The sequence below is a fragment of the Poromitra crassiceps genome (genome assembly GCF_964638095.1).
Source record: "Poromitra crassiceps genome assembly, contig: HAP1_SCAFFOLD_323, whole genome shotgun sequence".
NCBI lineage: Eukaryota > Metazoa > Chordata > Actinopteri > Beryciformes > Melamphaidae > Poromitra > Poromitra crassiceps.
Window position 1 is genome coordinate 134,090 of NW_028152079.1, and position 72,089 is coordinate 206,178.

The 72,089-nt window shown below is 43.4% G+C and overlaps 2 protein-coding genes across 2 annotated transcripts in view; one reads left to right on the forward strand and one right to left on the reverse strand.

Annotated features, from left to right (window-relative positions):
* Positions 1 to 15,893: 15,893 nt before the first annotated feature.
* On the reverse strand, positions 15,894 to 30,398 carry LOC310771056 (stereocilin-like; the record flags this gene model as incomplete). The annotated part of the gene is made up of 12 exons (XM_083663736.1): positions 15,894 to 15,970; positions 21,349 to 21,499; positions 21,680 to 21,777; positions 21,927 to 22,075; positions 24,471 to 24,613; positions 24,816 to 24,971; positions 25,429 to 25,569; positions 26,819 to 26,948; positions 27,138 to 27,253; positions 28,758 to 28,944; positions 29,622 to 29,711; positions 30,316 to 30,398. The coding sequence occupies 12 exons, from the start codon at positions 30,396 to 30,398 to the stop codon at positions 15,894 to 15,896; spliced, it is 1,521 nt and encodes a 506-aa protein (XP_083519862.1).
* A 40,741-nt stretch (positions 30,399 to 71,139) lies between these two features.
* LOC310771057 (uncharacterized protein) overlaps positions 71,140 to 72,089 on the forward strand; it is a gene marked incomplete at its 3' end in the record, with an annotated part of 6,578 nt that continues 5,628 nt past the window's right edge. The window contains exon 1 of the mRNA XM_083663737.1: positions 71,140 to 71,252. Within this exon, the coding sequence (XP_083519863.1) occupies positions 71,156 to 71,252 (97 nt within the window). The 5' untranslated portion in view covers positions 71,140 to 71,155. The remainder of the gene's footprint in view (positions 71,253 to 72,089) is intronic.

A 72,089-nucleotide genomic window follows, 5' to 3' on the forward strand; every position in this document is an offset into this window, starting at 1 on the left:
AAAATGCATGGCTGACGTTATGTCATTACTAATAAACAACAGTCTCTCTCATAAATTGCTTCTAAATTGTTCCTGTTTTAGACCTGGCTGTCAGTGGTTTTTAATCCGTGCTGTGTGTGTAGGCTGATTTGCGCTTCCAGCATGCAGCTCCTGAATGCCGCTGCTGCTGCCTGCACTGGGCTGTGTCAAGTCTAGTCTCGCTTGCGGCTTGCCTCCGCTCCGCAAACAAAAACAGTTCCACCAGGATTGCGCGAGTGTAGTTCCCAAGCAAGCAAGCAGAAACGGTAATATTTCCAACCACTGAGAGGCAGGCAGGCAGCGATGTGCCGCAAGGCATGGGTTTACTTTGTGGCAATTGTGTAGTAGCTGTAGTGTAGTAATTGAGTAGCTAACAGCAGCTAGCAGGAGGAGGCGCAGTGAAGTGATGGAGTGATACACACACAGTGAACTGAGTGAAGTGCCAGCGCTGTTGTGTTAACATGAAATGTACGGCGGTAGGCAACTCTTGTCCAATCAAATTACTCGGCCGGAACTAACTGTTGTATAAAGGTGCGTTTGATTTATTGTTCCCGGACATTTTGCGACCAAATGCACCTACTTTATTAATGCAATTTGCACAGGGCAGCGGGCAAGGATGGATAATAAACGAGCCCAACATGTTTCGCCATTGTTTTCAGAACAAAGGAGCAGAAATGCAACGAACACTAACTCAAATGTTTAAGAGGAAGGAGAGAGAGACAGAAGCAGATAAAGTGGCGAAAGTTAGAAGAAAAGAGCAAATTGAGGGCCAGAGGGAAGAGAGCCTCTGCAAAATGAAAACCCACCCTCAGATGCAAATACAGGTGATGATGCTAATTTAGACCAGAGAATGGACATGAAGTTAGCTTACTAGCAAACTATAGACAATGGCTTACTCAGAACACAGTCTGTGTGCATACAGTACAACATTTTGTATGTATCCTACACATTGTAGGATACATTTTGAGATATTTTATTTTACTAATAATCTGTTCATTAATTTATCTGCCCACTGTTCTGACAATTCAAAGACAGACTGTTTGACTGTTGATGAATTTAGTTGTAAATGTTAATCTAATTTAATTCAAACAGTTGAGGGCCAGAGAGAGGAAGAGGAGACTCAACAAGAAGCAGCAGGTCCCTCCTCAGAAGAAAGAACAGGCGATGCTGCTAGCCCTCCTACTGCTTACCCTAATGTATGGAAAGAAGAACAGTATAAACAGTTCAAGGAGAAAAATGAATGGCTGCATGCTGAAAATGGAAGGCTAGGCTGTAGCCCATGCCATGATGTAAAAGATCTGGGTGTCATTTCGTATGTCAGACCAGGTAATTTCGACACTATACAGGCATTAAAAATTGGATGTGTGTGTTCAGGGATGCATGGGGGTGGGAGGAGAACAATATGAAACGATGAAGGTTGGGGTAGTAGCCTATAGTTCCTGCAAGAAATTCAAACCACTTTCACCCCTGCTAAATTGAATGGTGGTGGATTAGTCATATCAGCTGAAATCTATTCTGTTACTGATATTTCGTCACACACACACACACACACACACACACACACACACACACACACACACACACACACACACACACACACGTACCTAAACAGATAGGATGGGGGATTCAAAAGGATTTGGATTTGATGAGAAGATTCTGAAGGAATAAAATGCTTTGCTTGTTTGACTGGGTGTTCTTTTCCAGAGCCTTGATCTATTCAGTGAAACTAAACATCTTGTGTGTTCTTCACAACAGCTGGAGCAGCGCCTGTTGAAAACAGCCAAAGAGAAGATGGAGCAGCTCAGCCGGGCCCTGAGTGGACGTGAGTGCATAGTCCACCATCAGAAGCTCTGTTTGTTCCCTCGTTCCCTATTAGGGATGTTCATTTTGAACAATTTCCATAATCGAAATTCGGGAAAATTAACGATCAATTATCGATTATCGATAGCGTAATTATAATTATATATAATTATATATATATATATATATATATATATATATATTTTAAGTCTGGTCTGGTAATAATGTTGCGCGTACTCAGCCAGCTATAATGCAGATGCCGCTGTGTAGTAAGAATATCAGACACTAGCGCTGTGGCCAGGTAAACAAACATGTCAGGTGTGAATTCCCCATGTTTAAAACAGTTTTGTTAGCACAAAGGCCCGTGCCCAGCCAGAAAACTAGAGACTATATGAAGCTCCACCTCACGTTAGTCGGCTGTGCAATGGAGTGGGGCGAGGAGGAACGAATTCCACCCAAACCTAGTCCGCAAAAAAATAATAATAATAATTAAATAATAACAATAATCGATAAAAATTCCACATGATCGATTCCATTCCTTAACTCATTGAGTGCCAATGACGACTATAGTCGTCAATTCGAATAGTAACGTAGAGTGCCAAAGACGACTAAAGTCGTCAATTGCGTTTTTTGACGGTGGGACGTGGATCAAAGCCTCGTGCATCTCCTGTAAAAATATTGTAGCTATTGAAGGTGTATAACCTATTTTACGGACCCATTAGGTGGCGACACAGTGCTCTCCAGATTAGCGAAAGTTGAGGAAAAACAGCAGAAAAAGCCCTGTGATGAAAGAGAAACCGATGCACGAGCCAGAGCGGCACAGATTGCTCTGGCTGCCTGGAGCCAACGTTAGCTGCGAACAGCAGTCAATCCGCTCCCACAAATGAGCCCCTCTGTCTCTGCTGCATAGTTTCTCCACACGATTAGCTTATGCAGGTTCACAGTCCTACTTACTGAGACCAAGAGACATGTTCACAGCTGTCGGTCACATGTGGACCATTAGAGATGTGCAACTAAAGAGTGTCCCCCACCTCATGATGTCCCCATACTGACCCAGTTATACCTGCAAATATGTTGGCTTTGATTGAAATATTTAGCGGTATGTAATAGGGGTGGGAATCACCAGATGCCCACGATACGATACTAAAACGATACTTGAGTCATGATACGATAGTATTGCGATATCGCCGATATTGCGATATATTGAATATTGCGATATTGCGATCTATTGTCTAACTACTTTTCCTACCTTTTCCTTGACCTCACCGGAAGTAAAACATGCAGTGTTTTTTTGTTTTGTTTTGTTTTTGCCCCACATGTAGGCTACATTATTAACACATTGAATGCCAGCCATGTTTTCATTCCTGTAGGTAAGTTGTGCCAGGGGTGTTTTTGACGATTCTGGCTCATTTTAGAAACAGACGAGGATTCTTTTCTGTTAAGAATTCATGAACACCAATCATCTAAAAATAACTAATAGAATGTGTGCTTTCTCTGTCTAAAAGAGTTAGTTTGCAGAGTTAGTAGTTATGTAGATATTAGCCGTTGAGTACAGCATGGTTTCAGCGTCTGGAAATTTATTCAGAGATAAATGGCTTTTTGTGAAACAGTCACTTTAACCATTCATTTTTGGCATCAGTAAGACCGTCAGACATTCTAAACAATAGTTTTGAACAGTAATTTCCTCCATAACAACAGGAAACACCCCTCTCATTCAAACTCCTCCCTCCGTGTGTCTTGTGTCCTCCTGGCTGTACAGCGGGCGTGTCAGAAGCGCTTTTGCTGCTGCCTGCCTGTGTGCCTGCCTGCCTGCTTGCCTGCGTGCAGACGCTCCTTGTGCGAGTCAAGATGGGCCGGGGAATGCGTGGGCGATGGGCAGATGTTGATTCTGGCCTTTCTGAGGTGTTTCAAAGTGTGTTTCACCTATGATCTATTTTGCAAATCGCTCTCCGCTCTCTGTGTGCTGCTGCCGGTGCGCGGCCGCTCTCAGGCAAGACAAGTCTTGAATGGATTACTGTGAAATCGCCACGGCATTTCCTTGAACGGCTTGGTCCCGCGGCAGTTTTTTCTTTGATTTCGGTCGTCTGGGGGAGCACTGTCAACACTTAGTGGGTCGGTAAAATAGATTATACACATTATCTTGCTCCAATAGTGATCTCGAAGATGTAAAAGTTGTTGATTGATGTACCACCGTCAAAAAAAAAAAAATGTTTATGTAAGACGAGTTAGCTCGTCCTTGGCACTTAAGCGCTGGATTATGTAAGACGAGTTAGGTCGTCTCTGGCACTTAATGTGTTAAGCTTCTCTGGACTCAATACGCCCACTGCAGGCGCATACTGCAACATCGGGCGTTTCGGGCAGATGCCCGGTGGCCTGCCATGGCATGGCCTGCATTTTTTTTTTTTTTTTTTTATATATCGATACTTGGCATCCAAATATCGATACAATATCATCAGGCAAAATATCGCGATACTATGGTGTATCGATTTCCCCCCCCACCCCTAGTATGTAAATATGCCAGACACGGTGTGCACTCTACTGCTGACGTATGTCTCGACTGGTGCTGCTGATGTGATGTATAGTTATAGGGCCATGTATAAAATTGGCATGGCTCCCACAGGCTTTGAAAACACTTCAAAGTTGGTGAATTTGAGAATGTTTTTGAAAACGGGTGTACGGCCGGATTGAAAATGGTTGAATTTACAGCAGAGTGTGTCCATATAGCACCCTTTCCTCATTAAAAGCAACGGGAAGCGGCCGCAAGATGAACTTTTTCCAGTCAACCAATTGCAATGACAGAGACGCTGGCCATTTCCCATATCGTCCATAGCAACAACAATAATGGAGAAAGTCAAAGTGCTGGTGGTGGAGAAATATGACATTCTAATCATTGAATTTACGTTACTGTAACAGCGATCTTAAAGGCAGTATGGTACCGGACATGTATTGTAAATGTCTGGTAAGCCTTTGCTTGGTTCCATAACAGTGTATTGTCTGCTAGAAGAGCTAACCAGGGTAGCTAACTACTGGGTAGTAAGCTAGCAGCGGGGGAAGTTATCCACTTTTATTTCTCCTCACACAAAGCGCTCCAGGCAGCACACAAAAATGCTGACAAACACCATGTGGACACTCGCCCTAAGGAAAGTCAATTAAATGTCCTTGAACTTGCCATTGGTGTAAATGTTGGGATTATTCTCAGGAATGAATAACATATTTTTATCCATTTAAAAACCACTCCTTCACTTCACGGGTTTATCAATAAGTCTGTCGGCCAGCCAACCGATCAGTGCCCTCTGCCCTCAGACGGACCTGGAGATGGTGACGGAGGACCTGGCACAGAAAGTCAACCGGCCGTACCTGCGGACCCCGCGCCATAAGATCATCCGCGCGGCGTGCCTGGTGCAGCAGAAGAGACAGGAGTTCCTGGCCTCGGTAGCCCGGGGAGTGGCCCCCAACGACTCCCCCGATGCCCCCAGGCGCAGGTAACAAAACACTCAGTTCACTGAATGCCTAAAGCAGGGGTGCCCAACCTTTTTTGACCCAAGATCTACTTTTCAAGTAGCCAGCCTCCCGAGATCTACCAGTCCAGTTTCAACATTGCCGCAAACGCACACACATCGTTTCCAGCCTGCAGTAACTAACCTCACAACACTTTCTCGTTGTCCCACAACCACTTGACGCTAGGGCTGTGAATCTTCACTGGCCTCACGATTCAATTCCATTACGATTCAATTCGATTACGATTATCGATGCATCTTAAATCGATGCATCACTTTTTTTCCCCAATACATGATTTATTTTTTCTCACTTTCTTTTTTCTCACTGTGTGGCTACTTTTAAAATAAAAGTGCATTTGGAATTGCATTGTATTATGATCCATAATTAAAATAAACAACTGCATGTACTTCCATTATATTTTATTTGATTATAAAAAATATATTTATTTTTTATTTATTTTTATAATCGATTTTTGACGCGATCGACCTGGGGTCAGTCCGCGGTCGACCAGTAGACCGCGATTGACTGGTCCGGCACCACTGGCCTAAAGTGTAAAACACATCAGCGGTGGCAGGCATTATGACGCGCATCATGTGACGCCCCTAGCACACATAGGAAGCATTGCGCTGCAGCTCGTACGAGCGACCACACAGCGCGGGACAACGAGATGACGCGAGGCAGCCACATTTGAAATGGCACAGTGGCGTGATGTAGAGCAGAGATGTGAGACGAGAGGCTCGCCCGCCTGGAGCTGGCTCTCAACTTCCACACTGCCGCTCAGAGGGTGAGACAGGCAGGGGGACGGAGGGACAGAGGGTGAGACAGGCAGGGGGACGGAGGGACAGACAGATTTGCAGACAGACAGTTATTATAGTTTTGTATTTTACATTATCTTTATTTTTTATTTTGTTTTTATTTATTTATTTTTCAATTCAGTGTCTGTTAGTTTCCAGAGTGATTGTACTTGTCCAATACCTCCTCATGCTTGCTGTGTTTACACATTTAACCAAACTGACAAAGACTGCTGGTAAAGATATTTTCTATTTTATTTTATTTTATTTTACTTAGTTTTATAATTACACAATATCGTTTGAGTTAGTTTTAATGTGTTTTAGTTACAGTACCTATAATAACTTAGATTTGGATGATGAAGTGATGTGCGGAGGTGCTGATCTGTAGCTGACAGCCTCCTGTAGTGCATAACTAACCCTAATCCTATCTCAGTCCCTCCAGGAAATTGTGATGTTGCGATTGCAGTAGGGCTGGCACGGATCAGAGAACCCACGGATCGGATCGCGTGACGGATTTTGAGTCACGGATCACGGATTTTTCGGATCAGCAAAAAAAAAATATATATCAGATTTTCTCTCTCAAAATTAGATTTTCGATTAGATTTTTTTAATACTATTATAATTCTCTAACCATTTGTTGCCCTGCACAGCTCAAAAAATATTTTTTTCTCATAAGTGACACAATGTATGCTTTTACTCTGAAGGCAGAACGACCCAACTTCCTGTTTTAGGTGGCACTGCTATGCCTAACTTCGTGGCTGTTGCTTGCACCAGTCACATGACACGGGTACAGACCTACAGACCAGACCGCAGGTCAGTCTGGAAATATAACGTTGATGCTACGTTAAGCTACTCAGTGGCCCCACGTGTTGTTTTGTTGTTATGTGTCCTAAGGCAACATTTCACCGTCCGGTGATAATGTGTTTGTGAAACGTGTGCGCGTGTGTGTGTGTGTGTGTGTGTGTGTGTGTGTGTGTTGTGGCTCTCGTTATCTTGTGCAGCGCGCAACACGCTGATCGCATTCCTGTGCTTTTTCAGAGGTGTTGAAATAAGTTTGTGTGACGCTGTCTTTAGTAGCCACTAGCCACAGCCTTCAGAGAGACTTTACAGCGGGGAGAAGGGTTGAGGAAGCTCACTTGTGATTGATTGATGATTATGCCTGGCTGTGTCTGGCTGCGCTGGGCGTTCTCATACACTAACGTTAAACGTTAAATGAAACGAAAGGGGGGGGGGGGGGGGGGGTCCGCGGACCATTGACGTTCCGAACCGCGTTCCGAACCGTGGGGGCTGATCCGTACGGGTCACGGATTATCCGTGATCCGTGCCAGCCCTAGATTGCAGTAATTACAGCAGATTCAACCAATCTCCAGATATTTGCGAGGGCTTGCAATTTTCAGAGACAACTTCATAAATTACATTACAATTTTTTTGAAAAGTTGCCATTACGTAGTAGTTACTGTTTTTAATGGGGGGGGGTTATATACGGAGGAACCCCCTGGGGGAGCACGGGGAGAACATGCAAACTCCACACAGAGAGAAAGGCCCTTACGACGAGATAACCCACCTGGGCAGTGGGCACTGAAGATATGGGGGGGAACACAACCACAGTGCCCACAGTGTCCCAGGCGAGAATCAAACTCAGGACCTTCTGACTGTGAGGCGACAGCTCTACCACTGAGCCACCGTGCCCCGGCTCAATCACATTGATCTGGTCTTGATAAGGTTCCAGACGGGTGATCTTTTCTGCATGCCGGATGAGGCGCCTTCCTCGTTAACCAGGCTCGGATCTACGCTGTTCAAGTGGTGAATCATTGGCGTCTAGCCGTGTTGTACTTATAAACGCCATCACAGTTCTTGCAATGAACAATGTCGTCTTTTAACTCGAAATGGTCCCAAACAAAACTTTGCTTCGCTCGTCTGGCTGAGAGCTTACAATGTGCTGGTGATGTTCTCACCAGCAAGCCCAGTGAGACCATGCCCATAGCCCCACCCAGAGGTGCTCTGTTAAGTTGTCTCATAGTCCCATTGCGCCCTCACCTGGTTGCGACCACGTAGTGAAATCTTATACTGTCGTTTGAGCACATTTAGGCCTATTTGATTTGATTAAAAAAAACATTTAAAATCGATAAAAATTCCACATGATCGAATCAATTCCTTAACGATCAATTATCGATTTTCGATTATTGATGAACATCCCTACTTGTCAGGTTCACTCAGGAGTTCACTTGACATGACGTCCGCTAATGTAACTGGATGTAACACACGACACGCCCCTCTTTCAGAGTTCCCCTGACAGCCGGCAGTAGGCGGATAGGGGGAGGCATTTGGTTGAAAGGCAGATATCACCAATGGATGAGGGTTCTGGTTCCGACAGCGTCTCTGACAGCACCATGCCATTTGTGTGCTCACTGTTCGCCTCATCTTCATATGTAGTCTGGTGACAGACCGGTGGAGGAAGCAAAACGCGTCTCTGGGTCTTTTTGGGTGTCTGTCTCATCCTATCTCATCTGTCTGCCTGCCTGTCTGTGTGTGTGTCTGTCCACCTATTTATTTTATTTTATTTGAGGTTTATTTCGAAAGGACAGATCCAGAATACATAGACTGATGAGCAAATAACAGCGAACAAATGTCCAAAGGCAAAAGAACAGTTATCCGATGCTTGTATAATGCTTATAGAGACAGTCCGCATGTCTGGGAACGCCCATACAGGCTGTAGGAACGCCCACAATAGACGCTGGGTTAGCCTGGGGGCGGGGTCAGGGTGGGGTAAATTCCCCCGTTCTATCCATTCAGCAAAGTTAGAATTTAGCTGATAGCCCAGCCCAGGCAGACACAATCAGGGATTTAACCACCGCAGTAAACGCACATCTGAGCAGACGTCTTGTGTTCTGCTCTAGAACCCCCAAATCTGTAGTTTAGAGCCGCAGCACCGTCTTTTGGTGAGTCAGCCCATGAGATATATGGGCGGTTTTACCCCACTCGTGCGCCAGCCGTTTAACATTTTGTGGGCGTTCCCAGACATGCGGACTGTCTCTTATAGCAGCTGCTAGTTTGCAGCACCTGTCCCCTCGGTCATCTAGCGTGAAAATAAAATGTGAAAACGGCAAGGTACAATAACACAAGGGAGGTTAAAAGGCAAACTTGAGAAAATAAAACCTGGGTATCAGAAAATACCATAAGATAAGAATATATATGCGTAGACACCCATACGCACATGCACACAAACACATGCAGGTACGCACACACACACACACAGACCCATACATAGAGGTAAACAACGTGAGTGAGTACACGTTTGTTGCTGAATTCGCCAGGATTTGGTGAGCCTGTAACAGATTTCAGGTGATCAAGTAGCAAGTTCTTTCACAGAGAAGGCTATTTGCCTTTTATCTACCTGTCGAAACGTGGTCCGTCTGTCGCAGCTGGCTCTGTCTTTTCAGTTGTCTGTCTGCATCACCTGTGTGTTTAGCTGTGTGTGTGTGTGTGTGTGTGTGTGTGTGTGTGTGTGTGTGTGTGTGTGTGTGTGTGTGTGTGTGTGTGTGTGTTCCAGGGAGTGTCAAGGAGAAGCCCATACTGATGATTATTATCATTATTGATACTGAGGATTATTATCATTATTTAAAGGAACACTCCGCCCATTTTCAACCAGCTTTGTATCATTAGAACATCAGTAGTATATCAGAAAACTGTAAACGGTTTTGAAGTCATTCATCTAGTTTGACAGTTATTGAGTTGATTTGAGTTAATGAGTTATTAATTTGAGTTAGTGTGGACCAGTGATGTCACTGGTCCACACTTTAACACTCAATAACTGTCAAATTAAATGACAGACTTCAAAACAGAAATGGGTACAAATCTAAATGGGATTTGGATTTTCCTTTGTATTTCACTTCCAATGTCAAGGTGATTTATTTTTAAATGGCAAACATATTTTGTAATGCATTGAGATTTTCTATTGTAAAACAACTAATCCTTGAAATGCTATTTGCACTTTCATAGTCTATACTTGATACATTCCCTCTTTATATGAAAGAAAAAAAGTTTGATGTGTGATGCCAATAAACTATGTGTTGAGTTTTACTTTCTCTTCAAGTTTGTATTTATTGGTTAGTGTTGCAGGGTGATATATGATTGATTCTCTGGAGCCCCTGTTCCCTAGTAGTTTTCCCTCCGTTCTCACGGGTGGGTGTTAGTGTGTGTGTGTGACTTTTGTTTTAAGAAGCGTCTTATGAGCTGAGGCTGTTTGTATCTGGCCTCCAGACCACCGACTGAGCTGTCCACGAAAGAGACCGTCTATAGCTGTCAACGCCCCGGCCTGATAGCAGGTGAGCTGCTCCCATTCAGTTTGGGACTTCTTGTTTGATGTTTCTGTGCAAAGACGTTCTGTGTTGTTGTGGCAGGGTTGGATGGACTAGACACGAGCTTGATCGTATTTTGAGAGTCACAGTTACAAATTATGACATTTCAGTAGGGAATATTGGGCATAAAAATACACACGATCACAGCGGCTGTTTCCAGAGAAGCTGTCGAGCTGCCAGCTGTGTCTGCAGTAATCAAGGTGGTGAAGCGCCCGTGTGTGCGCCTCCCTCTGGCCACCATCACCACCGCGGTCATCGTCATCCTGGCTGTTTTCATCCTGGTAAGACGACTCCGCTTCCACCACTTTGAGCCGCTGGTAGAATGCCATCACATGCTCTGCTATTTATAGATGTACTGCAATTCATAGCTGAAATAGCAAACTTCAAAGCCTGCTGTCCAGTGGCTGTATGTCAATCAAATCCTTTGATCCTTTTACTCCCCCTTAGTGCTTCATCAAGCCAGATTTGACATGTCCCAGTGATAGTCCTGACCGCCATGCAAATAGCTCCCACCAGCACATGGAAGATCTCTTCTACCTACCTGTGAGTGATCGCTCTGTTAAACCATTGGTTCTCAAATGGAGGTCCGGGGACCCCCAGCGGTCCGTGGCCCCCTGGCCTCCACGAAAATATTGTATGCTTTAAATCTAAAATGGTTCATGGATTACATTCTAATCTAACAAACCTATCAATTTAAAAGTCAAGCACGTTACCGTGGAAACAATTAAGCTTAGCCCAAAATCACAAATCAGAATGAGGTATATTTTCTATCTTGTAAGGGCTCCTTGGCTGAAAAACATTTGAGAACCTCTGTGTTAAACGTACACAATGATAAAATGTCAAAATTGTCATCTTATCATCAACTATCAACTCATTATCATCAACTATTTAAAAACAACACAGAGACATTTTATTAGCTAATGACTTTATTGGGAAACATTGTGCAAAACGTGTGTTTTCTCACCTCTTCTCAGTTCTCAGTGTCCTGGTCTGGACTGAGGAGGCGAAACGGAGGCAGATGGGTCCAACCCATGGCCCAACCTCACTTGTAGACGGGGAGCAGTGGAACATGCCAAGTGTGGTTGAGTAGGGAGGGGGGGGTTAATTGATTACAGTTTTTCACAATTGCTTAAACACATTTCCTGATAGACTACCTCACTACCCATCTCAAAACTCACACACAAAATGCAAAATCCTACACTTCTCTTGCAAAAGCACACTTTGCCCTCAAAACAGTGTTAACTCTTCACTAAATGGGATTTTCTTTTCAAATGACAAACACATACATCATATGAGTAGACATTTCTAAGCACCCATTGAACACTGGTGTGCAGAATGGAAAACACTATATAAATGCTTTATCAGTAGAATTATGCCTTTGCATGTTCAGTTTCAGGTTGTGCACATTGTGTCTAATGTGTTTAAACAATTGTGAAAAACTGTAAAACCAATTTTTGAGGGGTTAAACTACTTGGAGTCATTATAAATGGAGTCATTATAAATGATGACGTATGGGAAAGTCAATGTAATAATAGTTGTGTTGAAGGGGACTCTTGTTGTATTGTGTGGTTAATTGAAAACTAATTATGTTTGTCTCTGCATAGGAGGGGCTGCATCCTTCAATGGGGGATTCATGTCCCTGCTTCTGACAGGGGAAGGCACCAGGACTGCTGCCTACATACTGTAACTGGACCCATTTGCAGGGGCTTAGCCTACTGTATGTGTTTGGTTTAGTTCAGTTTTGTCTTGTCAAGTTTTGAATAGTGATCTGTTGAATTTATAAAGTACAATAAAACCTTTGTGGGGAAAGCCATAACAAAACTGCCTAGAGATCCATTGTAAGTTACCCAGGCTGTAGGGGTTAAGGCGGAGGACCTCTCCTCTGCAGGCGCAATCCCTGCAGAGATGGTAGAGTGAGAACAGGGTGAGAGGAAGGAGGCGGGGAGATAGATGGCAGAGGAGGTAGGGAGGCTAGAGAGAGGAGGCAGGAGAGAGGACAGACAGGAGGTAGGGAGGCTAGAGAGAGGAGGCAGGAGAGAGGACAGACAGGAGGTAGGGAGGCTAGAGAGGAGGCAGGAGAGAGGACAGACAGGAGGTAGGGAGGCTAGAGAGAGGAGGCAGGAGAGAGGACAGACAGGAGGTAGGGAGGCTAGAGAGAGGAGGCAGGAGAGAGGACAGACAGGAGGTAGGGAGGCTAGAGAGAGGAGGCAGGAGAGAGGACAGACAGGAGGTAGGGAGGCTAGAGAGAGGAGGCAGGAGAGAGGACAGACAGGAGGTAGGGAGGCTAGAGAGAGGAGGCAGGAGAGAGGACAGACAGGAGGTAGGGAGGCTAGAGAGGAGGCAGGAGAGAGGACAGACAGGAGGTAGGGAGGCAGGAGAGAGGCATGAGGGCAGGAGGGCGGTAGGCAGGAAAGAGAGGACCAAGGCAGGAGGTAGGGATAGGAGAGGACAGAGAGGAGAAAGACAATGGAGGAGGTTGCACCTGCGTAGAGAATAGCAAGAGAGGCGCTTCGCCCCCCCTCCTCCCTCCACTCCCTCCTGTCTCCCTCCCCTTCACTCCCTCCTGTCTCCCCCCTCCAACCTGTCCACCACCATTTCCCCCCCCCCCATCTCCGACCTCCTCCTCCCGTCTCCCTCCCGTCTCCAACAAAATCCCCTCCTCTGCCATCTATCTATGCATCTCCCGGCTTCCTTCCTCTCACCCTGTTCGCACTCAACCACTCTACCATCTCCGCAGGGACTGAGCCTGCAGAGGAGAGAGGGGAGCAGGCACAGTCCCTGCAGAGATGGTGAGAGTGGTTGAGTGAGAACACGGTGAAGGAAGGAGGCCGGGAGATGGCAGAGGAGGGAGGGGGGATGGGGAGGAGGAGGAGGGGGGGATGGGGAGGGGGGGGGGGGGGGGGGGTGGGAGATGGGGGGGGGGGGAGGAGGGAGGGGGGGATGGGGGGGGGAGGGGGGGATGGGGAGATGGGGAGGAGGGGGTGGGGAGACGACTTCAAATCCCCTGCAGGAATCAAACCTGCACTTCTCCGCATACAATGTGGCTGTTAAGGTGATCGCCTTAACCCCTAGACCATCAGCTAGGTAACTTACAATGGATCTCCAGGCAGTTTTGTTATGGCTTTCCCAATGAAAGACTTGAAAAGGTTTTAGTGTCCGTACCGGGATTCAAACCACAAACCTTTGGGTTGGAAGGCATGGTCTTTCACCACTGGACTACAGCCCAGCTCAAACACACAGCACATGCAGCAAGTCAAATAGATGTGGTTAAGATCAGGGTTTTCTTACCCACGACCATACCCTAACCCAATTGATATGGTGGTCGTGGTTAAGAAAACCCTGATCTTAACCACATCTATTTGACTTGCTGCATGTGCTGTGTGTTTGAGCTGGGCTGCAGTCCAGTGGTGAAAGACCATGCCTTCCAACCCAAAGGTTTGTGGTTTGAATCCCGGTACGGACACTAAAACTTTTTGAATATTTTGTTTTCAATTATTAATATTATTTTCACATTTACTAATCATTAACCACTCTATTCAGGAATTGACCGACTAATCAGCAACTATCTAATGATTAACTAATATATTCACGAACTGACATGTATTAAAACAGTTAACTACTCTGAGTCTGCACTGAGTGCTCATAAATGTCAAAATAGAAAACCAGATTCAAACATAGGCAGAATGGTTCCAGGTCCATGTTTATCATACCAGAATGTTAGCACAACAATACAAAACTCACAGCAACAAGTAGACCAGTGGTTTATTGATAGTATTCTGTGACATCACCACACAGACATCTTGGTCTGCTTGTAATCAATTAACAGGTGATTAACCACACAGCCAATGAGCTGTGTGTAGTGTAAAGTGCCATATTGGTCGGAAATGCATGTGACATCATGGGAATACTATGAATAGACAAGTCCAAGTGAATCAGTTGTTATTAAGCTTTATGAAGGCTACTTAAACAAGATAATTTAGGATAGATATAAATGTACCAAATGTTATAGCTATGTTATAGCAGACGTTTTGTCATTTCTAAAAAAAATAGATTTTTCAGGTTCGCACAACATAGTATTGCATAAGGAGTTGCTCATAATAACTCTTTTTAAATCTTTAAAGTATTTTAGTTGCTGTTCTGGGTATGGCATTGCATCCCTGAGAAGGCTACATCGGTACAGCTGGGTTTCATTCAGGTTCATGTGTAAGGATACTCATTCTACAGTGGGTGTTTATATGATATACTGTGCAAATCTATATTTTTTAATCTCTTAAATTACATAATATTCCTTTGGTTTCTTCAGTGCGGTTTGCTGATATGTCAAAGAGATAGTTACACAAATAAATGACAAAACTCATAAGCAAACAGAAATGGTGAAGTGCTGCTCATTTCAGAGAGATACCGTATTGCACAGACAGATGAGATCATCTTCACGGTGGAAGAGGTTTCTCCTGCTGGAGCAGGAGTGAGCTCATCTGCCAGGGTTAAACAAGGTCGTGAGCCAGGGGTGAGTGAGGTCGTCTGCCAGGGGTGAGCGAGGTCGTCTGCCAGGGGTGAGTGAGGTCGTCTGCCAGGGGTGAGCGAGGTCGTCTGCCAGGGGTGAGTGGGGGTGAGCGAGGTCGTCTGCCAGGGGTGAGTGAGGTCATCTGCCAGGGGTGAGCGAGGTCATGAGCCAGGGGTGAGTGAGGTCATGAGCCAGGGGTGAGCAAGGTCATCTGCCAGGGGTGAGTGAGGTCATCTGCCAGGGGTGAGTGAGGTCATCTGCCAGGGGTGAGTGAGGTCATGAGCCAGGGGTGAGCGAGGTCGTCTGCCAGGGGTGAGCGAGGTCGTCTGCCAGGGGTGAGCGAGGTCATCTGCCAGGGGTGAGCGAGGTCGTCTGCCAGGGGTGAGCGAGGTCATGAGCCAGGGGTGAGTGAGGTCATGAGCCAGGGGTGAGTGAGGTCATGAGCCAGGGGTGAGTGAGGTCATCTGCCAGGGGTGAGTGAGGTCATGAGCCAGGGGTGAGTGAGGTCATGAGCCAGGGGTGAGTGAGGTCATGAGCCAGGGGTGAGCGAGGTCGTCTGCCAGGGGTGAGCGAGGTCGTCTGCCAGGGGTGAGTGAGGTCATCTGCCAGGGGTGAGCGAGGTCGTCTGCCAGGGGTGAGTGAGGTCATCTGCCAGGGGTGAGCGAGGTCGTCTGCCAGGGGTGAGCGAGGTCATGAGCCAGGGGTGAGCGAGGTCATCTGCCAGGGGTGAGCGAGGTCGTCTGCCAGGGGTGAGCGAGGTCATGAGCCAGGGGTGAGCGAGGTCGTCTGCCAGGGGTGAGCGAGGTCGTCTGCCAGGGGTGAGCGAGGTCATGAGCCAGGGGTGAGCGAGGTCGTCTGCCAGGGGTGAGCGAGGTCGTCTGCCAGGGGTGAGCGAGGTCATGAGCCAGGGTGGATGGGGGCAGATCAGGGCATGGTGGGGCAGGGCATCAGCATGAGACACAGAGGACTGGGGCTCAGTGCCAGCCCCGATGAGTCTCTCCCTACACACACACACACACACACACACACACACACACACACACACACACACACACACACAGGGGTCAAACCAATAGAACTGGAAAATAGAATGCCCATTGGTCACACTGTATTTGGGCGTGTCACAAACAAAAGGCAAAGTAAACAGAGTTCCAGTTTAGATGATGCCGTCACACTTAGTTTCTGTTGCTCCATTAAGACTGAATGGGAGGAGCTGCTTTGTAAGTGTGGCAACACCTGATTCCAGCAATTCTGGGTACATGTTGTGTTTCAGAGCTGTTAGCTACATGTTGTGTTTCAGAGCTGTTAGCTACATGTTGTGTTTCAGAGCTGTTAGCTACATGTTGTGTTTCAGAGCTGTTAGCTACATGTTGTGTTTCAGAGCTGTTAGCTACATGTTGTGTTTCAGAGCTGTTAGGTACATGTTGTGTTTCAGACCTGGCTACACGTTGTGTTTCAGAGCTGTTAGCTACATGTTGTGTTTCAGAGCTGTTAGCTACATGTTGTGTTTCAGAGCTGTTAGCTACATGTTGTGTTTCAGAGCTGTTAGCTACATGTTGTGTTTCAGAGCTGTTAGCTACATGTTGTGTTTCAGAGCTGTTAGCTACATGTTGTGTTTCAGACCTGGCTACACGTTGTGTTTCAGAGCTGTTAGCTACATGTTGTGTTTCAGAGCTGTTAGCTACATGTTGTGTTTCAGAGCTGTTAGCTACATGTTGTGTTTCAGAGCTGTTAGCTACATGTTGTGTTTCAGAGCTGTTAGCTACATGTTGTGTTTCAGAGCTGTTAGCTACATGTTGTGTTTCAGAGCTGTTAGCTACATGTTGTGTTTCAGAGCTGTTAGCTACATGTGTTCAGAGCTGTTAGCTACATGTTGTGTTTCAGGCCTCTTTTGGTATGGTATGGTGTTTATTCTTAATCCCCGAGGGGAAACATGGTTTGCCACCAGAGCGAGAACAGATACAAACAAGAAACAGTAACATACAGCACAATAACAATAATACAGTGGAGAGAGAGAGAGCCTCACAAAGCAAGGCTAGCAGTGTTCATTAAAGAATTTTACAGAAGCAGGAACAAAAGATCTTCTAAATCGCTCAGTAGAGCACCGAGGCATCAAAAGCCTATTACTAAACGAACTGCGCAGGGCATTAAATACATTAAACAAAGGATGGCCTTCATAAGAAAGAATAGAATTCAATTTTCTCCTTGTTCTCTTGGCTATAATCATCTCCAAAGAATCAGGGGGAAGGCCAATCACTGAGCCTGCCTTTTTAATCATTTTGTTTATCCTATTTTTGTCCATGACAGTGAGGCTGCCCCCCCAGCAGAGCACAGCATAGAAAAGGACACTAGCTAGGATAACTTGGTAGAACACATGAAGAAGTGACCTGCTGATGTCAAATGATCTAAGCTTCCTCAAGTGGAAAAGTCCAGACTGGGCCTTCTTGAACACAGAATCTGTGTTCTTCTTCCAGTCCAGCTTACTGTCCAGGTGGACACCGAGATACTTATAAGACTGGACTATTTCTACCTCCAGCCCTTTAATAATGACAGGGGAGACTTCTGCCTTCTTCCTCCCAAAATCAATAACTAGCTCTTTGGTCTTTTCAACATTGAGCAGTAAAAAATTGTCATCGCACCAGGAAACAAATACATCAATCTCCTTTTTATAGGCCCGATCGTCACCTTTGTTGATGAGACCAATAAGAGCAGTGTCATCAGAGAATTTCTGCATATGACACATGGCCTCACTATGTCTGCAGTCCGCAGTATAAAGAATAAAGAAAAAAGGAGCTAAAACTGTTCCTTGAGGGGCTCCAGTTTTTGTCCAGATGATATCTGATACAGTGTCGTCCAGCCTAACAAACTGAGGTCGAGGCACAAGATATCTCATGCACCAGGCGATGGTTGAATTATGCAATTTATATTGAATCAGTTTATTTGCTAGAATGTGTGGCTGGATAGTGTTGTTCAGGCTCCATCTGGGCCCTTCTTGATCTAACTTCGTTCTCTCTCTTTCTTAAAAAAAAAAGAAAAACTAACCAACCTTGTACCACTAACCTAAACTTGTACCACTGTTCCTTCAGAAGTTGTAGTTGTCATAGACTGTGCTCCATAGTTGATTGCTCTATTGCTGACAAAAAATGTGTTATTGTAAGTCGCTTTGGATAAAAGCGTCTGCCAAATGACGTAATGTAATGTAATGTAATGTAATGAAGGCGCTCGAAAAATCAAAGAACATTTCCCTAACAGAGTTTAAATAAACGTCTTACAAATAAAGAAAAGCCACTGTCAAATTATGCGATTTAAGTGAATGTTTTGAGCTTTGAGAGAGGTTTGTTCATGTTTACCCATTTTGGTGGATTGTCCCAAGATCATACAAATGATGTGATTTTTGTGAACTTAAAGGCCCAATCCGTCAAAACTCACTATTACTGACGCCGGTGGCCGTTAGTGTAACTGCAGGCAGCGTGTGAACGAGCTGACGCGCGGGCACCATACTCGCACGCGCACAAGCAGTTGCCTGGCAACAGCAGAGCTGTTCGTTGCTTTGTAACGTTAACTCATAAAAGTCACTTGAAAACGGCAACCTGGACAATTTATCGGTCAGATCAGCCTCGAGATGCCCAGGAAGGATTCTGGATGAATTAGGGGACGTTATTGTGGCATGTTTGGTCGTGTTTTGGCTTGCGTTGACTGCGGGCAAGTCGATACTCATGTTAGCAAAAGCCAGGAAATAGCCTGCTCCCCCTGTATGTATGGTAATGCCTGGAGTTGACCAAACTGAACAATCAAACAATGTTTCATAAGCATAACAGTAACGTTAGGCATATTTAGGACTGTTAAATTCATTATCCACACAAGACGGTAACGTTATTAGTGGGGCTGGTGGTAATTTCTATAAATGTAAATGAATATTAGTTAGCCGCGATTAGCATCAAGCGAACGCTACTAGTATGTGCAGTCCCACTGCAGTCAGAGCCTGCTGGCTGCGGGAAGTGGATACTCATGTTTGCACAAGCCAGGAAATAGCCTGCTCCCCCTGTGTGTACGGTACCGTCAAACAATGTACCGTAAGCATAACAGACAGTAGGCTAACGTTAGGCATATTTCCGACTGTTAGATTCATTCATTATCAACACAAGACAGTAACATTATTAGTGGGGCTGGTGGTAATTTCTATAAATATAGCTAAATCTATTAGTTAGCATCAAGGGGAGCGTGCCTATGTTCCCACAGCCCTATGTTCCCACAGCCCTTTCTTGACTATTTTATAGAGCAGCAACGCGTTGAAAATAGAACAGTGGCGTAAAATAGAGCAGCGCGTGTGCTGCGCGTTGCATGCTGACAAGCCACGGCCGGTGTGAGTCTTTACATTAAATATAATTGAATCTAAAAGGCGCGGCGCGTTTTTTTGCGCGACATACATGTTCGGTGTATTTTGGCCTTAAGGAGCTAAGTTTAGCAAAGGACGTGTCAAAATTATGCCAGAGAACAGCACATGTCCACAGGCCAGGGCTACTAGCAAACAATCAAAATAAGATAATTTTTTTATTTATTTAAATAAATAAAAATATTGCACTATTTATGCAGTTAACTCAACCTTTATTGCACTATTTATGCAGTTCACTCAACATTTTTGTGCCAGGAACAGGCAATCTGCAAGTGCTGTCCTTTGAAGACTATTTCAAGATTTATATTTCTGGCGCCAGCAACGCCAATGGATCTTTTCTCCTCTCGTTTCATGACGGTGGAAACAGAAATTCTGAACAACTAAAACCTTTCCTCCACGGTTTCCAGGGATCAAGCTTCCATGAATAGCAGCCATCTGAGCAAACACTGTGGACCACTCAGCACCAATGGGGCATGGCCGCGAATTACGATCAAAATATAAGGGGGTCGTCGGAACTACACCTCTCCACCAAATATCGTGAAAATCCGTGCTGTAGTATTTACAAAATTGTGCATTTGGTTTTTCAAACTGTCGCAATAGAAACAACTATGGACGGATCGTGATCAACACAAAAGTGTTCCACGCAACACGCCTTCACCAAATTTGGTGAAAATTGGAACATTCTGCATCGAAACGTTTAGATCACATTGTGTTTTGTTATTTTTTGTGGTTTTGTGTCTCTTTGACCTTACTCAGTCATTCGTAGTGATGCATTGTGTAAGTTGGATTGTGAATGCCTTTTTGATTCTTCATTAATACAATAAAATAAAATTAAAAATTAAAATGCACACAGACAAAGAGTAAGTAAATCTTAGTAAACGTGGGAACATTATGAGAACTAGTGCAAACCACTTCTTGTAGTTTAGGGGGCTGGGGCCAAATCTGATATGGATGAATTGCTAACTAGTGCTAGTCATATTGTGTATTTTTTCATGATCATGTGTATTCTTGCATGATCAAAGGCACACAAAACTTTGAGACTGGTGTGGTTGTGCAACAAGACTATTGTTGGGAAATGTGGGAACACAGGGCCTTATTTTGGAAGAAAAAAAAATCTAAGAAATGTGGGAACATAGGGCTGTGGGAACATAGGGCTGAAATCTTAGAAATGTGGGAACATAGGGCTGTGGGAACATTGGGCTGTGGGAACATAGGGGTGACCCCCGCATGAAGCTAACGACTCACCACCGCAGCTAAATGCAGTCAAACAATAATGTTCCATGACCATAAGCATAACGGTAGTAACGTTAGGGTTGCATTACTTCACACAAGACGGTAATGTTAGCAGAGTTTCTGACCAGGTGGTCAGATACTTGTACTACGGAGTGACAGTAAAAATCTTGAAAATCCATTAGCAAGCAGCTAACGTTATCTGGTCAAAACCACATTACAGTAGCTACAAGCAGCAAGTTCCCTTCATGAACCGAAAACACAGTCCTGACTCTAGTTTCCCCCCCGATGTCGGTCACATTGCTGCTGTCTGGCCAGACGGGCTTCATTAGATAAATATTTATTTATTTAGTCTGGACTTTTTCTGGAGTCTGTGTTTGTTGTTTCCTTTAGCTAGCAGCTAGCGACGAGCGTAACGTTAAAAGCTACTTCAGCCATTTCCTGTTAGCGTCTAGACAAGAGACAAGCTCGACGTGAACGCGCGAGACGTCACATCCTCTAGCTGTGGCGGGAGATGCTATCCACTTCGAAACTGCGCTTTTCCATGTATCTTCTGAACGGCTGGTCGGAGAGAAACGCCCCTGGTCGCCATTTTTAAGTGACGTCAAGGCGCATTCACTCAGTGCCAATAATAAACACTTTGTGCACATTTATTTCTCGCCAGAACCAACGGAATGGGCCTTTAAGTACATGTTTCTAATTTATCAACGGGCTTTTTAATTTATTTTTTTAATGATCCAAGTTGCAGTGGTTTACCTCTGAAGTCGGCAGGCCTGTCCTCCCAGGGTGACAGCACAATACCCAGGGCTTTCCGCTGGTTACCTGACAGGGCTGCTTCCTGTTCAGCTGTTACTGCCACAGCCTGCTCATAGGAGAACATGCTGATCTGGTTCGGGTTAAACACCACCTGCAGAAGGTGACATGAGCCAAATGAGGGGAGGCAGGAATTGTCAAGATGAACACACCAACATAGATAACAAGACATTTCGGGTCCCAGAACAAAAGCTGAATAGAACTCCATAGACTTGTTTTGTGGAAGTCAGGTCAGTGTACAGTAAACTAGTAATAATAGTCATTTAAGACTTACACTAAACTGCTCAGGTGGTATCATTGAGATAGCCAGAGGTGTGATTCCTTCAATTTGGTCCCTCACCAAAGCTGACATGGACATATCTGGAAGACCAGCTGCACAACGAGAAAGTGAAGTAGCATCAATGCTCCCAGAGCTAAACAGCCACCAACATAACTGAGTGAAAAATCACATTTAGCAGATGATCACAGAGAGGATTGTTCATATCAGGGTGCTCAACATGAGGAGAGTGGATGTGTCTTACCTGCCAGAACTGCAATCTCAATGAAGACATCAGTCTTCCAGTTACCTGTGGGTCCAAATGCAAGACTGTGTTGCAGAAGGTCGACGAGAGCCAGCAACTGGTCTGGTGAGCAGGACAGCCTCAGCTGACCCAGCCACAGCACAGCCTTACTGAAGCCACCAGGGGGAGACAGCAGGTCACACAGTAAGTAAAGGGGACAGAAGTACCACAGGAATGAGTCCGGACCTGGATGTTAACACTTCCGCCTCTTATGTGTAAAAGTCAATGGGATTTATGTGTGAGGATTTCGGTTGAATGCTTGAAATAAGGTCTGTGGTTAACAAAAGTTTATGACTTTTATGATTTTCAGTACAGAAGCGTAGGCTACAGTGTAAATGAAGCTACAGTGTAAATGAAGCATACAGTGTAAATGCGTTTTTTTATGAGATTTTCAGAAAATGCTTCAACAGTCATAAAAGCGGTCCTCATATATCTACACACACAGACACACATATAGTGTGTGTGTGTATATATATATATATACACACACACATACAGTATATACATATATACACCCTATATATAGATCTTTTTGTGAATGTACAGCCCATTTTTAAACCAGCAGTATTTATATATAATACTAGTATAATAATATTATACTAGTAAATAGATGATGATGATGATGATGATTGATTTTTATTAAATGTGTCATGCACTTGACAGTGCCCAGCCCTCATGGGCTTACAAGACACACATATGATATATTATGCAGTACAACATACGCCAACGCCGCAGTAATAAAACTAAATCACAGCATAACATAACATTCACCATATCAGCAAAACAAAATCATTACATCATTTTCTGAACATAACATTTTGCCTTAGCTCCCATGCCTGGGAAAGAAAGTTTCCAATAAAGAAAGTGCCTTTCTTAAAACACATGATAATAATACATAGATAATAATATTATAGTATAATAATATACAATATAATAGTATAATAATAATAGATATATATACACATACACTAGGGTATTCACGACTACTGAATTTTAGTAGTCATCGACTACTTCCAAATAATAGTTGACTAGTCGATTAATACCGCTGAAGATATATTTTTTTCACACAATAGAAATGATCAATTCTCATCAAAAGGGTCTCAAAAACAGCCAGTAAAGGGTTAACTTAATGTAGGCGGGACCAATGTGGAGATATGTGAAATAGCAGAGTCCTGATTGGCTCTGAGAGGCTGTTTACAAATGAGCCATTACACCCCAGCAGCTTGTCTGAGTTGGAGATAGCGACTGTTTGACTTCAGTAACAACATAGACGAGTCTTTCTGTCTATTCACCTTATTCACCACACCCACTTTTTCTCTCTTCCGCGTTCAACGCAAACGTATTTGTTCTTCCGGTTCAGCGCTAGTTGCCTACTGTGGCTAATATTAGCCGCTAGTTAGTTATGTTATATGGCAGTAAAATGCCACTGAATGACCAAATTGATATAACTTTTAACCATTTTGAGTAACACTGTTTCCATACGGATCACCAGCGTTAGTTTGTTTTTTATAAACGTGGCTATATTCATAACGTTTCTATCTCGGATGCGTTATTTTGAATCCCACATAGGTTACGCCTGGCGCAACCTATGTGGGTTTCAGGACAAAACAGTCTCGACTCCACTAACGTCATCTTTAGAGCACAATATTCCTGGAATGCAAGTTTAACTAAACACTTACATGTCCTCTGTATTCTACATAAAATTAAGATATTACGGGTTGTTTTATTTTGTATGTTACATACTTATTGGCCAAGATATGTTAGTTTATGGGGGAGTAATTCTGCCAGTTTAGGAGGGGAGTGTGGGCGGCCATCTTGCCTGCGAGGTTTTTGGCAAGTCTAAAACGGAAATACTATTACGAAATGACGTAATGCGGAAGCGTCCATGTGTGGGCAAAGAATAAGGTGAATAAGTACCTTCAATTCTGTTGATTTAACATGGCGTCATGTGGAAAATGAGTGTTCAAACAAATCTATGTTCAATTTATGTATTTATTCTTCACCACAGATGAACGATTAGTTGATTATGATGCATAGTGTCGACTAGTGTTTTTTTGTTGACTGTGAAAGCCCTAATATACACGTATAAACACTAGGGCTGTGAATCTTCACTAGCCTCACGATTCGATTACGATTCAGAGGGCTACGATTCGATTCGATTCGATTATCGATGCATCTCGATACATCTTAAATCAATGCATCACTTTTTTTCCCCAATATTCCCCAATGATTTATTTTTTCTCACTTTCTTTTTTCTCACTGCGTGACTACTTTTAAAATAAAAGTGCATTTGGAATTGCATTGTATTATGATCCATAATTAAAATAAACAACTGCATGTACTTCCATTATATTTTATTTGATTATTAAAAAAAATAAAAAATAATTAATAATCGATTCTTGACATTTGTGAATCGATGCAGAATCGTGCACGTCCGCATCGACGATGCATCTTATAATCGATTATTTTTGACACCCCTAATAAACACACACACACACGTCTCACCTGAACTCCACAGCATTGAAAAAACGCATCTCTGTTGTTTTAGCTCCACACACGATGTATCCCATCGCCACAAAAGTGCTGGAGTCCAGCTGTGAAGGTTTCTGCTTGGTGGCGTTTAACAAGCGGCTGAACAGCACAGCCAGCTAGGATGAAAGCCATGGAGAGAATGAGTGAGCGTAAAATAGCCTCAAACAGGATTGTAGGTGGATGTATTAGCAACGTACTTGTACCTTCACCCTGTATTGTATAGCATGCCAGTGCTACTTGTACAATTTGTTTCAGAAAGCGAGTGAACACACAACACAGTGGATGTAATATGTCTCCGGCTATGACCGAAGCTGATACCTGTCTGTCTGTCCAGGTGTTGACTGATCCCATGGCGTAGATACTCCTCAGCTCGGACAGACGGAGGGTGCCCAGCTCTGCTTCTGACATCTCCACCGCTAGTCCACCCAGCTGAGCGACCAGGGACGGAGACATGGAGCGGATGTGGCCATGCACCTTCATGCGCGTGTTCACGCATACACACACGCATGCATGCATGCATGCACACACACACACACACACACACACACACAATCCCAGAGAGACCCCAGTTAAAACATGGCAGACATTTTAGCAACATTTCACATCCATAAAACCATATTCACCAACTTAAAGTCTTTATTTATTGTTTTTGAAAAGCGTAGCAAACAATATACTAAAACAATATATTCTTCCAACAATAAGAAATCTATTAAATCACCTTTGTACATTTGTACTACATGTTTTGCAATTAAAAAAAGACAGGGCAGACGCATTAACAACTGGATTTAGGAGGGGTTTCAAATGTAAACAGGAAGTATGGAAATGTCCCATAGGGAAGAAGCCTGGAATGAAATGCATGTGTGATGTGACGTGATGTGATGTTCTCACTGTGGTAGTTCCTGCACGATGGATGGCTGGAAGAGAGTCTCACCTCTTTGACTTTCTTGAGCAGCTGTTGGCGTTGGTAGGGTGTAAGGAACGGGTCGTGGCCCATCAACTCCAGACAGTTGGAGAAGTCCGATGAAGACATGCTGCTCAGACTGTGCGTGGTCCAGGCAGAGGGAGATGTTGTCTGCAGAAGTGCACAGCTAGGAATCAAGGCAGGAGCTGGCCAAGGACAAACAGGGACATGGATCAGACCAGGGGACTCTGCAGACATCCAGCATGTAGCACAGGCTGTGTCTTTCATTGACTGTTATCTTTGTCTTACGTTGTTGTGTTGATTACATCCAGCATGTAGCACAGGCTGTGTCTTTCATTGACTGTTATCTTTGTCTTACGTTGTTGTGTTGATTACATACTGTAGTGTTGAGTGAAAATATTTCTCATTATTCTGTAATGATAATTTGGGAGCAATTTGTTTGGACCACCACACGGCTCCCCCCCCCCCCTCCCCCCCTGGCTGATGGCCCTCCAGGCTTATCACCTTCCCCTCCCCCTCATCCCCCAGGCTATAGACAAGTTTCCCAGCGCTGGCCTAGGGCGGCGCCATAGCAGCCTTATATGTCCCCGGCTTCCGGTTAAGTCCACATAGCGTCCACAGCAGCCTGATGTTGCCAATAAGCTACGACTTAAATAGAGACTTATTACATCATATGTTTTCCGCCCCCTGTATGTTGAGTGTTGGTGAAAAAGAAAAATATAGCAGACGCTTTCTTTACTGTAGAGCGCCGTTTAAAAGCTGCACAACAAGCAGCATCAGTCCCGCCGGCCAGCGCTGGACCCGCTGTGAGGAAACACACAGGAGGAAACCGAAATGTCAAAACAGACATCCCTTGCTAGGCCAGTCCTTTTTTTTTAATCGAGATCATGCAACAAGTAGCCTACTTCAGCCGAGGCCAGCAAGACGGCAGGAAAGAAACAGAAGCGTGCCTGCCGCCGTCAAAAGCAAAAGAGACCCGACGTAGGCTGTCAATTTAGCGGAGGTAAAAAGCCTTTTTACCTACTCGGGCGAATCAATCAATCAATCAATGGCTCGCGCTTGTTGCCCGACGCTCGTATGATGAGGAGATGAATCAAAATACTTACCACCAATAAAGCCACATGCGAGCCGAGAACGAGTGCAGGAGAGCTGACGCAGGTGCCAGGTGTGGAGTGGGAGAGATTAAGGTGCGTAGCCTATTGCTGGAGATTCAAGTTGTGCGCTGTCTGCACTCTGCACTGACACTGTCGCACTTATTACTTTTAGCTGCGTTGTTTTTTCATCAAGGCAATGTCCAGAAGATATGGGTTCATGAATGTCTGCAAATGCAGATAGATAGGCTACAGTAGGAGACACACACACACACACACACACCACATATTGACTTGGCTGCTCCTACCATGTGGCTGGGCAGGCTGTAGCCCTGGCGGACACAGGCCATGATGTTCTCCTGGATGACTGAGAAGGCCTCAGTGTCTTTGTAAACCAGCAGGTCCTCTGGCTCTGCCAGGCAGCTCACTTTACCCAGCCTAAAGGTTCAACAACACACACCTGGCTGCAGATCACAGCTTTCCTTCCAAAATGCTAAATGCTAACGTTATGTAGTATATAACAACAATTTCAACTCATACACTGAGAATGTACTCAGAAATGTTAAATCCACTATTGAGCTAATGGGTTATAAGTGTTGAGTTTGGGGTGTCTGCAGAGCTGCTGACCTGGTGAAGTGCTCAGCTGTCAGGTTCTTGTAGGTGCCTATGAGGCTGTGAGCTACACACTGCTGCTGGAGGTGAGTCAGGGAGCTGATCTGCAGCACGTCCAGCCCCTGCAACAGCTGGAGATACATGACAACACAAAACACATCAGATCATCCTGAGGCACAGATCCTATTTGTGACTCAAATATAATGTGACATTGAACACATTTTGTTGGTGGTCAAAATGTATCGGATAAGATTATAAAAATGTATGAGATCAGATATCAAAAATGTATGAGATAAGAAATAATGCGTCTGTTTGCGGCTTCACGCCCGTGAGCGTTATCATATGAATGATGCATTCAAAGCTTCTTTTGTATTCATATGTGAGCACGTCAGTTACCATTGTATCCCTGCGCCATTCTTAATTCATGTGTTGGTATCTTTACTTATTGAACGTCAGTTACAAGCTCAAGCATAATAAGCAGTGTTTGGAATAACGCCGTTTAAAAGAACGGCGTTAGGTAACGCCGTTATTTTTTCAGTAACGGGGTAATCTAACTAATTACTGTTTCCGTCGTTACAACGCCGTTATCGTTACTGAACGCTAAATGCGGTGCGTTACTATGAAATGATTGAGTAAACTACCCGTAGCCTACACTAGTGTTGTCAAGTGAGGAGACCGGGTGGGTTATAACGAGATAAACGATTATGATTGGCTAAGGCAGAGTCATGTGTTTCATGGCAGCCAATCGGAGCCAGTGTTACACACGAGCCAGGAGTCAGGACACGGGCGACACACACACACACACACACAGACACACCAAACAGATTCGAGGAAGCAGCAGAAACGGCGAGTCCGGAGTAGAGAGCTGCGCGGGGCTGAAATTTCGGCCCGAGCCCTCCCCGGCCCGTGACATGCAGACCCGTGCCCGATCCAGCCCGTTGCGAGGCCCGAAGCCAATATTACGATATAATGACACATCTCTCTCCCTCTCTGTTCCGCGTGCTGCGTCGCCGCGTGGCCGTCCTGCGCAGCCTCTCTCTGTCTGTCTCTCTGACTCTCTCTCTCTCTGTGTTCGGGAGCTGTCCGCTCGCTGTACATGGATGGACAGGGTCTGTGTGTGGCTATGGGAGTGTCTGTGCACTCCTCCTCTTTGTCTGACTGTGCTCCGCTGTGTAAAATCAAGCGAGTACGCTAATACAACATTATTTAATTGAATTATTGAAACGGCCCGACCCCGGACCTATTAATTAAAAATAAATAAAAAACAAGCCCGGCTTCGGCCGAGGGGCCCGTGAGGGTACCCTCAGGTTTGCAGCAATCCATGAAAATTTGGCATTTTCAAGGTGGAGATAACGCAAATAGTTACTTTCCCTGGTAACTAGTTACTTTTATTATAGAGTAATTCAGTTACTAACTCAGTTACTTTTTGGAACAAGTAGTGAGTAACTATAACTAATTACTTTTTTAAAGTAACGTTCCCAACACTGATAATAAGACACAATGGAGGTGGCTGCTCTCTGCTTTTGACCAGTGTGTGACAGTAGCTCTGCTGTGCCCCGGGGCTAATCGCACTGACAAGAGCGCCCACTTCTCAGGTTTCCCAGCCAGGTGTTGGAGAGCTCAGAGGGCTGATACCTGAGCAGGTGAGAGGTGTTGGAAGTTGTGGAAGGGCAGGTAGACGATCAGGTTACCGGTGTCGCTGATGACTGATGGACCACCTCTGGTTATGTTGAGGGGGCCTATAGCCTGGACGTACCACTGTCCAAACGCCCGCCGCTGTTCTTCAGTCATGAGTGGCAGGTTCATGTTAATGGCCTCCCTCCTAGTGGAAAATAAATACACACAAAAACAGGTGTCAGTTGGATGCCACGCCCCCTTTTGGTCACTGGGCGTGGTATGTTCATCAATTCTAAGTTGGTCCATGATCTACCTTTCTACAAAGTTTTGTCAAAATCCGTTTGAGACTGACAGACGGGAGAAAAAACATGAAGTTTATTTATTATTTTAACTGTTTTTTTTTCACTTTTTTTTCACTATTTTGAGCTGCTGACTCGCTGTCCAGTCATATCAGCTGATGTCTGTATGGAATAATGTTGTGTTTTTATGTTTTATTGTGCTGTGTTTTTATTATGTTATTTTTATGTGCTTTTACTATAAATCCTGTCTGCAAACCAAACTGAATGGAACTGTACTCTGTTAGAAGCCGGTAAAGACCGAAACTGGACTGGCATGGGAATGCATCTGCACTGCTCTGGAGATTGCTGTAATAGTATACCTGAATCAAACTGAAATATAGAATTCATAATTTAATTTATTTAGGTATCCGTTACCTATATTTTGCGATTGTTGACTTAACAGCAAATACCTGCGCACAAATGGTGGCTTTTCTAGATTTAAATCTAGCCAGCGAGCTACAGTAGGTTCATTTACATTGTATCTACTGTATAATGCATGCTCCTGACACCTCTGGGCACAATGACACATGGCTTTGTGCAGAACCCTGACAGCAGGGCGTGCTCAGATGTGCAGAACCCTGACACCAGGACGTGCTCAGAAGTGCAGAACCCTGACACCAGGGCGTGCAGAACCCTGACACCAGGACGTGCAGAACCCTGACACCAGGACGTGCAGAACCCTGACACCAGGGCGTGCTCACATGTGCAGAACCCTGACACCAGGACGTGCTCAGATGGAAACAAGTGTAGAAAAGTGAGAGAGCATGATTGTACACCATCAGAATAAATCTTATTGTTTACTAGATTAAGGTACACACTCAGTACCCACTTTCTTAGGTACATATACAGTATACTGTACGATCTAGTACTGTACATATCTAGTACTATGCTGTACCTATCTAGTACTGGGCAGTGGAGGTGCAACAGTTAGTCGACCACCTATTTTTATAATCGATTAATCGTTGACATTTTTAAGAAGAAAAAAAATACAATTATCTATATATCTATAATATTTTCTGGTTTCTTTAGTCTATGATAGTAAACTGATTGTCTTTGTGTTGTGGACTGTTGGTCAGGACCAAAGAAGACATTGGAGATGTCATCTCGGGCTTTGGGGACATTTTTCATCATTTTGTGACATTTTATAGACCAAACGACTAATCGATTAGTCGAGAAAATAATCGACAGATTAATCGATAAGGAAAATAATGGTTAGTTGCAGCCCTGCTGGGCAGGACCTCCTGCTGGGCAGGACCTCCTGCCCCCTGCTGGGCAGAACCTCCTGCTGGGCAGGATCTTCTGCCTCCAGAACAGTCTCCATTCTTCCAGCATGTTTATGTTTATTTGCACATAGATACATAACATACAGTAATCATTTAAAAAATTGCTCATTATGCAGGAGAGGTTGGAAGCCAAAAATGGCTGATAAAGGTACCTCCCCCATATCAATTTCAACAGATATATTTTAAAAAGGAAAAAAAAAGGGGGGGGGGGGGAGCATGGATTCAGGAAGCTGTACTATTGACACCAGGAAGGATGCTCCATGGGTTCATGTTGCTTACAAAACCCCTGGCAAAGCGTGTTATTGGCATGTCTCACACACACACACACACACACACACACACACACACACACACACACACACACACACACACACACACACACACACACACACACACACACACACACAAAATGGACCAGGCAGTGTTTTTCCATTCTTTCACCATTCTTGTTCCTAGCCAACAGAAGTGCAACCTGGTCTGCCGCTGCGGCCCGTCTGCTTAAGACACTGAGACAAGTTATGCTCTGAGATGCCCTTCTCATCACTGGTCCTTCTGCTGAGACACTGAGACAAGTTATAGAGACAACCTCCTCACATAGAGACACTGCATAACGCATCATCATTCAGAAGCCACGCCCAAGACGGGGGAAAACACAAACCCCCCCTCCAATCCTGGCGTTCTCCTATGTCACGTGCATGGTTGCGTGTTGCACAAAAAGATCGTATATACGGAAGATGAACACTCCAACTTACTTCCTGACAGCTAGATCCACATTTTTCTTCTCGCCAATTCTCAATGGCTTCCTTGTTTTGCTCAGGAGTACAAAAAAACTATAACTGGCGATTTTTTACATTTGTTGTCTGCGCAGCCCACCACACAACAGCTTTTAGCTATCGTCGGTGTCGGGCCAGGACCTCGAATCTCACTTTTTTCACTTTTTTACTTTTTCTCATAAATCAGTGGCACTAGGCACCCCCCACCCCTCTGTGTGTGTTTTACAAATTTTAACCAATAGAAAAGCATTAAAACGATCTTGTGAGTAATTCTCGTAACGCCATTGGCCCTCAAACTGTCCATCAAACCTCGAAACTCCACCCCTGCCTCCTGTCTCCAGGCAGAAAACCACCCGCAAAGACCGCAGGATTCGCAGGATTCGCAGGATTCGCAGATTCCCAGCTGGCACAGGTTTTTTTTTACTTCGTCTGAGGTAAATTGATCAATAAAATGTTTTCAAACTGCAAACTCATTAAACTATGCAGTGTACCTATCGTTATGTCTGATGGTAACACTATAAATCGAAGTGGTTGTTGATAGTGGGACAAGCTAACATAGCGCGGCTAACATGCTATCGCGGCTAACGAGCAATGCTGTTTCTGGAGAGAAAAGCTGAATCATCGTCACAATAAACATTTAAACTATGCAGTCAGTCAGTGTACCTATCCTTATGTCTGATGGCAACATTGTGATTATAAATCGAAGTGGTTGGTTGTTGACAGTAATGCTAGAAAAGCTAGCTAATGTTACAAACGTTAGCGCTCCATGTTAGCTAGCTTTTTCTAGCCTGAGAAATGTTGAATCATCGTCATATCACTACGTTAGCTTCTAACATTAGATCAATCATTCGCTCAATCTTTACTTCATGAAAGGTGATAGAACAGTCACTTGAAATTCTCTTGAAACTGTGATGATAAATGTAGTCTCAACAGCAAAGAAATTGCTTGCTCTCTGAGTCTAGATACAAGCTGGTCAAATTAATGTTATCATGTTAGGCTATTGTTCACTTGCGCTGTCGCTATTTAAGACTGTCATCATCAGATGTATGTAATTCATAATTACTAATCTAGTTAGCTAGATAACTTTTTGCTTCAACATGATGCTATAACCTGTTGATGCAAACTAATCTGTTATGACCCGGTTTGTTTGTTTTTGCAGTAGAAATGTCTCTGTCGCTGGAAGAGATGTGCCAGCTGGTCAATGTGAAGTATTCACAGGCAATAAGGGCAGTTAGTGTAGTTGCATCTGACAGCACATCTGAAGAGGAAGTAGGCAGCTCCTGCCATCCCACAGGCTCAGAGGATGATGGGGCAGCAGTGGAGCAAGGAGAGAGAGAGGAGTTTGAAGCGGACACAGGTAGGGTGAATTGTGTTAATCAGGAATTGATATTACAATGGTTAATGAGTGGATACACATTTCACAGACACACACTTAATCATGTTTTTGTTTTGTTTTTGTTCCCTCCCCCCCTCCACAGCAGCTCTCACAGTGGATAATATGAGGGAAAAAGTCTGGAGCAGCGCTGACAATTTAAATACCTTTAATTTTTTTATACATTTTAATAGGTGCAGAGTATCAGACGTATATTATCAGACTTTTAGTCTGATACTTTGTCTGATGCACTTAATGAAGGGATTTAATTGTCCGAGCTGCTCAAGATTTTCTCCTTTTTTATTGATGCTACCTTCCTGTTTCTGTGATGCACCGGACCTGCCTACTAATATAGCTGAAGTGCGGTGGGACTCTCTCTCTACTGGATAATACGAGGGATCAGTGTTGGTAAACAACGGCTTACTGAGGGGTAACTTTATAATGGGACCTTATGGAGCCAGCCCTGAGCGACAGTTACACAACATACATGATACATCAGACTCTTGAGCTACTTCTGCTCTCACTCAGAATGTCAAAATATAAGCGATGTGATGTATACTTTTTGAGATATTGACGTTTGTTTGGCACAACTCATACTAGTTAACTGCTGCAGGGTTCCACATTTCCGGGTGGTTTTTGATTATGATGGAAAAACTGATGTTTTTGTTGTTGTTTCCACAGCAGAAGAAGGAGGCAGCTCATCTCAACCCAGGAAAGAATCAGAGGATGAGGGGACAGTGGAGCATGCGAGGAGAGAGAGTGCAGAGAGCGAGGATTCGGAGGCGGACACAGGTAGGGTGAATGTGTTACTGTAATCAGGAATTGATATTACAATGTTTCATGAGTGGATAGACACATTTCACAGTAGACACACACACACACACACACTTTTTTTTAAATCTCCACAGCAGCTGTCACAGTGCATAATACAGACACACACTGATGTTTTTGTTGTTGTTTCCACAGCAGAAGAAGGAGGCAGCTCATCTCATCCCAGCACAGAGTCAGAAGATGAGGGGACAGTGGAGCATGCGAGGAGAGAGAGTGGAGAGAGCGAGGATTTGGAAGCGGACACAGGTAGGGTGAATGTGTTACTGTAATCAGGAATTGATATTACAATGTTTCATGAGTGGATAGACACATTTCACAGAAGACACACACACACACACACACACACACTTTTTTTTTTATCTCCACAGCAGCTGTCACAGTGCATAATACAGACACACACTGATGTTTTCGTTGTTTCCACAGCAGAAGAAGGAGGCAGCTCTTATCATCCCAGCACAGAGTCAGAAGATGAGGGGACAGAGGAGCATGAGGGTGGAGAGAGCGAGGAGTTGGATGCGGACACAGGTAGGGTGAATGTAATACTGTAATCAGGAATTGATATTACAATGTTTCATGAGTGGATAGACACATTTCACAGAAGACACACACACATTCTTTTTTTTTATCTCCACACTGATCTCCACACACACTGATGTTTTCTTTGTTGTTTCCACAGCAGAAGGAGGAGGCAGCTCTTATCATCCCAGCACAGAGTCAGAGGATGAGGGGACAGAGGAGCATGCGAGGAGAGAGAGTGGAGACGGTGAGGAGTTGGACGTGGACACAGGGTGAATGTGTTACTGTAATCAGGAATTGATATTACAATGTATGAGTATTAATGGGTGGATAGACACATTTCACAGCAGACACAAGCACACTTTTTTTTACACCAGCAGTCACAGTGGATAACACACACACACACATACACGCTAATGATTGTTGTTGTTGTTGTTGTTGTTTAAGATTCCCACAATGGTGCTGAGGGTGACACAGTTGGAGGAAGAAAGCGGAAAAATCCAAATAATTGGAAGAAGTCTGTGCAGAAAAAGAGAAGAATGATGGGACAGCCATACCTTGGGATGAGGAAGCAGGAAGAGGTAACCAGGGAGCACCGGGTGATGGGACCAAGATGCCAGTCAGCTGGACATGCAAAGTCCTCCCTGATACACTGCAGTGAGATTGGAGAGGCTGCAAGGGAGAAGATTTTCAAAGACTTTTGGGAGAACATGAACTGGGAAGAGAAGAGGATGTATGTCCGTGGTTTGGTAGATGTCGTGCCAGTACAGAGGAGAAGGGGGTCTGAAAATTCAAGACGGTCATCTACCAATCTTTACTTTTTAAAAGTCGATGGGCAGAGAAGGAGGGTGTGTAAGAATCTGTTTTTGGCAACGCTGGGAATAAGAGAATGGTGTGCCCTTAACTGGGTGAAAGACAGAGACAAAACACAGAAGACGGCAGCATTGTGTCACAGAGGTGAGGCTCATGAGTTCATCAAGAGTTTTCTGAAGGATCTCCCTAAGGTGCCCTCCCACTACTGCAGGGCAGATACATCAAAGGAGTACCTGGAGCCTGTCTTCCAGTCCATGAGTGATCTGCATAGAGTGTACCAGCGTGCTGCTGAGGAGAAGGGGCTGACAGCATTATCTAGGCAGGTGTTCTCAGAAGAATTTAAGCGGCAGAACCTGGGTCTTTACCATCCAAAGAAAGACCAATGTGACACATGCTGCTCCTTCAAGGCTGGCAACTTGCCAGATGATGAGTGGCAGGACCACTTAATTAAAAAGGAAGAGGCCCGTGCTGCTAAAGGACAAGACAAAACTGACATGACTGACAAGACCATGGTTGTCTGCATGGATCTGCAAGCCCTCCTCCTCTGCCCCAGATTGAAAGCATCAGCTCTATACTACAAGACCAAACTCGCCGTGCACAACTTCACAGTTTACAACATGTCTACACACAACGCCACGTGCTATGTCTGGCATGAAGGAGAGGGAGGTCTGTCCGCCAGTGAGTTTGCATCCTGTATCACAGATTTCCTCTCCGAGCATAAAGAGTACGAGGAGTACATTTTGTGGAGTGATGGTTGTGGGTACCAAAACCGCAATTCGGTGCTCAGCAACGCTCTCCTCAAGTTCTCCACAGAGATGAAGAAGGTAGTCACCCAGAAGTTCCTGGAGAAGGGGCACACGCAGATGGAGTGTGACTCAGTGCACAGTGTCATCGAGAGGCGTCTGAAAAACCAGGAAATCTATGTCCCAGCTGAATACGTTGCACTGATGAAGAATGCGCGGTCCAAGCCCAACCCGTATGAAGTCAAATACGTCGACCACACCTTCTTCCAAAACTTCAGCAAACTGAGACTCTGCAAATCCATCCGCCCAGGGAGCGTACGCGGTGACCCCACTGTCCATGATATCAGAGCCATCAGGTAACTATCAAACTAAAACCATGTCCCTCTCACCAATCCAGGTCAAAAGTCATGTTGTTGCACATTTACTTGATTGTTTTATAAAGTTATACTTTGTATTGTATGTTAATGGTTTCATGATGCTGTGTAAATGGTGTCATTCAAACTCAGTCAACCTTTGTCTTTTTGTATGTCTTTTTTTGTTATTAGGTACAACATCAATGGAACAATGGATTTCAAGACCCAGCACTCAGATAACTGGACTCCACTGCCGAAACACCAGCTCCGACACACCCCCTCAGACATGCCGACAGTCACACCACTCTACACAGAGCGCCAGAAGATCAAGGAGATGAAGTACAGACACCTCCAAGAGCTCAAGGAGGTCATCCCACAAGACTTCCACAGCTTCTACGACAACCTAAAACACTAGGTAGGTACTGCATGTACCCAAAGTGATAGACTTGTTATGTTGATTATTGATAAATTGTTGTGGATAGATAGAATAAGCTTACCTGATATAGCTGTAAAAAAAATGGAGCGGGGGAGTAAACTTTCCCTCAGCTTAAAAACATGATATTAGACCTGAAATACTTTGTATAAACTATGGTCGTTTGTCGTATTGACTCTTTTCCCTCCGTCTTTCTGTCTGCCCAGAGCACCGTCGCAGGGGGGAGGTGGTCAACGCTGCTCAAGGAGATTGGTGCAGAGGACGGCGCCAGCGCTATTTATTTTATTTATTTATTTATATTTTGTATAATCAGACCAGGAGACCCAGTAAAAATGTCTGCGGGTACGTGTGTGTGTGTGTGTGTGTGTGTGTGTGTGTGTGTGTGTGTGTGTGTGTGTGTGTGTGTGTGTGTGTGTGTGTGTGTGTGTGTGTGTGTGTGTGTGTTTTCAGTGAGTGGGAGTTTATCTTCATATTTGTGTTTTGTAAGATTATTATTTGTTTTGTATCAGTCTGGACTTCAGTCAGTGGGTGCGAGTACTTGCACAACGCCTTCAGCCAATCCGTGTTACCAAATCAACTCAGAAGAACAGTGAAAGTCTTTTCTGGGGCATTACTCTTGTTCTTGTTTAATTGTTATTGAGTCTATTTCTGCAATTACTGCCCTTATTGGCTGTTTACTCTACTAATGTTAACTTTACCACTTGTTGCTTAAGGAAATGACATTACGGTTTTGCCAGTGGCAGCACTGATTGGCCCGGTTATGCCCTCAACTACGACACAGTCACTGATTTGTCAGGTTACATTCTAATTTAATTTATTAATTTTAATTGAATTACTGATTCAAGACAGCAGGTGCCATTAAGCTGGCTGTACCTGTGCTGGGTCTAGGACCTACAATAGGAGGTCTGATGGCTGTGGCAGGGGCAGCTGGGGTTTGTCTGTCTGCAGACATTATGGACAGGCAGAGGGTATGGGGTAACACTTTGGGCAGCTGCAGGGGCTTATTTGTTATTTATGTGCCCACAGCAGGTTGTCAGGTTTTTGTGGCTCTGTGATGCCGTGATCCCTTGTGGACCTTATCTTAAGATGTTGCAGTTGTGGTTAAATATGAGGTAGGGTATAGTTGTAACTATAGGTTATTTTACTTACAAAAAATGTATAGGCGACTGATTCTAAATTGTATTTTTCTATTCGTGGGGTTTGTTTGCATTAAACCTTGAATTACCCTAATCTCTTGCCTTTTCTTCCAATCTGTGCTAAAGTGACAAAAATCAATTAATCACAATACCTTTGAGTAACTAGTATTGTTAATAGTCTTGTATGTCTCCAGTAGGCATCAGTATCGAGCCAGAAACTGGAGGAAGCCACCAGTTTCCTGCTATACCTTTCAAAATAACACATTTTGGACTGTTCTCCACTCCAATGTGTCTTCTTGCATTGGTTTGCTATGCAATGGCTTTCTTTACTCAAGAAACACTCAAGACTAATGTTTTTATTAATTTTGAGGACTGCGACACAATGCTAGTGGAGAGGAGTGCAGACAAACCATCTAGTCAGCCAGTAGACTCAGTTCGCTAGTCAGCCAGTGCTGTATTCATTGGAACGTCAAATGTGTTTTATTTTGAAAGGTATGGCAGGAAAATGTTATGGTTTATTGGTAGTGAGCTTGAAAAAAACATGTTTTGCTGCTAGAATTTCTAGAAAGTACAACAATCATAATAAGAGAAGTTTCCCAGCTTCATCACTGCATGTGGAAAAGTGGATTATTCAGATTACTCCATGGATTATTATTTCTACTTCTGGATTACGTTTGGGGAGGCTTTGATGAGGTAGGCTGAGGCATCAACAACATGAGTTGATAACCTTATGCGATGCACAACGTTACTGCAGCTGGAATCAATGAATGACCAAATCTCTGAAGTCCATATTCTCACATTATTTGTCTTCCAAAATCCTGTAACTCCATTTGAGCTTTATTCACATTTGGGGGCGTTTGATCAGGAAGGCAGGCAACTATGAGTTGATGATAACGTAATGTGATGCCTTACTGCCATTTGAATCAATGAATGACAAAAGCTCTAATATCCATATTTTCACAAAATTTGTCTTCCAAAATCCTGTAACTCCATTTAAGCTTTATTCACGTTTGGGGGGGTTTGATCAGGAAGGCAGGCAACTGTGAGTTGATGATAACGTAATGTGATGCCTTACTGCCATTTGAATCAATAAATGACAAAATCTCTAATATCCATATTTTTACTAAATGTGTCTTCCAAAATCCTGTAACTCCATTTAAGCTTCATTCGGGTAAAATATTAATAATGTAATGACACATGCAAGTAACTGACCCTATATGAAGACACTGTACCAACTTTGGCGACGTGGTGTTCAGTTATTTTAAAAACACAGGGTTTTTTTCATCTCCTGAAAAGTTGTGGTTTTGGAGATACAAGGTTTCGGCACGACAGCAGCGCTATGTTTAATTCAAGGAAAATGACGCTGGTGTGTGGAAATGAACGGAGCTTTTCCCCCGTGATGGGCGTGGCCTATTTCATGCAGTGTCTCTATGCTCTGAGATGCCCTTCTCATCACTGGTCCTTCTGCTTAGACACTGAGACAGTTATTTTGCACAAAAATCCCAGGGTCTGTTTCTGAAATGCTGTAACCAGCGCATCTGGCCTCAACTATAATACCATATTCAAAATAATTTAAATCACATGTCTTGCACACTGTTCCATTCAATTGAACCTCTTGACTACATGCTTTATACTAATGATGTATTCATATAGGTAACACACTGTCGAGGCTGTGCATAAAAGGGGAGGTGTACATAAAGTGGAAACCAACTCTGTATATTTATTTTCTTAGTAACAAGTAGTATCATTAATTATTTTGACTTCAGTAAGAAAATTGGTTACAAATAAAAAATGGTTACTCATATCAAATTGAAGTTGAGTTTTCAAAAAGCGATATACCACTTTTTTCATCGCAATTAATGTTCCTCTCAGTTGACATGGGCATGTACTGAGGAAGCTTAGATGCAAAATGGCAGAAACGTGCTTTTCCCAGGTGGAAGTCTTCCCGCTACCTTGATTTTGTTGAGCAAGAGGAAAAATATGTCTACTTCAAATACCATTCAAACAGCAACCCAGAATTCCTATGTATTCGTAGGTGTGTGTAGATAATGTGCAGTGTTGGGGTAACTCATTACAAAAGTAACATATTACATGTAATATATTACTTTTAGCAGTAACTCAGTAATATAACAGTTGTTACCAATAGGATTTCAGTATTATTATACCAGTTACTTTGTCAAGTAACACAAGTTACAAATTGAGTTTTTTTTTTTAAATCAAAGCACATAAATAATAATAAAGATACAATCATTTACTAATCAAATTGTGTGTTTTATGCAAATAACCACTATGGATGACAATAACAGGAAGGAAAAGGATAACATTTAGAATTTTGGACAGTTTACAAAACTTTACACTGACTTCAAGACAGTTTAAATTGTTTTTTGGGATGGTCCCAGGGATGCGATGTCATTCTGCTACTGCAGTTATTTTTGTGAAAGTAATGCAAAGGTAGTGCAATAAGTAATGAGTTACTCTACACAGACAGTAATATTGTAACGTAACTTATTACTTTCAAATGAAAGTAACTAGTAATATGTAGTATATTAAATTTTGAAAGTAACTTGCCCAACACTGATGTGTAGTTTTTATCCTTAAATTATTGCTTCTGACTGTGCTATTGGATGATCATTCACACAACATTGCACAGGACTAAATATATTGAAATATATATTGAAATGAGTGACAGTATTCTTTTGATTGCTCAGCCGAACACTGAAACATATCAGCACTGTCTGTCACTCACACTCAGCCGAACACTGAAACACAGCAGCACTGTCTGTCACTCACACTCAGCCGAACACTGAAACATAGCAGCACTGTCTGTCACTCACACTCAGTCCAACACTGAAACATAGCAGCACTGTCTATCACTCACACTCAGCCGAACACTGAAACATAGCAGCACTGTCTTCTGTCACTCACACGTTGGCGTTGTTCTGCAGTGGAGGCAAAGCCTTGAGGTCAGCAGGACTGGCCGGGGCAGCAGAAGGGAGCCAGCTCAGGGAAGAGATTACCATCCTTCACCAGGTGCGTCCCTAACATCACTGACACCGCGGTGGACAGGTAGTCATCTGGCAGCTGGGAGACACAAGCAAACACAACAGGTCCTGTCTCACTACGGGGGGGACACTCTGTTACTATGTACTGTCTCACTATGGGGGGGACACTCTGTTACTATGTACTGTCTCACTACGGGGGGGACACTCTGTTACTATGTACTGTCTCACTACAGGGGACACTCTGTTACCATGTACTGTCTCACTACAGGGGACACTCTGTTACTATGTACTGTCTCACTACGGGGGGGACACTCTGTTACTATGTACTGTCTCACTACAGGGGACACTCTGTTACTATGTACTGTCTCACTACGGGGGGGACACTCTGTTACTATGTACTGTCTCACTACAGGGGACACTCTGTTACCATGTACTGTCTCACTACGGGGGACACTCTGTTACCATGTACTGTCTCACTACGGGGGGACACACTGTTACCATGTACTGTCTCACTACGGGGGGACACTCTGTTACTATGTACTGTCTCACTACGGGGGGACACTCTGTTACTATGTACTGTCTCACTACGGGGGACACTCTGTTACTATGTACTGTCTCACTACGGGGGGACACTCTGTTACTACAGTATGTACTGTCTCACTACGGGGGGACACACTGTTACTACAGTATGTACTGTCTCACTACGGGGGGACACACTGTTACCATGTACTGTCTCACTACGGGGGGACACTCTGTTACTATGTACTGTTTCACTACGGGGGACACTCTGTTACTATGTACTGTCTCACTACGGGGGGACACTCTGTTACTATGTACTGTCTCACTACGGGGGGACACTCTGTTACTACAGTATGTACTGTCTCACTACGGGGGACACTCTGTTACTATGTACTGTCTCACTACGGGGGGGACACTCTGTTACCATGTACTGTCTCACTACGGGGGGGACACTCTGTTACTACAGTATGTACTGTCTCACTACGGGGGGGACACTCTGTTACTACAGTATGTACTGTCTCACTACGGGGGGACACTCTGTTACTACAGTATGTACTGTCTCACTACGGGGGGGACACACTGTTACTATGTACTGTCTCACTACGGGGGGACACTCTGTTACTATGTACTGTCTCACTACGGGGGGACACTCTGTTACTACAGTATGTACTGTCTCACTACGGGGGGGACACTCTGTTACTATGTACTGTCTCACTACAGGGGACACTCTGTTACCATGTACTGTCTCACTACAGGGGACACTCTGTTACTATGTACTGTCTCACTACGGGGGGGACACTCTGTTACTATGTACTGTCTCACTACAGGGGACACTCTGTTACTATGTACTGTCTCACTACGGGGGGGACACTCTGTTACTATGTACTGTCTCACTACAGGGGACACTCTGTTACCATGTACTGTCTCACTACGGGTGGACACTCTGTTACTATGTACTGTCTCACTACGGGTGGACACTCTGTTACTATGTACTGTCTCACTACGGGGGACACTCTGTTACCATGTACTGTCTCACTACGGGGGGACACACTGTTACCATGTACTGTCTCACTACGGGGGGACACGCTGTTACTATGTACTGTCTCACTACGGGGGGACACTCTGTTACTATGTACTGTCTCACTACGGGGGACACTCTGTTACTATGTACTGTCTCACTACGGGGGGACACTCTGTTACTACAGTATGTACTGTCTCACTACGGGGGGACACACTGTTACTACAGTATGTACTGTCTCACTACGGGGGGACACACTGTTACCATGTACTGTCTCACTACGGGGGGACACTCTGTTACTATGTACTGTCTCACTACGGGGGACACTCTGTTACTATGTACTGTCTCACTACGGGGGGACACTCTGTTACTATGTACTGTCTCACTACGGGGGGACACTCTGTTACTACAGTATGTACTGTCTCACTACGGGGGACACTCTGTTACTATGTACTGTCTCACTACGGGGGGGACACTCTGTTACTATGTACTGTCTCACTACGGGGGGACACTCTGTTACTATGTACTGTCTCACTACGGGGGACACTCTGTTACTACAGTATGTACTGTCTCACTACGGGGGGGACACTCTGTTACCATGTACTGTCTCACTACGGGGGACACTCTGTTACTATGTACTGTCTCACTACGGGGGGGACACACTGTTACTATGTACTGTATAATCGATAAACCACTATTGGTCTATCGATCCAATGCTTCGATACCAGTCTGGATTTCATACAGACGTAATACTTTCCCCTCAACACGATCTGTTTCTAAATCAGACTTAATCGCCATTCCCCTTGTGAAGCAAACGATACAAGTTCCAGGCTCTAAAAATATTAAAGCCGCACTCCTTAATGTTAGGTCGCTGTCAAATAAATCTCTCCTCATCAGTGATCTGATTACCAGTCATAATCTGGATTTAATGTTCCTCACCGAAACCTGGCTCGATATGAACAACAGAGTGGCTGTTCTGTCCGAATCAGCACCGCCCAATTATAGCTTCATTGACACTCCCAGAGCTGATAAGAGGGGGGGGGGAGTAGCGATTGTCTTTTCTGATATGTTTCAATGTAAGCAGGTAACATTTGGAGACTTTCCATCGTTTGAATATGTTGCTGCTATTCTGAAATGCTCAACCACTGTGTTACTGCTGAATATCTATAGACCACCAAAATACTCAGCCAGTTTTCTCGTTGAATTTGCTGATCTTCTCTCCTTAATTTTCATTGAACATGACTGTATATCTATTGCTGGGGATTTCAATATTCATATTGATAACCCGACGGATAATTTTGCCAAAGAACTGAATATCTTGCTTGATACTTTTGATCTGTCTCAACATGTTTCAGGGCCTACTCACAACCGAGGCCATACCCTGGATTGAGTTATTACTAGGGGCTTCAAGTCCTCTTCTGTGTCGACTATTGATGTTGCGTTGTCTGACCATCTCTGCGTCTTTTTTGAAATGGAAATCTCCCCTGAGATCATTAATAGGTCACAAACCGTTAAAAGACGAGACATTAATGCAGGCACCAGCGCGCTGTTTATGGAGACATTTTCTTTATCTCCTCCCACATCAGCTTCTGTCAATGAGATTCTTGATAACTTCAATTCAACAATTCTGAAAACTATTGATAGTGTGGCGCCTGTTAGATTAAAATTGCTGTCTGGCAAAATTAAAGCACCCTGGCGAAATTCTGCATCCGTTAGATGCAAAAAGAAAGATTGCAGGAAAGCTGAGCGTAAATGGTGGAAAACTAATCTTCACATTCACTATGATATTTACAAAGAAAGCCTTCACTCCTACAACCTCGAACTGAAAAGGTCGAGACAATCGTTCTTTTCCGAGATAATTAACAAAAATGTGAACAATGCACGCACTCTATTTGCCACAGTTGATAGACTGACTAATCCGCCTCTCTGTTTAGCACCTGAATTCCTCTCTACTGTCAAATGTAATGAGTTTGCTGCCTTTTTTACGGATAAAATTATTAATATCAGGCAGGCTATTAGTGGCTCCACACCAAGAAATGCTGTGACATCATCCTACCCGCAGATCTCTAGTTCGATAAATTTGTCCCAGTTCAGCGTTATCGACCACGACATCTTAGAGAAAACTGTGCAAGGCCTTAAATCATCTTCGTGCTGTCTCGATACCCTTCCAACAAGCTTTTTTAAAAGCGTTTATAACTGTCTGTCGTCGGACCTATTGCAAATAGTTAATAGATCCCTTGTGACCGGCACTTTTCCTGAGTCCCTGAAAACTGCAGTTATTAAACCCCTACTAAAAAAGCATAGCCTTGATGCATCGGTAATCAGTAACTACAGACCAATATCTAATCTCCCCTTTATAGCCAAAATAATTGAAAAGGTTGTTTACCTACAACTCAATAGATTCCTAACCTCAAATGATCTCCTAGATAAACTCCAATCAGGCTTTCGCCCCCATCACAGCACTGAAACCGCGCTTACTAAAGTCATAAATGACATCAGAATGAACACAGACTCAGGCAAAAATTCGATTCTAGTGCTACTGGATCTTAGCGCTGCATTTGACACTGTTGACCACTCAATTTTATTGGACAGACTGGAAAACTGGGTTGGGCTATCGGGTACGGTCCTCCAGTGGTTCAAGTCCTATCTTCAAGACAGGAAGTACTTCGTCTCCATTGGCAATTACACATCTGACCTAACTAGGATGACCTGTGGGGTGCCTCAAGGATCCATTATGGGGCCTGTTCTCTTCAACCTTTATATGCTCCCTCTAGGCCTAATTATGCAAAAAAACAAAGTAGCCTATCATAACTATGCAGACGACACTCAGTTGTATATAACTCTTTCCTCAGCTGACTATGCCCCCATAGAATCATTGTGCCAGTGCATTGATCAAATAAATAACTGGATGTGCCAGAATTTCCTACAGCTCAACAAAGACAAAACTGAGGTGATCGTGTTTGGCCCCAAAGAACAAAGGCTTAAAATCACTGCATGCCTTGAGTCTCGATCCCTGAAGCCTAAGGATCAAGTCAAAAGTCTTGGAGTTATTATTGATTCCGATCTCAACTTTAACTCCCACATTAAGTCAATTAGAAAATCTGCTTTTTATCATCTTAAAAATATAGCAAGAATTAGGGGATACATGTCCAGACAGGATCTAGAAAAACTAATTCACGCCTTCATTTATAGTAGGTTAGACTACTGCAATAGCCTTTTTTCTGGTCTCTCCAAAAAAGAACTTAGGCAACTTCAACTCATTCAGAATGCTGCTGCTAGAGTACTAACGAAGACTAAGAAAGCTGATCATATCACTCCAGTTCTTAAGTCCTTACATTGGTTGCCAGTGTGTCAGAGAATAGATTTTAAAATACTGTTATTAGTCTATAAATCACTTAATGGCCTAGGCCCAAAATACATAGCTGAATTGCTCCCACGCTACGAACCGTCTAGAACTCTTAGGTCAACAGGGTCCAGCTTATTAACTGTCCCTAGGATCAAATCAAATCATGGGAAGGCTGCATTTACCCACTATGCTTCTGCTAGCTGGAACAAATTGCCTGAAGACCTCAGATCTGCCCCAACCTTACTTACTTTTAAAAATAGACTAAAGACTTTTATGTTTACCGTCGCTTTTAACTGCTGACAGCTACTATGCAAACCCAATGAGTCCTCTATAAGTTTTAGCTCTTTCTGCAACTGCTGCGCCTGCTGCCTATTGCACTTTTTTATACTCTCTTTTTTAAAGTTTTGTTGTGATGCTTTTAAATGTCCATTTTATTTCTTCTTTTCGTTTATTTTCCTGTAATACACTTTTTATACTCTTTTTTTTTAAGTTTTGTTGTGATGCTTTTAAATGTCCGTTTTACTCTCTTCTTTTCTTTTCTTTTCCTGTCAACCATTTTATGTGAAGCACTTTGAATTGCCTCTGTGTATGAAATGTGCTATACAAATAAACTTGACTTGACTTGACTGTCTCACTACGGGTGGGACACTCTGTTACTATGTACTGTCTCACTACGGGGGGGACACACTGTTACTATGTACTGTCTCACTACGGGTGGGACACTCTGTTACTATGTACTGTCTCACTACGGGGGGACAGTACATAGTAACATTCTTATCTTCTCCCCACCTCCCCCCTCTCCTCCGTCTATATTGCTCATTCTCTCCCCACCTCCTCCCTCCCCCTGCTCTCTTCTCCCCCACACCTCCCCTCCCTTCCCCTCTCCTGCTCTCTCCTCTTGCTCCTTCCCCACCTCCTATACCCTCCCCACCCCATCACTCTCTCACATTCCCCCTGCTATTCTCCCTTCTCCTGCGCTCTCCTCTGCTCTCCCCTCATTCCTATATTTTCTATATTATTAATTGTTCAAATGTTATCTTTATCCCTGTAAGACCCACGGTTGTAATATTACAACATTTGTATTTTATAAAAAAAAGGGTATAAATCATTTGTTTTCTTGTTCTTTTTTCACCTAAACATCATCATTGGATCCTATTGTTTAGTCTTGCAATGCTATTGGCCAGGATATTTGCATATAAGTACCCCCCACAGGGCCAGGACACATCACAACTTCAAAATTGTTGACGGAGCAACAACTCTCTTTTTCACTGGACGGAATTACTCACAAAGAAGTAAGTAAAATGCCTGTAATATTTTTTTGGGTGATCATTAGAATGTCTAGAACATGTACATATGTTATTATTGTGAAACATATCCCCCAAATGTAAATTAGAGCATGTTTTATAGAGGTTGCAATTTTACAACGGTGGGGCAGTGTGGTAGCAAATATCCAGGTGGTACTGTTAGTTTACATACCTGGCTAAGTGGAGTCTTATAGTTTTCACAATACATTTATACAGTTATATGTGTATTTTCCCCACATTGCATACCTACATATATATATAGTGTAGGCTATATGTGCATTTTTACTTTAATTTCTAATTTCCAATAATATTTGTAACCAATTGTACTCAAAGACAAATATACTGCATAACATGTAATTGCTTACAATGTTTTAGTATTCACTTTCAACAGATCAGTTCCTACTTCTGTTTGTAATCATGTTTATTTGGTTTAAGTTAGTTCCTGGAGGATTCCATGTGGTAATTGTTCATGTGGGGGTTGCACACATAGGACCATCATCATTGTTCATGTGAGGGCTGGTGGGGGTTGCCCATTTAGGACCATCATCCCTTTGTGAGGATAAGCAAAGCACAATAGGTTGGCCAGACAGTATTGTGTGACTTGTGAAATGTGTACTGCAGTGAGATGTGTAAACACTACTAATGTACTAAAGTTATTTCTTTATTTTCATTTCAGAATGCCACAAGCAAGGAGACTGGAAGAGAGTCCAAACCTGGCTCCACCCAAGGCACCATGTCAACATCCGCCATCGGATGTGCGCCAGGACCAAGTTGGACATCTCCCACGAAAGACACAGAGAGGGCGCTGCAGGAATGGTGGCTGTTCAGGGTACACCAACTTACTATGCCACAAGTGTGATGTTTGTCTGTGTATTTCAGGTGACAGGAACTGTTTCTGGGACTATCACTGCAAATAAGCGTAAGCAATTGATTGTAAATGGTGTTCAAAGTGATTTGCAGTCACTTGGAGTATGAGAGGGGGGTGCCTGTTACATTTTGCGGAGTAATTAGGTTTCTTTAGTACATTTATTGTATGTATTGTTTTTCATTTTGTTGTTCTTTTAATAAAATCACAATTCTTAAAAATATGGCTTACATTGATGTTATTATTCATAATGTATACTGTTCTGAGGCCAAATATTATTCATAATGTATACTGTTCTGAGGCCAAATAATAAACCATAACCATATAAATTAACCCTTACGTTGTTTTAATGAAGTATATATACATTTGCCATGTTATTCTGACAATGAGTAAAAATGGCCTATAGGAAATTCTGCTACCTGATTGACCCTACGTTGTGATATTACAACATTTCCATAAAACCTTACAAAAACAATTTTTTTTTAAAAACACTATATTTTCTTCTCCAAAGTACTCCTACAATACCATCAGAAAGGTTGATTATTTTTTTTTGCAAGTACAAATATATCCGGGTCTTACAGGGATATTCTGTATATTCTTGTTACTGTTGTGTCAGCTAGAATTAGCTAGACATACTTTCTGTGAAGCCCTCTGAGACATCCTTGTGAATTAGGGCTATATAAATAAACTTGACTTGACTTGACACTATGTTACTACAGTATGTACTGTTTCACTACGGGGGGGACACAGTGTTACTATGTACTGTCTCACTACGGGGGGGACACTCTGTTACTACAGTATGTACTGTCTCACTACGGGGGGACACTCTGTTAGTACAGTATGTACTGTCTCACTATGGGTGGGACACTCTGTTACTACAGCATGTACTGTCTCACTACGGGTGGGACACTATGTTACTACAGTATGTACTGTCTCACTACGGGGAGGACACAGTGTTACTACAGTATGTACTGTCTCACTACGGGTGGGACACTCTGTTACTACAGTATGTACTGTCTCACTACGGGGGGGACACTGTTACTACAGTATGTACTGTCTCACTACGGGGGGGACACTGTTACTACAGTATGTACTGTCTCACTACGGGGGGACACTCTGTTACTACAGTATGTACTGTCTCACTACGGGGGGGACACTGTTACTACAGTATGTACTGTCTCACTACGGGTGGGACACTCTGTTACTACAGTATGTACTGTGTACTTAACTGAGACTAAACACAGGCTATAGCGCAGAGACACAATGCTAAAAAGAGAAAATACCCGGAAGACTGATAAAAGGAAGTAAGTTGCATAGGAGACAGCTGCTTCACCTGCATGTTATTCTTGTTCCTGCTGTAGTACTGAAGGATCTGCCTGACAGTGCTGATGTCAACCGCACTGAGCACTGGCCTTAGCTTGTCCAGAGGGATACGGAAATACTCCTGGAAACACAAGTAACACGAAAACATGAATCCACGTGTCAGTTAGACCAGACGTAACAGATCTGGAAGACAATTCTATATAGAAAGACTTTGGGTCTGTCTGAAACTCAAGTGAGCTCCTATCACCTAGCTACCTAACTAGATACTTGATTAATTAGGTAACTCATTTTAATATAGGTGGATGAAAAATCCACCTACCAGTTGCACTGGTGCTGTTTCCATTGAATATACAAGATTTTTTCTGACCAAGATTGATCAAGTTGAATCCCAAAGCATTTGGCAATTTGTATAAAACGGCATGGCTGGGGGCTGTTTTCTCTAACGTTATCATACTTTTATAATCCAGAAAGGTCGAGGCTTCACAGGCTACCATGAACACTTTTAATTTGAAGGCGAAAAAGGGAAATGGTACATATGAACTGATAGAATTGACAGAGCAGTGTCAATTCAATCTACGAATACACCATTTCCCCTTTCCGCCTTCAAATTAAAAGCGTAAAACCCAGCGAACGAAAATGTTACAAACGCTACAAATGGGAAGTAATGACAGCTTATCATTTAATAAAGCACAGTTAAAACGAACTCCACTTACACTTGAAGGTTTGCAATGGTGCTATCATCCTGGCTGTGTAGTCCTGCTTTGGGGCGGGCGGAGCGAGTTCTCTAACGTTAGTTATATTAGCAACCTAACTAGCGGCTGCTGTCCAGAACACCGTCAGGTAAGATGCTTCCTACTATTGTTCAAAAGTGACTTTTGTTGGAATTGATCCAAGTTTCCTTAAGGTCAAAGATCATCCTCATAAAAGCAGAAGGGGAAAATGTTTTGCAGACAGATCCCCTGTCCCCATTTGACATTTTTGCTGAGGTCGACACACAAAAGTGTCGACAGTTCAGTTATCTAAAGTAAGATGGACGTTTATTTTTATGCCTAGTGTGGTTAAGAGGTGTTGCGTCGTCTCCCGTCTCAGTGAAGGCGGTGTGGTTAAGGTGCCGTCTTTTAGTCCCCATAAAGACATAAAGAACAGAGGTTAACCAGAGGTTGCAAGCTAAACACTCTCGCACTCTCCAAAACACACCTGCAAAACAGAGTTTTGCAGACGGGCCTTTACAAGAAGCATGCATGGTTTAACCACAGGGCTTCTTTCCACTATTTTAGTTATACGCCTGTGACGTATGAGATGTTGAATGTGTGTGTGTGCATGTGTGTGCGCAGGATGTTCTGAGTGTGCATGTATGTGTGTGCGCAGGATGTTCTGTGTGCATGTGTATGTATGTGCACGTACACAGTTTGAGCCACCTGTAAGCACACCCCCCAGGACGATTGACGGGTGAAGATAAGCATCCAATGAGAATAGCGAAATTGGCAATCTGCATAGCCACACATGGAGACTCTCCTATTGAGATCCAGCCTCTGTTTTGATTGTATATAACCCAATGCTTGATAAATAAACTTTGCTCTTTCATCTGGAGGAGACCTGAATTCAGTCCAAGGCTTTGGTGTTGTTAATTCACTTTCACTTTTCACACCCTCCACCAGAGTCAACGAACACGGGAAATTGAGTCATCTTGATTTAATCATTTTACATCCATTGATTTGATCAACCTTGTCCAACTTCAACAGATGGTGACCCCGACGTTCTCTGAGTAGGAGAGGGACTTCGATCTTACTCTGAGCATCAGACCTCTGACAAGGGTGGCCGCCTCGTCCAAGGTAAGCGGAGCCTATTATATTGAAGTCTGCACCATTGGCATATGTAAATCAAGGGTGTCTGATGCTCAGAGGTTGATTGAAGGTAGGAATGTGAATTGCCGACATTAAATCTGGAGAATAAATTATATATAGGACATTTTTACCTAACTGAGTAGGAGTAAAAGCGTAATATTCCAGGGGTAGTGCGGGGGTTGACCAGGCTAAGGTTCTGGAAGATTATCAAACACTAGGAATAGTTTTGGGATAGCGCGGGGGTTTGACCAAGCTACGGGCTTGAAAGAGAATCAAACGCTAGGGACAGTCTCATGAGAAAGTGTGGGGGTTTGACCTGACTAAGGGCTTGGAAGATGATCAAGCACTAGAGACATTTTTTTTCTGATATCTGCAAAACTGTATTTGTTTAACCAATTACTGTTGGAGGAATTTCAGAAGTCTGTTGATAGTGCTCTAAGTCAGCACTGACTCTGAAACTGTGTGTAATTGAAAGTGGAATTTAAAAAGGACTGTTAGCACTCGCTAACAAGTGACAACCGGGCTACGGTCACAGTGCTGGGGGAACCCCATGCAATGAGCCGGTGAGAGCTGGTCTGAAGCAATGTGCGAAACAGTAAACTCACTAGAAGCTTGCTCATTGGGCACTAGGTTCTGGGCACTACGACCCAAATCCACTTTCATTACGGGTGTGTGTGGTGTTATTACTCTATAACTCTGTCAGGAGAGATGAATAGCTGGGTTTAGTAATTGTTTCTTTAAGAGGATAAGATTTGAAGTTATTTTTCCTAAAGCGCGAGAATTTTGGATAATAGGAAGACACATTTAAAGATCAAAACATAAAATTTTTATTTTTTTAAAAATTTAGAAATCATCCAAATTTATTTTTATTAAGTATTCTAAATACCCAATAACATGTACACATATTGTTCCAAAATCTAGGAATTATTTGGACAACCCTAAGGGGTGAATAATTGAAGTCAAAATAACTAATAAGATAGTGAAAGTGAAATTTGGCACACTGCTACCTGGATACCTTAAGATAGGAGTCTAGCCGAAGGGACAGATTCTGACTAGTGCTAAGGCGTACATAAGCCGATAAGCGTAGATATGCTCTACCGACCAATACAGCTAAGGCGCAGATAAGCCGATAAGCGTAGATATGCCCTACCGACCAATACAGCTAAGGCGTACATAAGCCTCTTAAGGTGCATCGATCCGCAGAGATAGAGCAGACGTAGAAGGATCGGTGGCGTCTACACTAATAAAAATAAAAATTTTATTAAAATTTAGAATTCATCCAAATTTATTTTTAATAATTATTTCACATACCTCATAACAGATATATTGTGCCAAAATCTAGGGGGAAATAGAATAGTAGAAAGAATAGAACAATTAAGTCAAAATAATTTGTTCGTTACAGTGGTGTCAGAAAATATTTTTTTTTTATTTTTATTATTAGAATTTAGAATTCATCTAAATTTGGTTTTTATAATTATTTCCAATACCTCATAGTATTTAGATATATCGTTCCGGGATCTAGGGGAAAACAGGATTGTAGAGAGGGTGGAACAACTGAGAGAGTCCGAAGGTCCGACAGTCCGACAGTCCGACAGTCCGATAGTCCGAAATTCCGACAGTCCGATAGTCCGATAATAGTCCTGACATAGACAATAGCATTCTATTGCTTGAGTATCTGAACTAAAGTAGGATGAACGAGGAAAAAACTCGTTAGATTTAGGATCAAAACCGCAGGGAGATTGAAGTACATTTTCTGTATAACATAGAGGGATAAATAAATTGTGTAATTAGCCACACTCCTGGATTTGGAAAGGGAGTGCAGTTGGGCACAAAGTGACAGTTCGATTCTGACAAGGGACGCCTTGTCAGAGTAGAACTGTCAATTGACGGGAGTGGAGTGATTTTATATGCCTGCCTTGATCATTTTTATTAAAAAAGGGGGAGTTTTAGAAACCACAATAACAGGGTGGCATGTGTGGAGTATTATTCATTGCGAGAATGCCACGGTAATCGGCTATTTTGAAACACATTCAATAGAGAGGTTTTACTGCAAAATAGTCGAACTTTCAAATTGGATGGATATAGAGTTTTCATTAATAAGACTACTGATTCTCCCCGCGCTTCATTATATTATAGGAAGACATTAGAAGTGAAAGTAAGTTGTTCTTGAAGGGACATATAACAGAGGGTGTAGTGTTCTCAGAAGGAAGCGGCTGCGGGAAGCGTGGCTCTTGTGGCGACCTTTGATATGGTTATAGAAAGTTGAGAATAGGTTCATTGGGAAATACTGTACTATTGACAGTGAACTTTGAGATTTTGACAGACACCGGAGCGAGTTTAAATAAACTAATTTGAATGCCCTGTTTAGCCATATAAATTAGAACTCAAACAGAATTAGGAGGAATAGGAGTATGAGAGATCGCCTCTGATATGCTAAAAAATAGAAATGTGGCAGAAACGCTCAATTCTGCTGTTGATGGGGGTGATAAACCCTATCCTAATTGCCTTGCTAGTAACTATCTGGGTCATACTGGATAGATGGTTTAAGCGTAGACATATCGAACAGTCAATATACGCAATTATGCGCCCTGTGAGGATGGCAAGTATCTACGCAAACAGACAGCTCGTGTGATGCTAAAGCAGTTAGCCATTTAGCATGAACTATGCAACAAGTTAAATAATAACGAACTAAAATATATTTTAAGTCCGTCGGGTAAAGTAGCGAAAAGCGCGATAATCACATCAAAGGGGAGAGTTAAGATAGCGAGATTAGCACATTTAAGCGGAAGTGAAAATTTTGCACTATCGGTTAGAAGAATGGAAACGGTGAGAGCTATGGGAGCAGCATTGTAACGGGGTCCGGGTGGAAATATGTTTCGGGTAAAGTTTTGTTCCGCCTGAGTGAACAAGAGCGTCAAGGGTTTACGAGGGGAATAGATATTGGTTAAAATATAGCATGCACTTAGTAGATAAGGGTTAACGCGTTGGGATAATTGATCAAAGAGGAATAGCGCTAAATATAATCGAGAAACGGTGTTAGATTCTCCGGCTGACATACCCCGGATGTTGATTGTATAGGCGGGGTCAAGATGGACGAGGATGCGCGTGCGTGTATCTGTGATGTGAGCGATGAAGGCAACATAGGGAGAGTAGCGGGTGTGGAGTTTCTGATGGCGGAAGTGCCTACAGAATGACGTGGTGTAGTTTTGCTGGTGGAGGCAGCAGCATGTTTGAGAAGAAGGAAACGGACTGTTTGACGGAGCGAAGGAATGGAGGGGTTGCAGCGTGTGAATAATCATGTGTGATTGTTATTGTGTTGTAATGATTGATTGGTTGAGGAGTGAATGGAGTGGGAGTTGATCAGTGCTGATTAATGCGGGCTGATCGGTCATTGTTGAATGGAGGAGGAATGGGGTTGAGTATTGATAGTAGGTTTGATTAGTTTAGATCAAAAAGGGGGAACGCGGCTTTCAGTGATCGAAGTTCCCGCCCCATGTGAGAGCATCAGCTGCTAACTGATCAGGCACGGTCGCCCCCGTGCCTCCGGCATTTGTGGTCCTCATTGGGGACTATGCTACTAAAACTGGAGGCACGGTTTACTTTGTTGGCTGAATGGAGTTGAGTGTTGTATCATTTGGTGAATTGTGGAATGCATGGTTAAAAAGAGGAAAACACAGTGCTTCGTGGGTCCCCTGTGGCCGTTTCCGGTGTGGCTCGGTTAAGTCTCAGCAAAAAACACATGGGGAACACTGAATACTGCACATTGTATAGTAATACTCACTGAATATAAAGTTTGCAGAAACACATAGAAGAACAACAGACATACGATGAGTTTGCTTAGTTGACAAATTTGCATAAATGGAGGCTTTGTTGATTAACTTGAGAATTCCCTCAGTTATCTCTATAAAGGAACTAACACAAACCCAGGTAAAATACACCAACATTTTTCCGTTTGAGATGAGCTACACATAGCGAAATTTACACTAGGAGACGGGAAGAGGGTTCAAAATTTTGTCTATGAATTAAGACAATGACTTTTTAGGACAGACTGTCCTTAGGTGCATTTGAAGTATGTAAACAATGTTAACTGTTACTGTTCCATCTAGAGGTCTTGCCAGCCTCCACACACTAGTGAACTGGGAGGTCTAGCCAGCCTCCATGAAGTCTTGAAAGATATCCAGTAGCTCAGTATCACAGACATGTCACAAAACCACAAAGTCAGTACATTGAAAACGCTGTAAGCTTGAAATGCACCCCAGGAGCCATCTAGTCTAAGGGGAAAGTCATTATAACCAGATGTAAAGGATTGGGGAGGGGGTCACATTTCAAACATCATCTGCCGGAGAGACTTGTTGTACTAATGACTCGTGATTAAAATAGTTTGTCTGAAAACAGGCACACTGTGAGATAATGCTGGGTGGAGATGTCATACAGGGAACTTTCACCAAAGCACTACACTTAAGCTAGTTCAGTAAATGACTAGAGAGAAAAATCAGTGTCATGTCATGGAGTGAGATTATATTTGTTATAGGTTTATGTTGATTCTTTTTGAGATCACAAATTCCGATCTTTTGACTACAATTTTAAGGTGCGGCTTTTATTTTTACATAATGGGGATCTAAGTACATTTTCATGCATTCGTTGTATAAATTGGGACAAGAGGGCAGAGTTTGGGAACTGGGGTATGGGAAGAAATAGTATGACAAATTAGGAAAAGTTAGCTGATGATGGGTCAAGTGTGTTGATGTTGAGATTTGACTGTGTCTATTTTTGTACACAGGAAGTGGAGACATCGGGGAACCAGGAGACTGGAAAATTACCTAAGACTGTTAGTTTGGTGGACCACAGACGCGCCGAAAAGATGGAGTCATTACCTCCTTTCCCAATTCACAATTGTCCAGACAGCACTGTCCACTATCTTTCAGACGGCTCGAGCGTTGAAGCGATCGATTTTAATAGACCCTCGAGGGTTACTGTTGAGGTGGCGCTGATCCGACTGCCCCCCGGTATCGTTGTAACCTGGAACGTGGATGAAGCGAACAGTTTAGAGCCACCGATGGAAGATTACACTATTTACATGACTTGGGAAACGGGAAAAGGAAACGGTATCTTCCGTAATTGGAAGTCTAGGGGAGTGGTACAGTCTTCGCCACTTCCAATGGCTGTGGTGACTGCCCGTTGCAGGCCAGGGTATACGGCCGGTTTCACTGTGGTTGGTAGAGACAATTTTGGTAGATATGGTTCTTATAGTAAGGTGGCATGGGCTTTGATGCCTGAGTAGGAGTTTGGAGATATGTCAATCATCTATGCACAAAGAGAGTGGTCCCTCGAGCCGGCCAGGATAGTCAGTGTAACAGCTGCGATAATAAGTGAAGGGTACGTTTAAAAATAATTCAAATTGCAATGCTAATGGAGTACAGGCTATGTTACAGAATGAAAGGAAAGATCAGTTTTGCTGCGGATTTGAGTAAGTAGTTATACATCTTTGTTAAAGGTGTATAAAGAGGGATTGATGGGATTTCTCACGTTCCTTTCCTCATTCAGGTATCCGGTTTCGAATGGGACAGAGCCTGACTCACGCCTCCTCTTTTCCCCATAGGCACAGATGAGACGGTGCACAGTGTGTGCGTTGAAGTCAGTCATAAGTGAAAGTGAGACTATAAGAGAGCGAGCCACACACAGATGCCAATCTCAGGCAGAGATAATGTTATTTTGAATGTTTTTAAGCTTAGTTATGCTCATGTGAAAAATAGGGTTAGGGTTATAAATATAAATTGCTGCAATAGTATGTTCCTCAGTTTTCTGATATCTAATCATGTAATATGTATTTTCATCTTGAAATACATTATGCTAATTCAATTATATATTTTATTATGTTTTAAATATGTTATTTTTGAAATACACATTTTGATGCTCTATTGTTTCATGTGACCTCTGCTCCACTGTCATCGGGCGGAGTTTTGCTGCAAAGATCTCTTGCAGGGTCTCCTGCAAGTGTATGGGGCAGCTCACCGGGGCCAAAAGTTCATTCAGGCGTATATCAGTCGCTATCGAAACTAACAGACGTCTGTATGTATTTGATGTGGTTTTGACCGCATGGAAAGAGCGCATCGTGTAGATTATCCAGCAAACGAAGATGTCTCTAAAAGCCCGTAGAAGAGAGGGGGGGGAGTTTCCACATCCTGCCCACAATAAAACCTGCAGCTACTTGTGTCTAGAGGGTCACCGAAAGATCACTTTTAACAGTTCATTAACTCTCACAGAATTAAGTTAAAATTGATATGATAAAATAATAGAAAACATGTGTGTATTAATCTTTTCTTCCATAGGTGAATTGATTTAACAAATAACATATTGTAACGTATCGTGATACGCCAAGGAACGGAGAGTTGTAGTTGGTACAGGTTAAGATGCTTATATTCAGCAGTTGCAGAAGGGAAATCAGAGTGAGGAAGCCTTTAGGGCAGTCCACCAGCAGCTCAAAGCAAAACGCTGGACCAATCGTTGAGAGACAGATGCTGTTGCTAAATCCTGGAAGAAGAAATGGAGTCAGACTGGAATGGGAAGAAGAGGAAGATGAACGGTTGTGAGATAAGGATAGAGCAGGGTAGCGAGGGACAGGTGCCGTGACCGTGCACCTGGCGGAAGTGGGGAAAATGAAAACAATGTGACTAGTCGGGGTCGGGCCTTCTAGCTCACAAGCTTCCTAGATTTGTGCTCCTCACAAAAGATGTAAAACAGGTGTACCGGCTGGGACCTGAGGTTATGAAAATAATATAGGCAGCTGAGGGAGGCCAAACTGGCCTTAGAGCGTGGAAAATATATGTTTGCTTTCTTTATCATTTTATACTTTTATAATCTTAAAACAAAAGCTTGCTAAAACAAAATTAAAGGGACTCTTGTAGGACTCTTGAAAAAGTCAATCTATGCAATATTGAATTTTATAGTTTATAATAGAGTTTTGTTGTTTTTAGGATACATTGAATGTACCACAGACCCACAGGATGCATCAACAAGGTTTCTCCTGAAATAAAAACAGGTCTCCAGGAGTTTTATCCGAGTTGATGTGCTCTTGGGCGAAGTGAACAGTCTAAGATGTATGATGATGTGGTTGTATGTTTCTATTTTCTTATATTGTTTATGTTGTTAACATTGTGTATGTTTTTATATTTTTAATATTTTTATTAAAATATTTGTTTCACTCAGAATTTAAATGTGGACACAACTATTACAGAGCCGTAGGAATAAAAGGATCTCTGAAAGGTCATAACGATGGCCTGGATGGTGGAAGAAATCTCATAAATTCACTGAGGCAGTGTTTACATAGCCCTTGGAAATATGAAGCTTGAGACAGAGGTCATGAATCCTGGAAGAGATTTATTTGAGTTGTGTATTTTAATACTATGTTTATTGGATTTTATTTTATCTTTATTTTTATAATATCTTTTTAATATGTTTAAATGCTGCTATAAAATTGAAGGGTTAGGACAAAATACAGGTAAATGATTATTGATTTAGATTTGATAAATTCAACTATTTAGTTACATAAGTAAATTATGTAAACAGGGGGTCTGTTGGAATTGATCCAAGTTTCCTTAAGGTCAAAGATCATCCTCATAAAAGCAGAAGGGGAAAATGTTTTGCAGACAGATCCCCTGTCCCCATTTGACATTTTTGCTGAGGTCGACACACAAAAGTGTCGACAGTTCAGTTATCTAAAGTAAGATGGACGTTTATTTTTATGCCTAGTGTGGTTAAGAGGTGTTGCGTCGTCTCCCGTCTCAGTGAAGGCGGTGTGGTTAAGGTGCCGTCTTTTAGTCCCCATAAAGACATAAAGAACAGAGGTTAACCAGAGGTTGCAAGCTAAACACTCTCGCACTCTCCAAAACACACCTGCAAAACAGAGTTTTGCATACGGGCCTTTACAAGAAGCATGCATGGTTTAACCACAGGGCTTCTTTCCACTATTTTAGTTATACGCCTGTGACGTATGAGATGTTGAATGTGTGTGTGTGCATGTGTGTGCGCAGGATGTTCTGAGTGTGCATGTATGTGTGTGCGCAGGATGTTCTGTGTGCATGTGTATGTATGTGCACGTACACAGTTTGAGCCACCTGTAAGCACACCCCCCAGGACGATTGACGGGTGAAGATAAGCATCCAATGAGAATAGCGAAATTGGCAATCTGCATAGCCACACATGGAGACTCCCCTATTGAGATCCAGCCTCTGTTTTGATTGTATATAACCCAATGCTTGATAAATAAACTTTGCTCTTTCATCTGGAGGAGACCTGAATTCAGTCCAAGGCTTTGGTGTTGTTAATTCACTTTCACTTTTCACACCCTCCACCAGAGTCAACGAACACGGGAAATTGAGTCATCTTGATTTAATCATTTTACATCCATTGATTTGATCAACCTTGTCCAACTTCAACACTTTCCTGACACTGTACAAACATCTGACTGCACTAAATTTAAGTAAAGGCTGACGTCATTGACTATTCTAGAATAAAAAGTAAAAGAAAGTGAAATATGTTTGTTATTTAGCCAACATTGTTTCACTTTTTTCTGATGCGGTCGGCTTTGTGGGCGTCGCCATTAGGGGCTCGCTTCGTTCTTCTTCGTCGGTTGTAAGGGTCGCAGGCTATCATGGGATACCCTAACCCACCAAAGTGTGCATGGTATGGTTCCTCAAAAAATATCCATAACCAGGTACCTAGAAAGGTTGCAAATTCAGTGAACTTATGTATCAAACTGGTTTCAGACAGCCTAATTATAACTTCTTACGTATAAATGCCACCTATATAGCTCGTTCACTTGAGAATCAGACAGGGCCTTTGAGTCAGTGTCAGGTGTAAGTCACCTTGATCAGGAAGAAGCCGTCACTGGTCACATCTCTTCCTGTCTGCATTAAGCCGGTTAGCACTTTCTGTAGAGGACACACACACACACACACACACACACACACACACACACACACACACACACACACACACACACACAATTAATCATACAAGTAAAGCCATATCATCTGGAAGTCAATGTTGACATGTGATTCTTATAATCCAGTTAAATCCAGTGTTGAGATAGTTGAGGTTACACCCAGAGGAAGAGATTGATGATGTGGATATCGATGGCAGGAGTGTAACTGTACTCCAGCAGCAGCTTGGCTGCAGGTCAATTACAAGACAATCGCACTATCGGGAACTGATTTGGGCGATTAATTAGATCAACCTATAAAGCCCATTAACTGTTCTTCAGTGAGACTGGGTAAGCCAATCTCTGAATCAAAGACGAGGAAGAAATTCTACTCCGACTTGAGTTAATCTGATTCATTCATTTAATCGGTTTCCAAGAAAACCCTGCAAGCTACTTCACTGGTCTCCATTCCCCAACAGATTTCCACATTCACTCATTCATTCATTCTGCAAGACAAACATTGTGAAAATAATAACATTTACATACGGTTTATTTTTCCTTCTCATTTTTCAAAGCATGGCGGGCTGTACAATCCAAATGCCTACCCCAAAGCACTGCAGCAAGACCCTCCTGTTGTCAAAGTCGGCCTCCTTCTCCAGATAGACGGAAACCGACTCCAGCACTTTGAGTCGGATGTTCTCGGTGATGCGCAGCGAGGTCATCTGGCTCTCCTCCAAGGCCACCAGGATCACCACAGTGATGCTGGCACCCTGCTCCAACACCGTGGCCATACGCTGAGTCAGCAGCTCCTGCACCCGGGGCCTCATCGCCTCCAGCCAGCAGCGCAGGACCACCTGCATGGCCTGATAGGGAGCCGCCCCCGGCCGGCACGCTGTGGTGAAGTCGGCAGTGCAGGTCCAGTTGAATCTCCTCACCAGCTTTCGGAGCAGGCAGGGCCGAGGCTCTGGAGTCGTGATGGTGGTGGTGGTGGTGTTGTTGGTGTAGTTGGTGTAGGTGGCACACAACGTGCTCACCCACACACTAGAGGGCTCACGGGTGAGGAAAGCCAGAAGTGGAGCGTTCGGACAGACCGAGGAGACAAAATTGACCTGGTCATAATCCCAACACAGAGCCACCAGTATTGCGTCTGGAAGGGCGACGCCCCAGCTGGAGTACTGGCACTGCTCTGAAGGCTTGAATCCCTTCAGGCCGTCTCCTTCTTCTGACCCGTTGGTGGCAGAAGGTCCCGCGGTACTGGAGAGGTTGGCGCAGTGCTGCAGCAGCCAGGTGTTGTCCAGATTGGCCAGGAGGTTCTGGAGAACTGTGGAATTGGAGCAGACCTTGGCGGTGAAGTTGAATGGGTCGAGCTCAGCGCAGAGAGCTAGCTCCGTCATGTCCACAATTATGGGACGGGTCCAGTCCGAGTACTTGCACACCTACAGTAAGGCAGAGGCAGTTATGAATACCAGATCAAAATACAAATTCAATGCTGTTGTGGATTGTAAGACAACAATATGTAATTATTGTGCATCACGTGACGCAAAACACCAACCTGTGGTATGAGCTCTATGGCTTCCTTGTACGTGCAGGAGGACCTCATCCAGGCGTTCCGGGGGTCCACCATCAGCTTATCAAACAGAGGCACGTTGCAGCAGACGTTCTTCTGGAAAGCAAGCTGATCATGCTGATAACACAGGCCGACCACCGAAGGGTCTATCTGCCGCGCCGCCCACGTGTGGTAGTCACACCAGTCTGTGATGTTGAAGACCAACGGCGGGTCCGTGGGCCGGGCGCTGAGTGAGACGGAGCAGTGCGCTTCGAGCCAGGCGTTGTCGTCGTTACGCAGCAGCTCATTCAGGAAGGTCGCATTGGAGCAAACCTCGGCGACGAAACCTTTAGCGTCTTGGCGGACGCACAGCGACATGACGTTCATGGTGATCAGTGTCACGTCGTGCCACTGCGAGTAGTGACAAGAGTCCGCCACGAGGGCGTCGATGTTGGTGTTGGTGTGTGTGGCCGGAGCCATGTCTGTGCAGTTAGGAATTAGCGCTGCATTGTCAGGGTTGGAGAACACCATGGAGAAGAAGCCCACGTTCTCACACAGCTGCTTCCTCAGCCTGTCACTGTCCAGGCTCCAGCAGAAGGTCAGTGGGGACGAGTCCACCAGCACCGCGGGCGGGGCCATCCAGCTCTCGTAGTGACACAACTGACTCACCATAACCCACGTGTCTGCAGAAGAGTTGGCACAATATCCCAACAGCCAGCTGTTCTTCTCGTCCGACACCAGACGCTTCATCAGCTCGCCGTTGTTGCACACGTGCTTCGCAAACTCCTCGCGATCGTTATCGCTGCACAGGGTCACCAGGCACGCGTCCACCACGCCACCGTCTGTCCAGTTGAAGTAGTTGCAAAGGAGCTGGTTGAGGGCCAACCTGGAGAACTGGCGAGAAGAAGGGGGAGGCCCCACCACCGTTCTCCTCCTCCGAGTTACCGAGGGAGTGGGGACAGCGGGGGAAGGCGCTTCGCCCCCGAAACCGCAGTCCGACGACGACGACGACCTGCTGCTGCTGAGGAGCGGAGACGCGAGAGCTTGAAGGGCGTAACAGGTGTTGCTCCACACTTGCTCTACCTGCACAGGTGTGAGAGCGCTCAGCGCCTGGCAGAAGGCCAGAAGAGACGTGGAGGGTTCCTCTGGCCACCTTGTCGTTATGTCAGTGCACAGCGTGTCATTGAGCACGGCCAGATTGCGGCGATCGCACAGCAGGATGTCACTGTCGTTACTCCCCCCTTCCAAGGTGCGCATGAACGACATCCTGGGTGGGCTCTGGCAGTCTGGACCCGGGTAGCTGCACGGAGCCTCCTCTGGAGCCAGGAAGATGTCGACTATTGAGTTAGCAAAGGACCAGCTCACATTGTGGTTCAATCCCCTATAATAAAACAATATATGTTCAATGAATATGGAAATGATTAAGCATTCTTTTAATAACAATATCTTAAAGAAGAGGCCTTGCTGGATTACATGTGAGGGCTTACCACATTAACAGCTGCTTGAGATCACCTACAGAACAAATGAGAAACAATTTCATTCACAGCACAAAATTGTGGTATAGGCTATTATTATATGGCGTAACACACACACACACACACACACAGTATTTTACATAGATTAAAATATATTACTGAAAAATAGCTTACCTTGGTGACATTCCTCCCTTTGATCTAAAGATGGGATTTTGATTCCAAACTGTAACCCTATTTTGATATAGTCCATTGGTGCTTGGAGTAACTTCACCAAGATCTTTGACAAATATGTCACAGCCACATCCGCAAAGCCATTCAGAGTAGATATCAGATTCCCAGAGAGATGGAGACTTGACAATGCAGTGACAAACATGTCCTGGAAACCACTTAGGTCCACTGTTGGCAGTGCGTCCATACTGAGGTAGGATCTCAGGAAGCTGACTGGCTCTTCATCGCTGCTGCCAGTCTTCAGGCGAGTGCATGTCTGGGACCTCAGAGATGACAGGAACGTCAGAAATGGTTTACCCAATTCCAGAGCCACCGTCTTTGTCAGCTCTGCCTCCAGTCCGCAGTCCTCTCTCCCAGAGGAGATACAAACTAATGTCTTAGGGAGGTTCTCCATGAATCTCTCTCTCAGCATCGGCCCGAAGACCGCATACAATCTCCTCAGAACACCATAATATGAAGTCAAGTCAACATTCTCCAATATGGAAAAGGGACTGGGTTGCTCCTCTGAAGTGGGCTTCAGGTTGGTGCCACTCTTCGCCCTTGAATGTGTCGTTTTATCCTCACTGGATAATGAATGAATTTGCTTAATAAGTTTCTGGATGTCTTCGTGTAATTTGATGGACTCGTCAGAAGTTCTCATGATGTAGGTTTGCGAGCACACCTGCTTCACATCACATACAATCCCTGTGGATCATACAAATACAAACAAGGACATATTAGTAGGCTATAGAGGCTCACCATCAATATGACATTGTTGAGAAACTTTGTACATCTGGACATATTTTGATTTTTTTTAATTGCTTAACATTACAGGCTCAATGATGTGATGACAAAAAAAATAGCCTTGTATTAGTCAAATACAATTGATCCCCCCCCCCTATTATTTAGTCATAATATACCATGTGTGTATTTGTGTATAATATAGGATAATATATAGCCTATATATATATATATATATATATATATAACCAAAACTATTGTGTCAGGGTTAAAGTTTGCAAATAATCATGAACAGTTAGCCTACAGCTTCATTATAGGAACCACTTTTTACTCAAATTGAATATAGTCTGGTGCAAAGCATCTTTTCGCTTCCAGATCAATGTTATTCTTTGCACATCATGGTTAGGGCTGAACGATTTGGGTAAAAAATCTAATTGCGATTTTTCTGACTGATATTGCGATTTCGATTTAATTTCGATTTTTTTGTAATTCAAGTTTCAGTGCAATATTAACTGTAATAAATGTAAAACACAATGGAGCATTTGCCTACCATATTCAAACATCACAATCAACAAACTGCTTTACATTATAATGCAAGGATGAGAACTTTGATTGCTTCCAGCAACATTTATTTATTTGCTTTTCAAACAGCTGCAATTTTCTGTCTCAGTGTGAGACACAACTCAAGTCGTTTTTAACAATAAAACAAAAAACAATTCCAGCTTTGTTAATGTCTTTCTTTCCAAGACCTTTCAAACAAAAATAGGTAGCAGCATTTAAAATGTTACACCATACAATCAAAAGGCGAATTGAATAAAGTGCAGAACAAATAAAACCTTAATGCCATGCCACACTTAATGTGGCATGCCTTACGCAGCCTTCTTTCAAACCTTTCCACCGCCAATAAAAACAAAAAAATGTTGCCTGCGAAAAAACAAACTAAAAACATTTTTTAAATGTTTTTGAAACATGAAAAACACTGACTGGATTTTCACTACTACTGTGCACTGACTGGATTCTCTACAATGTAAGGGCAGCTATCTAACAACACTTGAAGTGCATGGCTTCAGCTGAACAAGCTGTGTTTTACCTATGTATCCAAATTAATTCTTTGATTTAAAACTTGTGACAAACCTTTACCCCTCCATTCCTCTCTCCCTCCAACACTCACAGATTTTTTGTCAAGAAAGCTAGCATGTTAACTTTAGCTGGTTTGAGACATGAACGTTGGCATGTGACTACATTACCACCAGCACCACTGAACACCGTTATGTGAGGCTGACAGACAGCGCTCACAACAGCGCACAGCAGCAGGGATGGGAGGGGCTGACTGACTGGGGGAGAAACATGGGGTAGAAAGGACTGTGTGCAAAGTAGCCTAATTTATAGACCGACAAACGTAACTGCTCCAAACTATTCTCTGTGGTTAACCTGACATCCCTACCACGCTTGCATTGGTGACTATCTTGACGGGTGTGACTGAGAGCAGTTAAATTAAAACTCCGGACCGTGAGGACTGCTGAGCAGCTCTGGAGTCTGTTTTTTGTTTTTTTACACGGTGTAACCGGTAACACCGGTGCTGAGACGTGTTTATTACCCGGTGGGAAAATGTCAACACCGTGGCATCCCTAGCAGGACACAACGAGTATCCCGGTTATGATGGGGTTTTTGTGTTTGCGCATCATGTAAAAATCATATCCTGATATCAGAAACCTAGATCAGCCCTTATGCCGCTTCTGAGAGAAACCGGGATACTGTTGCATGTAATGTATACATCTTATCCTGGTTTCTTACCGCTGCTGAATGCCTGCGCAGCTGCTGAATGCCTGCGCAGCTGCTGAATGCCTGCGCAGGCGCAGCTTCAGCCAAACGATGCAACAGAAAATGTCAAACACTTGTGGAGCGATGAGGAAACAGTTTTGTCTTTCAGTGAGGTGAGTAAAGCATTGAAATGCTGTGCAGAGGTGCTGCCTACAATGAAGGAAGGAAGCAGCGCGTGAACGGAGACCAGGCACCCGTGAAGAAGAGGGAATCCCAGGGAATCCCGCAGTGTCTTGGCCCAAAAAGGTGAATGACATCACGCACCAGATACGAGCGAGCATGCAGGTGATGTTTGTGTTGTAAACATCACAGGCGCCTGCGCAGATAGCATGCAGTAACCAGTAACCGGGATACTAGTACTTTATCATGTATACAGGGATATGAATTAGGGCTGTGAATCTTCACTGGCCTCACGATTCGATTATGATTCAGAGGGCTACGATTCAATTCGATTACGATTATCGATGCATCTTAAATCGATGCATCACTTTTTTTCCCCCCAACACATGATTTATTTTTTCTCACTGTGTGGCTACTTTTAAAATAAAGTGCATTTGGAATTGCATTGTATTATGATCCATAATTAAAATAAACAAATGCATGTACTTCCATTATATTTTCTTTGATTATAAAAAATAATAATAATAATCGATTTTTGGCATTTGTGAATCGATGCAGAATCGTGCACGTCCGCATCGCGATGCATCTTATAATCGATTTTTTTACACCCCTAATATTAACCCCAACCCAGCCTCCTGTGTAACCAACTACAACTGATATTAACCGCAAACCAGCCTCCTGTGTAATGAACTACAACTGATATTAACCCCAAACCAGCCGATATCTATATCGCGATATAGCCGAAAAATATCGAGATATTCTTTAGAGGCGATATCGCCCAGCCCTACTCGCTACCACTCGGGACTCACGAGGACTCACATTCATTCGGTTACACTCATTTCCAGCCCTGTTAGTGAGGAGAGTGAACTCCACTGTGTTACAGAGTGGGGCTTCAGGCTGCGTTCACAGGCAGCCATGATGTTCTGTGTTACAGAGTGGGGCTTCAGGCTGCGTTCACAGGCAGCCATGATGTTCTGAGTCTCAGGCCTGTAACAACAGACCTGCGGTGTGGTTTGTTGACCCAACCAACTACAGCAAACAAAGCGAAGTCTGCACTGATGCTCATATTCACTTCACTATGAACACCCTAGGCCCAAAGTGACCCTACTACTGGACTCATTTATATATTATATATATATATATATTGGCATAATCTCGCGATTGATCATTCACAGATGATTTTGTGTCAACCAAATGCAAACGTTGGGCCGCATGTTGTGCAATATGAAGACATTTTGGATTCAGGTGTGCCCACTGCCCAGTGGTGTAAATGTGCTCTATAAATAAAGTTGACTTGACTTTACAAATCCTGTAACACAGGATGTGACATAAGGGAGCGATATTGACCAACTTTTTAATTTTGCACTTCAATAGCCTATGTAACTTTACAGTCAATGTATGTAACTGCATCTCTTAGTCAAAGACGCCCTCTAGATGCCATCTGACAAAGCTTTTGATTGTTTTATTATTGTGCTTGCTGACAAGCAAGGCACAATCTTAAAGTCCGACATACTTATTATTACATTTATACATTCAATATTTGTACACGTTACTTTGCAGTAGTTAGTGCAGGCTAGTTAATTGTTGGAAGTAAGGTTTTTGAATTCTAAAAGGCTCACAGCACATGTTGTTTCTGACTTGGATTGATTAATCAAAATTTTCAAAATCTTTACTACTGTACTGTCCATTAATAGTGACATCAGGTGACTAGCTGAAATGTCAATTCTTATAGCAAATCTAGGTAAATTTCAGACTTTAACGTAGTGTCCTGTCTTGTCTGAAGTGAATACAAGTGACCTATATTTTTCAATCCTGTCTTTGAATAAAAGTTGTACATTGTGTTATACTTGAAAACCATGTCCGCTCCCTTATTTGTGTTCACAATTACAACAAATCTGTATGGTTTATCTGTTGGCATTAAACCGTGGTATTTCCTTGGGTGATATTCCATATTTGTCATTAAACCTAGCTGTTCACATCTGTGTTCACATACTAGTGTCGGAACGCTATTCTGGAATATCCTCAAATGAGTGGATATTGTTTCCAATTCCAATGTTCTGCTTGTATTTGAATCTTTTCATTTCCAGAAAATGGTTATAATGTAGATTAGATACTGACATAACATACATTTATTTACATGAAAATCTTTGAGATAAAAAAAACAAAAGAAATGCAATTTCTATAGCCTACTTGCACAAAATATATAAATTCAAGCACTTTCAATGACCCATGTCTATTTCCTTTTCTATTTTCAAGGCCTTATCCCCCCTCCCAAATTCACAAACTTTTCAAAGCTTTCAAGGTCAGCGGCAGAGGCCAATGAGCCTCAGCAGCAGGAGGAACAGCATGACGATGTAGCGGTTGAGGGCGGCGAACACGTACTCCTCAGGAGAGATGGCCCAGGATGAGCTGACTGTGCTGCTTTGCGGGGCTATAATTGAGAACTGAATAGCCACTGTAGATGGGCCGAGTTAACATGCCTCCCCCTCGCCCCCAAAAGACGGTGCAACCTGGCAGAATCCAGCTTCAAAAGGCTGACAGGTGGTATGTGAAGACATATTTTAAATAGGGTCTTAATTCTACTGTGTGGCTGATACAATTAAATGCAGGTACTTTCAATCCATTCCCCAAAATCAGCTATGAAACATACATCTAATATCTCTATTGTCTGTCTGGTATATCTATTTATCTTTATTATCTAAAATTTGAGACATTTAAATTTTTCTATAGCAAAGTATACAGCGTTGTGCCGAGTCGGGCGGCCATGGCATATAAATACAGTCAAACCTGAACTACATTCAATAATACAATCAGTTACCAGGTAAGCGTACACAGATAAGGAAAAAGTGTATTGTTGAGATTCACAAATGTGAATGTGCATGAAGTAACACAGGGGCAAGCAAAACCTTTATGGAGCAGCGTGTTCTTGCCTCACCTTATTGGCTCATTCTCTTTCAACGGAAACATGTTCTAGCTCCATCTCAGAATAGGCCCTTTTCACAGCAACCATTTTGAGGCTCTTGATTCCTGCTCTACCACCTCAGAGATCCAACACCCACCACCTGACCCAATCTCATGCACTCACACAGCTAATCGTCAACCAGCTGGTGAAATTAACAGATAGAGAGAGGGAGTGGCCTACCTTTCCTGGCCACCACATCAGCATCAATGATGGGGCATCCGAGCTCCCGCAGCATTGAAGACACTGTGCTCTTCCCTGAGGCGATACCGCCGGTCAGTCCCACCAAAAACATCTGGAGGCAAAGGTCAAAGGTCAGGATGTTACCAGAATCACTATCCATATTTACGGTCGGTGGTTCAAAGCCAAAGCCACACAAAAAACTGGAAAAATATTGTCTATTTTGTTGTATTATTAAAAACATAATAGCCTCAAACTGAGAGAGAAAAAAGTCAGAGCATGGTTAAAAATACCTGCATACAAGAAAAATACACATCTGCAGATTAACAGGTTGTGCATTTGATGTATATAAAAAAAAATAGATCCACACATAATAGTGTCTATTAAAAGCAAATGAAAGGGGATACATTTACAAAAACAGAGTATGGGAAATAAGTAGAAATCTGTGCAAAAGGGTCTGTTGTACTGCTGTGGTAAGGCTTTAATAATAAGAAGATATAAAACAAGAGCGGCTCAAAGCCATCTATAACTTAATTGGGGGCTAGTGGACTGGACTGGTACATTAATTTCTAGAACATCTAGTTAGGGGCCATAGTGCAGCATGCTGTGTAACGTTACATTGAACAATATAATTCTATTCTGGAGTGGAAGAGGATTTAGGAATGCATTATAACCATCTAAAATGAGGAAAAAACAACACCAAAGCCTAACTGGGAAACATATTGAGGAAATCTTTTAAAACTGTAAATAAAAGATTGTCAGTGGGTAAAGCTATGCTGAACAACAACCCTGTTGAGTTGATCGGAAAAACTGTATGTAAATAATGTATGTGACTAGTTACTGAATTGTTACTTTCTCATGCTACCAGGAGGCAACACGCCCTCTGCTGTAAAAGTAACGTTACTACACAGCTGATGTTGGGCTCAGCAGCCAATTTATGGTGTCAGACTTGTTTGAGAGATTTGGAAAGTTATCGTTAGGTGGAAGGTTGTTCTTGGTTCAATGGGTATCTAAAACCCCGAGGCTTAACGTTAACAGAGCCTTACTTAATTTGTAATTAAATTCAAAAGCATTGTGACACTTTACTGTTTAGAGACTAGGGTTATTTGACCCTGCTTTCCAAATAGATAATAACAAATTAGCCTTTTCGCCTTACCTTATACGTGCGGCACTCCCTAACGTTAGTTGAACTGAAATTACAATGGAAATCCGTGCAGAGGAGCCAGAGTGGGGAGGCACTTAGTAAACAAGTAAACAAACAAGCTTGCTAAACAAGCTAGCGTTAGCACAAGTGTATAGGTCAATACGACCACATGTGAGCAAATTATGCCGCAGCCATTTCCACCTCGAAATAAAACAATATGCAGCCAGGTGAACAGGTTTAAATGACGCGTATTTCTTAAAACGGCTATCTAGAACGTTGAACTATAACGCATAGTCGAGTCGACTGCAGTGCTAACAACCTAGCGCTAGACAGAAGCTCGCATCACAAACAATCTTTCCACAGTGGTCGATATTGAGCTATTACGGACACCGTAGCAAAGAGCGTGGAAGGAAAGAGAGTCACTCCGGCTATTTTTGGAAACCGAATGCGCCTCGCAGTGGTCAGTTGCGGCAGCGCTGGCCCCAATAATCAGCCTCTCTAAACAATAACTCAATGGGAGAACACTCTAAACTTCGGGGATTCACATCTTTTCCGGGCGTACTGCAAATATTGATTGAAGTGGTGTAGTGCAGGGATGTAAAACAACAACCATATTGTTGAAATTAAGCAAAATGGAAGAATTTTTGTCGATGTAAATCGTTCATTTAGAATGTTAAGTTGCAGAACGTCTTGTTTTCCAGGTTTGATGGTCATGTCTCGAACATTCCCAGCAGCACTTGAACGCAACTTAGCTGGAGCAAAGAGTGTTGAAGGCAAGAGTAGATATACTACTTTTTTTGGAAACAGCTCTGCCGCCATTTTGGTCTGAAAAAACACCCGCTTGGCCAATGGGACAACAGCAGAGAAACATGACAGCCAATCAGAAGTGTCTCCTCCAGGACAAAATGGCGGATTTCTGTGTTGATGTTGCAATGGAACAACAATATTTATCCAATCCCTCGTATGTAGCTTTAAGTTCTTTGGCTGTAGGAACATGTTCTCCTCGCTGTAGTCGGGTTGCATTTCCCATCAAACACTCTGCCATTTTCACGGATATAACGCCAGCTCCTACCTGAGCCTTCACGTGAAGTGAAGACGCTATCCGATACGCAACATCCTCGATACGGCTCTGGTTAGATGAAGGCAGGGGGGACTGATGATTGGTTAAAGTTAGGGTAAGAATATCGGTCAGCCAATCAGAGGCAGAATAGGGCGGGCTCACCCTGTGACAGACTCGAACTACGGCAAGCCGCGAGTTATGGAAATATAAGAAGTGACAGGGGAACATTTATGAGCGTGTGAAATAGCAAGTGTGGCGTGTGCGCGTGTGAAGAGGTTAAATTGCGTGACTCTCACTCTCAATGGGTGAGACTTGGCAGCTCTGGCCCTTGTCTACTCGTGCTAGCTAGCACTGCTAGCTGTGTCTGTCTCAGACGTCCTGGCTGCCCTGTGTTCTTTGATGAGCGGGTGTTTTTGAACCAGGAAGGCCACATGGAGACCCAGTTCATCCACAGAGACGCTGTGCTGCAGTTTGGCCACAGAGGAGACCCTCCTGTTAACCCCTGCATCACCACCTTCCTGCTCATGGGTATGGCTTTGAGCTAGACACTGACAACTATCTATTCCAGGGCTTTTCAAAGTCTGTGACTGTGTGATCCCCCCCAGACAAAGCTTGGGAAAAAGGCGCCCCCTCGCTCCATTCCTGGATGCCTATGGGATGTTCATGATGATGTAATTTTATCCCATATACAGCCTGATATTGCTGTTAGTGTTATACGTCAGACTCATCAGACTACACCAAATACATAACAAGATTTAATTTGTTTCCGACTCTGGAAATGTAGGGGAAAACAGTAAAATTCCCCCCAAAATGACGGTATCTCTGAACTATCTTTAACCAAATCACATACATTTAAGCTATTCTATGTGATCTCCGTTTGATAATTAATGTAATAACTAATTTAATATCTTTTCACTTCCAATCGCTGAGCCTCCCCTGAAACTGCTTGGGGATGCCCGCATCCTACTTTGAAAACTCTGATCTATTCTATTCTATTCTATTCTATTATGTGTTGGGCAAGTTACTTTCAAAATGTAATGGTAACTTTCATTTGAAATTAATGTTTCTTTACACTGTGTATTAGAGTAAACTTATTACATTACTTTTGCATTACTTTCACCAAAAGAAATGCAAAAGTACAACAGCGCTGGTTAAAAGCTTGGGTAACACAATGTGAGAGCCTTATTCAAGGTTCCAGACTCACTTTTTTCACCACTGTCCCGGAAACCGTATGAAAAAAGAATTTCACCCATCCTCAAGTCAGTGTAAACTGTACAAAATTCAAAATGTTATCCTTTTACTTTGTTATTGTCATCTATTGGTTATTTGCATAAAAACCACACAATTCAAATCATTAGGAAATAA